The sequence below is a fragment of the Sesamum indicum genome, linkage group LG16 (genome assembly GCF_000512975.1).
Source record: "Sesamum indicum cultivar Zhongzhi No. 13 linkage group LG16, S_indicum_v1.0, whole genome shotgun sequence".
In the NCBI taxonomy this organism is placed as follows: Eukaryota; Viridiplantae; Streptophyta; class Magnoliopsida; order Lamiales; family Pedaliaceae; genus Sesamum; species Sesamum indicum.
This window is the reverse complement of record NC_026160.1, coordinates 452,715-524,803: the sequence shown is the minus strand read 5'-3', so window position 1 is coordinate 524,803 and position 72,089 is coordinate 452,715. Positions and strand designations below refer to the sequence as shown.

The 72,089-nt window shown below is 32.2% G+C and overlaps 3 protein-coding genes, 1 long non-coding RNA gene and 1 pseudogene across 4 annotated transcripts in view; 2 read left to right on the top strand and 3 right to left on the bottom strand.

Annotated features, from left to right (window-relative positions):
* The window catches only part of LOC105178472 (26S proteasome non-ATPase regulatory subunit 2 homolog A), a 12,774-nt gene extending 4,562 nt beyond the window's left edge, over positions 1 to 8,212 (bottom strand). The window contains exons 1-12 of the mRNA XM_011101943.2: positions 7,898 to 8,212; positions 7,671 to 7,771; positions 5,002 to 5,122; positions 4,858 to 4,917; positions 3,721 to 3,788; positions 3,242 to 3,284; positions 2,696 to 2,761; positions 2,482 to 2,520; positions 2,306 to 2,388; positions 881 to 995; positions 613 to 687; positions 1 to 73 (exon numbers count right to left, since the gene is read on the bottom strand). The exon at positions 1 to 73 is cut by the window's left edge and continues 86 nt beyond it. Of these exons, the coding sequence (XP_011100245.1) occupies positions 1 to 73; positions 613 to 687; positions 881 to 995; positions 2,306 to 2,388; positions 2,482 to 2,520; positions 2,696 to 2,761; positions 3,242 to 3,284; positions 3,721 to 3,788; positions 4,858 to 4,917; positions 5,002 to 5,122; positions 7,671 to 7,771; positions 7,898 to 8,020 (967 nt within the window). The 5' untranslated portion in view covers positions 8,021 to 8,212. The remainder of the gene's footprint in view (positions 74 to 612; positions 688 to 880; positions 996 to 2,305; positions 2,389 to 2,481; positions 2,521 to 2,695; positions 2,762 to 3,241; positions 3,285 to 3,720; positions 3,789 to 4,857; positions 4,918 to 5,001; positions 5,123 to 7,670; positions 7,772 to 7,897) is intronic.
* On the top strand, positions 13,621 to 14,879 carry LOC105178596. The gene is made up of 3 exons (XM_011102106.1): positions 13,621 to 14,446; positions 14,537 to 14,653; positions 14,815 to 14,879. The coding sequence occupies exons 1-3, from the start codon at positions 13,621 to 13,623 to the stop codon at positions 14,877 to 14,879; spliced, it is 1,008 nt and encodes a 335-aa protein (XP_011100408.1).
* LOC105178595 lies at positions 17,889 to 23,246 on the bottom strand (annotated as a pseudogene).
* Positions 28,785 to 32,976, top strand: LOC110013255. Its single transcript, XR_002288404.1, has 4 exons — positions 28,785 to 29,368; positions 31,859 to 32,247; positions 32,676 to 32,721; positions 32,815 to 32,976. It is a non-coding gene; the product is annotated as an uncharacterized LOC110013255 (long non-coding RNA).
* On the bottom strand, positions 34,608 to 38,381 carry LOC105178471 (probable transcription factor GLK1). The gene is made up of 6 exons (XM_011101942.2): positions 37,377 to 38,381; positions 36,950 to 37,090; positions 36,124 to 36,483; positions 36,001 to 36,048; positions 35,751 to 35,882; positions 34,608 to 35,044 (listed from the first exon to the last, which is right to left on the bottom strand). Exons 1-6 carry the CDS (start codon positions 37,875 to 37,877, stop codon positions 34,895 to 34,897), a joined length of 1,332 nt encoding a protein of 443 aa, XP_011100244.1. The 5' UTR covers positions 37,878 to 38,381; the 3' UTR covers positions 34,608 to 34,894.

The window sequence follows — 72,089 nt, the reverse complement described above, 5'->3', positions numbered from 1 at the left end:
TGATGATCTCTTGCAAAGCCTCCCTTTCTTCATCTTCAGCACACATGTCTTCATAAAGTTCAAAAGTGACGCCCTGTTTATGAACCAGGCCATAAGCAAATCGTATTTTACAGGAAAGCAAATTCAAGCGAGACCAAAAGATGCACAAGTGTATAGTTCCATAAAACGCCAAGAGTGGTTTACGTCAAACTTTTATATCTTAGCTCTCTATAACACCAAAATTAAGTATCTGCTTGGAAAAGCCGCAGAGTACTTTACTTATTTTAGACCCTCAATGTACCCAAACTAAAAGAGTGGCAATTCCCAGTCTGCATTCCTTAGATCTGCATATTCAATTATGTGATGAAACCGGATTGAGTGCCTAAACACTTTTAGCGGATGCGATTCCCTTTAGTACTTATAAGTCTTTTTGTTTAGAAAACCCTCGCATACTGTCTAATCAGAAAATCAATTCTCTAAAACAATAATAATGTGGGTAAGCTCAATTGATGCACCCGACCTCAACAGAGAGAAAAAAACCACCAAAAACAGATAACTTATGGAGCTAAAAAAAATAAAAATAAAATTTTGATGCAGCATAACTGAATACGAAAAGCAAAATTCTGGACTTACATGGCGAGCCAAGATAAAGCAAAATTGTCGCCTCATGAGAGGATCATTACAACATTGGAAAAGCTGTTTTACATACTGCAAAAGAATACCCAGACGTGAGTTTTAACGAAGAAATCTATTGTAGGTTGTCCAGTAAATGTGGCATGTGTATTACACTTGGTATCTGCATTCTGCAACCAAGATATACTTACAAAAAGAAGATCCAGATAATTTCTAATTTAAGACCATAGAAGTAGCCACCTCATAATCTTTTGCAATAAGCACAAACCTGCAAATTATGGAGATACAATGCAATCTGCAGGGCTCTGGGATACTCTTCGAATTTCATATATATTGAGTGTGCAATATCCAGAACTAACATGTCATCCGGCCCAGGAAGGTATCTGAATTTGCAAGCAGCATTTGAGTTCGTTAATGCCACTGTGCAATCGTGTAACTAATGATCAAGAGGAAAAGGCCAAAACAAAACAGTAAAACATGGCTACTTTTTATGAAGTTCAAACACCCATCAATTTCAACAAGACAGACATTGAGAACCAGACCATGCCCACAGGACCAGTACTTCTAAAGATAGCAGCCAAAACCTTAAAAAAGGAGGGTTGCCAAGGTCTTCAGTACCTGCCAAAGCCCACTACATGTTTTCTGCGCATTGTAGGATTTCAGATAATTAAACATCCTTAAGGTCCAACTTCAGTTTAACACTCAACGTCCACAAAAAAATGGGTTGGACTTGGACAGAGAACTAAGTCCAAAGACACCCTAGCCCAGGCCAACCACTCACATTATTACATGTAAGACTTTATGATGTAAGTTATAGTAGCAAAATAATCAAAATGTTCATCTCACACTTACCTTATCTAATGTAACCATACGTCATATATAAACATTGACCTTGCTAAAAAAATGTAACAGGAAGTAATGTGTTATTACCATATATGCTGCCCCACATCCTAAAAGGGACAATCCAGAATGGAAAAATCCATAGACTAACACGAGTCTTCTTATAATATGTCTTGATGATATTAATAAAATCTATACATTTATATAGACCAGATGTAGCTAGGGCTAACAAATCATCCTATATATATATCAGACAAAGGGGACTATGTCCCATTCATTTCTCTTTTCCGTTTTCTCAGCAATAAACCACAATGGACCAAGGAGACTATGGAATTAATCATCAACTGCTATTTTTTTTTTAAAAAAAAAACTCCAGCTACATGGTTTCCCAAGCACATTAGGAGCCATAACACCAGCTTATAATTCACATAACTTCTCGACCAAGTAAACTCCGAAAGCATGCAGTCTCGGCAAAAGTGCTTAGGACATCAATAAGCAAGACAAGACACTCCAGATTCAATGAAGAGTATAAGATAACCAAGAACATCCATCAAATAGATAGATTGCTCAACTGATTGAGTTGCTCTCGTTCATATGAAGACTGATGAATCATGCCATCACCAAATTCATAACGAACTTATCAAATCCATCAGATACATTGCTCAACTGATTGAGCTGCTCTCATGCATATGAAGACTCATGAATCATGTCGTCTCCAAATTTAACCAAACTAATCCAATGGAATTAAGGAAAAAGGAGTAGTATCAAATACATGTACATACATACATAGTTACAAACATACATAGAATAAGGGATCAGACCATCCCAAAAAAAGGCTCACGAATCTACTTACTTTGCCGAACTAGTAAGATACAGGCAGGTCCTTTTATAATTTGCACTATCAACATGCTCCACTAACAGGTCAAGGTCTTCAACCTGGATAATAAAAGCAAAGTATACATAAGTCTTCTCTTCTATGATTCTACAGCATTAACACTAAGGATCAAGTTAGAAGGACGCCTGAAGTACCTCCATAAGAAGATCTACAGCCTCAGGCTCAGCATTATGCTGCAAATAAATGAGAACTCAAACTAAGATTTCTATTCCAAGAATGGAAAATAGAAAGGTAGAACCGCATATGACATTTAGTACTCCAATCAATATACATCAAATCCAGGACATTCACCAATATGACATAATACAAAAATGCCTAGTGTCGACAAGATATTAAAGAGAATGATACCTTCATATGGAATGCAACGATTTGAACCACCAGCTCCATCAGATCATCGATTTGGGCTTCTTCACTCTGAGATAGATCATGCAGTAAAATATGAGCCAAATAATATTTTTTCTGTGTAATTTTACATGTGCATAAATTAAAACTTTCAAATATATGTTACCTTTACATTACATTAAAACTAAAAACTATTTTATATCATTATTTTTATATATAAAGTATTACTTTTATGTATTATATGTATGTACAAATAAAATCTACACAATGTTTTCATATATATATAGACATACATCATAAAGATATACACATATATATAAAGAAAATAATTAAAAGATCCAGGTTTCAGTTGGATCTGGATCCAAATACCAAACCCTAAGACTCGCCCAAGGCCCCGATTAGAGCTTCAAAGCCCACCTCGGTCGGGCTGGTGCAGGTCTAAGCTGGACCCATTTACATCGCCACACTAAGATAGAGAAATCAATAAGATTCTTGAAAGCAATGTAGGCACATCCATGCCCTTTTTAGGACTCTTGTGAAAGAAGTTCTAACCTGCCGTTTTGCATATTCTTGAGCAATTTCCCCAGCCAAGTTCCTGCATTTATAAAACATCAGATATAAATTAAGTTCCCTGATCAAATCAACAACTCTTGCCGAAGTGATGTTTCCAACAACAAAAAAGTAGAGTTTCTTATGTTTCTCATAGTTAAGTCACATTAGATCTTCCTTGCAAAGAGGTACCTTGGCAAGCATTCCATAGTCAGATGAAGATATGGGATACAGATCCTTCATTTTAAGAGTTAGACATTGTCATATGACAAATTTGCTTGATTTGTTGAAAGGAGTCCATGAAACATCCAAACAGGTAATGCAGTAATCCACAGTAAAACACTCAAAATGCATCTCATTTAGGGGTAGAGTAACCATCATGAAGGGGTGTAACCATGAAGCACATAAGTAACTTCTCAGTATCATGCATGAACATCATAACCGACTAAAAATAATTAATATTAAGGATTACAGAATCTCACCTGACATACTCATGACCCCATGAACCAATATCACCATCTGAACCTAGTAATCTGTATTTCAAGCTCTCCTGAAATCATTGGCATTTGGACTATTGGTCTTACGCATCATAGATACAGAGAAAATCTAGAAAAGCATATACTCAAGCGCAGACCAGTAAACCATTCAGCATTCAGTCTCAACTAAATCAAAAGAATAGATGAGGGACTAGTAAGAAAACAGAGATTATAAATCATAGATAGGACAAGCAATGATCAAAGAAACTTGCATTAGCATGAGACAGCATTTTGAGGGCTTCATTAACTTGACAAACTAATATGCTTGAGATTGAGTTCTTTCACGTGCTTGTCAAAACTAAATTCAAACTTATGTTTTAAAAAATGTTCATGCTTTTTCAAGAAATCAAACATTAAATGAGAAAAGCATCCTGAGTTGCTTTTTGCTCCTTGAAACAGGCTTCAGAGGGACCGAGCACAATTTTTTAAGTTTTAACTGTCCTTTGTAATTATCAAACTATCAGATTGTATGCCAATGTATACACAGATGAAATGTTCCTATTGTCTAGGCAGAGAATGATTGGAACAACGAGGTCCGTCTAAAGCTAGTTAATGATATTTAATGGAGAGAACATCCCATTAAGAATAGAAGTGGTCAGAGTCACAATGTCAAACGAAATTCTTTTACTCGGATCCAAAAATAATTTAGAACTCCAAACTTAACTATACAGCTCAAGATAGACTTCTTAGGCAACTTGTGCACCAAGATAAGTACCACAGGGTCTTCATTCATTTTAAGCATGCTATAGGGTACCACATGGAAATTACTTCAGTGTGAAATAACTTAATATATGATTGTTGTGTAAAAGAGACTAAGACTACTTCAGTAAAACTCAGCTTAGGGTTTTATATGCAACATGCAACACTAGAGAGCTGAATGAATTAGATAAGTGAGGGGTGAATGTATAAATCCAGCGACTCCTAACTGCAATAAGATTGAACTCATCATTTTTGCTTATTCTATTAGATGTTCCAAAAAACTGCATGCAAATACGCCATAAAGCACCACAAGACAAGCAACAATACGCTCGAAGAATTAACCGCAACACTGTATGCTAATGCGAGTAAAATGGTATAACATACCCTTTCTCCTTCTGGAGACATTGTCAGGGCCAAAACAGAAAGTATATCTGCAAGTAGTTTCTGGGGTGGAATGGGTGGGGTGAGGGGTTAGATACAATGGAAAAGATTAAGAGAAAAAAAAATACCAAACCAAATAATTATCACCTTCAAATCAGAATCTTCCATTTTCTCATAATGAGTTTGTAGAGTTCCATAATGAGGGCGTAAGAACTTCAGTGGCTTTGGAACAGAAGTCATAGAGCTGGTTGCGGTACGAATTTCCTGCCTAGAGAAGATAATTAAAATTAGAAAACAACTGTAAAACTATTTGCGAATAGCCTATTCCATTAGAGCCTTAGAGGCAAAAAACAGTTGACGTCAATGTTTTTATCACTGAATTCTAAGAAAACTTGGAAAGAAACTGAGCTAATTAGACATAAGAATAAGGGTTTTGCAAAGTAGTCACGGACAAAGCAAGCACAAATTGAAATGTTAGAAATAATCCTAATAATTCAAACAGCCTGACAATAATAGTATAATACTGATATGTTTGAAGGTATTGCAGGTTGTGCAAAGAGAAAACAAGTCAATGGTAGCACCTGAATTTATGCAACCATATTCTCCCAGCAACTTCTCTTTAAGGAGTTAATGACCTGAACATGGTTTTTATCCTTTTGCAGGAGTCGGACTTATACTTGTTTAGTCATTTTAGCTGTGCAAACAAAATTAATCCATGAACAATTTTAAAACCAAATCTAGGCTACAATGAATCTCATTTAATTTGATCCAGTAGTCTTTAGCAAGACTCAATGGGGAAAGGATAGAAGTGTGTTTCCAGGTGGACAAATGGGCTCCTTACAATTTCCAATCTGAACAGAGTGATGATTCCAAACAATGATCAGATTTTGCCATAAAGTAATACAGAAAGCTCAGTGTGTTGCACTATCAAGTAATCAACATATTTTAATTATATTTGAGCAACAGACCAATCCATTTGTGCCAGAAGATGGGAATTTTTTTTTTTTTGGTCTGTGTGTGTGTGCATAAAAAGCGCTAAACACCAATTAAATAATTTTACGCATCTGGCAGATGAGACACACCATTTGGATATTGTTCTAGATAAGCTTTCACTTTAACAATTCCAAAAATGACACTGGTTCTATAACCCCCCCCTCCGCATAAGACATGTAATGTAATTTTTTTTCAATTATTGAAGGATGATGATCTAGCATCATTCCTATACATCTATCAAAGCACATCAAAACAAAACCAGTGATCTCCGTCATATTGTCATGTACCTGCTTCAGTATAGCTTGAATATTCAAATCATAGAGGGATTCTGCATATATATTTGATGTGGAGCTATTTGATTAGTTAGATAAATAGTTAAGTACCTTTCCATTTGAAAGGTGACGTGCACTTTGATCACAACTTACGAGAATTATGAAACACCATGATTTAGGTTCTTCGACATTGGCTTTCTCAGTATAAATCATATCTAAGAATTGGGGAAATTAGTCCAAGATATGCTTGTGTTGTCCTATCTAGGTCCTTTCTAGTTAGCATTATAGAATCTGCACAGCATTTTCCATATCAGAAACCATTCCTGATTCAAGAAAGGTACGCCTTACATCCTAAGTGCAATTACTTACCTCATGATATGTATATTACATAATTATCTTATCATGCATTTTATTGTTTGTGGGTCCTCTCTTTGTACATCCTTCCTAGATGTTCTTCGCTTTCTTGGTTATCATTTCTTCTCTACAATTCTTTCTCTCATAATAAATTCAATGTAATATGCATCCAACAACCATTTCACAATACCAGCAATCAAAAGTAGTTCCGGCAGAGGAAGGAGTATCTGCATCAGAATGCCATTCTTTGTTCAAGAAAGCGCTGCCTTTTTTTGAGTAATTATAGATCTCAAAATAGCTTCGCTACATAATGATTGAGCGATGTATTTCACTGTTTACGGGTGCTTCAGCTCTCCTTTTACTACCTCTCTTCCTTCCTAATGATTGCGTGATGTATCCTTACCACTTACAGTTGCTTTAGATCTCTTTTTATCTCCATTCTTTCCTAGCTTCTCTTTGCCTTCTAGATCACTATCTTCTTTTCTGCAATTCAATATTGTAGTTGTTTCCTCTCATAATAAAGTAAATATCCTATGCATCCAACAACAATTTGACAACACCAGCAAATGAAAACAGTCCAAATCTTGCTCAATAAAGGAAGGGAGAGCATCTTCTGGTTATTGCTACTAAAAGAGTGGTTATACAGTCTTTCTTTCTTCAACCTGATTCAAAAATGATTGTTTACAAGTTGCCTGGTTTTAAAAAGCCTGATGCAACATTTTCATCTTTTCAAGCTAGCTCAAGTTCCTGTACCTACGAAGTTAACTGCAGTGTCTTGTATAATAGCATATCATCAACATCCCTGAATATATGCATTTTGTTGTATGCTTTAGTCAACATGCTCAAAGTACCATAATATCACTGAAGTTTATTACAGGATACCGGCACCACAACACCATAACATAACAATATCAAAGAAAAATTGGAAGCTGAGGCCAAAATGACAAGTGACCTAGCCAAGAGTAAAACCAAAATGACAACTGGCTCCAACTTCTGACTACATTTGAATTGTTGTCTTACACCACAAATTAACCAAAACCATGCATTAATAGTGTAAGACCAAGTTGTATATCTCTTCTCAGCCCGAACAATATATCAGAGCTATATCCAATGCTAGAACAATCTGCCAATTCGTTTCAAACAAACTGAATAAAGCATCTTTATCATCTCTTGAAATGGAGAAATAAGACTACATACCTCATGCTCTCTAGCGCAACTTTCTGCAGTCCAGGATCTGAGTCTTGCACCCTCTCCACATACAACTCCAACTGCTGCTTCAACGCTAAGTCCTCCTCCGACTACAAGACAGAACAGAAGGTGCACTAAATCCATAACTTGCAAGCAATAACCCAAAAAATCGCCTATAAATGTAAAACCCCACAAATTCCAATCTTATTCAAGTATACAATGGTTGCCCAACTTACGAGATCTTCATCCTTCTTCTCGTCCTTCTTTTTGGGGTCTTTCGAAGGCACCTTGACGGACGTCTGGTCTCTGGTGGCTCCGCCGCTTGCGCTGCCTCCGCTGTTGGGTTCCGCCGGTGCCATGTCTAACTGAGGAAGCTAAAACCCTAGACTACTGATCAAACCGAGTTCTATAATGAAACAAAGGTAAATCAAATTGAAATCGTAGATTGGAAAAGGATAAAGGAAAATCACAAAGTCTGGAGCCCTAGGGAGCTGAAGATGAAGAACAGAGCAGAGAGAATTAGAAGAGGAGGTTTCCTTTTCGCCAAGCAAACACTCCGCACTTTTGAATGCACACAGAATTGGGCTCTGTGGGCTGGCCTATAGCTTTAAAGTCATGGGCCAGCAATTGCCAACCAATAGATATGGTTGGGCTTATTGGGCTGGCCCTGAGTCTAAAAGTTTACACCACTTCTACATGGTTCGAGAATGGCCTATTTATAGATCTGTTGGGTAAGAAGTGTGCAAGCATCTTAAAATGACTAGTTAATTCAATAGGAATAAAACGTGTAAGCATCTTTTAACCAATGTTTTGAAAATCCAATTAGAGATTTAATCGGTTAAATTATTGGGTTACTGAATTATAGATCCCATTATTCAGGTTAGATGAAAAAAGTCAGTTAACTCAGATTCTATTATCTATATGTGAGTGTTTGCGCGCGCTTCAAAAAAATATTTTATCAACTTCTAGCTCTAAAAAGCACTTCTGCTTCTGAAACGGCAAAAATAAGAGTTGTTACGCCAAAAGTTAGAAGCACCTTAAGGGATGCTTTTAGCTGCTTTAACTTTTTTGTACATTTGTACATTTTACAACAGTGTAATCTTATTTCCAAAAACCCACTTTTACATTTCGCTCCGGAGGCTGTAGTGTTTTAACTAGTACTAATTTCTACCTTTTGTTGTTGTTGTGCAATGGAAACAAAGATAGAACTACTGCCTCGTCAGATTGGCATCAGTAACGTGTTCCCTGTCCCCGACGGCTTCAACTTGGGGCTACTCAAAAGTTCAAAACTACTGTTACCTCTATTTTTTAAAGGCAAAAACCCAATTTTGACCGGTCACCAGGCCAGCAAGTTTTCACCGAGTTTGATCAGTTCGCAAAATGAAGATGTTTTTTTACCCTGATCGAACTAGTCGGACCGGGCAATCCATGTCTGATTTTGAAAATCTTGCTTCATATGACTCGTTAATTCAATAGTAATAAATAGTCTTACCACAAATAATAACAGAACTAATATGTAGAATGTTTTGGAAACCACAAGGACATCGAACTGGATAAGTTACATTATCTTTACTTTCCTTCTTGGATTACTTTTTAGTATTTTATGGAGACAGAGAGAGAAAAATAGAGATAAGTAAGTATGCGTTGGAAATACACTATATTTGGTTTCATATTCAGCCCTTCCTAGAGATGGATCGAAACACTGGCATGCTTGGGTGGATTTTTTTCCACCTTTAACTATGGGTTTTGGTAGGTTTTGAATTATATATATATATATAAAAGAGACATGATTTGACAATGAACGGTGAATTGTATTACCTAAACATATTCCATCCAAATATATATACAATAATATACATATAATTCGAGCACATTCCAATAATATATATATATATAAGTAAAAATATATACAAAAGAGACATAATTTAATAATAAATAGTGAATGTTTTCTCCCAAGTTACAAAACTAAACATACGACACCTATTTTACACTATTTTACACTATTTTAAGTTATCTTCTTACACTATTTTAAGGGACAAAATGCATAAAACCCTCATGTGTTTTAGAAAGTATGCAAAAAATACCATCCTATTTTCAAAATAGGTTAAAAACCCCCTCCTGTTTTGTTTTAGTCAGCAAAAAACCCCCATTCTGTTAGAAACTAATGGAAGGTGGAGGAAAGGCGCGTCTGGTGCGTTTGGTAGTCATTTTCTTTAGTTTAGGTTCATATTTAATGATAATTTTGATCAAAATACCCCTCTATGGGTGTATATAACATACAAAGGGCTTTTTGGCTTGTTTTGTGTCTTTCTTTTGCCATTGTCACCCTAAAAATAAGTATTAAATTTTGTCATATTAAATTTAAATTCAAAGAATTTTATATTTGTTAATTGTTAAATCCAAAATTATTTTAATTAATTAAAATATATATTTAATTACAACAATTATCATTATAATTATTCTTAATTAGTTAAAATATTTAATTATTGTAATTATTTAAAATATTCTTAATTAACTAAAATATATTTTAATTAATATAATTAAAAAATTAAAAAAAATAAGAAGAAATCAGATGGCGAAGCATTCGCGGTGGTCCGCGGTCGGGAAATTGAAATGCATGTATAGAGTTGACGAAAATCAGTGGGAGGGGGCTCATTCGATTCACAAGGAGGAGACGAAGTGATTAGTGGTGGTCCGCAATCGTGGGTCGCTTCGGTGGTCGTGGTGGTAGCCCAGCGTCTATGGTTGATGAAATCCCAAATTATTTGAGGGGAAATGAGCACCTCATCAAGAGGACTTAGAGGAGTCGATTGATATGTGTGGCGCCCGGCGACTCACAGTGACGACGCCGAAATTTGAGAGAGAAGGTGGAGGCGCCGGAGTTTATATATATATATAATAATATATTTTTTAATTTTAAATTATTTTTTAAAATCTAACGATTGATATTAATTGATTAAATCTAACGATCAATATTTGATCAAAGAAGATCCAACGGTCATTAAAATAAGAAATAATATATATTAAGTAAGGGTATAATGGTCTTTTTTAAAAAATTAACACCGTTAGTTGGATTTAACGGAGAGGGGGCGATTGAGCTGAGTTTTACAAAACACAGAGGGGCTTTTAGCCTTTTCTCATAACAAGAGGGTTGTTTTTGCAGACTTTTTAAAACACACGGGGGTTTTCTTTATTTTGTTTCTATTTTAAGTTATTTTCAAAAATAAATTTAAACATACACTTATTATTTCACTAGTCCAACCGGTTAGACCAACTCGAAAAAATTGATTAACTTGGATCATATTATATCCATATAAATGTAGCATATACAATATATATTAATTATTTAAGTTACAAGATAAAATATATTCAAATAAGAAACTTTAAATATTTTTTAAATAAATTCCATTCAATTAAAACAATGTTAATTTTCCAACAAAATTTAACAAGAAACACCCAAACCTAATTCAATAATTTATAAAATAAATACATTTATTACAATAATATATAAGATTGATGCATACCAGAGTCCAGTAGCACCACAAAAGTCGAATGATTTTTTATCAAATCTTAAGATAAAAAAAAGGATTAATATACAAAACAGGGGTTAGGACTCTAATGCTTAAGTCGGTACTAGTTTACTGAATAAATCAAGAAAAAAACTTAAAATAAGGTGAGAATGATGGTTGAATGTGATGATCGAGTGATAAAATTTGTATGAAGTCCAAAAGTGAGCTCAAAAGTAGACAAAATTAGAGAGAGAATGAGATTAAAAATATGAGAGACTTAGTCACCAGCATGACTTCATAAAGCCTCAATCTATAAGCACTTATTGAGCAAGATCCAGGGAGCAGTTAGTCCAAATTATACACCATTATAAAGTTGCACATATTAGCTAACTAACAGAAAAATCGGCTCGAGATTTGGACTTATCAAAATGAAGATATGACCTTTTGACAAAGCATTGCTCAGTCAACCCCAGAATCTAGGAATATGTTCACATGTTGCTTGATGAGTTGATTTCAATCGGACTATTTGGAATTAGTTAGAGATTTTCTAATATGACATGTCTTCTAACATTGGTGATACATGTGATGTGTCATCCTTGTTGTATGCTGAGTCACCTTGTTGAATTGGGCCCATTTTTAGGCTTGCCAAATTAGAAAAAATATAAATACCATGGGTTTGATACCTTGCTTATAGGCTATCAGGGTTAGGCCTGCTGGTCTGCTTGGGGGGGGGGGGGGGGCCTAATTTTTTGCCCCCCCTTCCCCCCCCCCCCCATCTCTAGGAGTTCAAAAGTTAGTGTTAGACTGGTGAGTAAGAAAAATAATCTTGTAAAGATCTACCTAAAGAGATATTTTTGTCCATGCAGGTGCAGTAGGGAAAATCCTGTTGTGCTGCTTAGGCTCGCTTGGCTATGCTGGAGAAAGAGAATCCTACCGGTTGCAACAACCTCATATGCACATGTAGATTTTAGGGGAATCTATGCAAATCTCAAAAGAAAAAGGTCTCTTAAGTGATAATTACAATATGCATTTAAGATAAGGTGACCTGGAGCAAATGAGGGTCACGAGCGAAACAGAGTAGGAGAGAGAGAGAGAGAGGAAGGACTGGTTCCTGTACAGTAGGACTGCCCTGCTTCATCATATTTAAGCAATTTTACCTTTTGTGGTTTCACACATCTTCTGCATCTTTGGTGAGTATATTCTTCTTTCATTCTTCTCTTCTCTGTAAATATAATTTTCTCACAATTTTTTTTAATTGGTTTTTCTATTTTCCTTGCTCCTTTAACATCTTTTTTTCTTCTTCATTCTTCTTTCTTTTTGAAAGAATGTCGACTGGGAGTATTAATGAAAGGGTAGTTGAGGAACTTATGACAGATTTAGTAGAATCTTCTGGGGAAGAAAGAGAAAACCACCATTGGGGTGAGAGCGAGGTAGAGTCTGTTAGGATTTACAGCTCCCGTTTACTGTTGTTGATGGGATGAATATTAGGAAAAAGTATGGGATACTCGATGAATTCGTGATTCAAATCCTTGTGTTGATGCTCGCCTAAACTTCTCTTCTGATGGATTTTTGTGTTTCTACATGGCCTAGCCTGAGGCAGATTTGGGTTTTCCCATCCCAGATTTTACTCTGATGTGATTGCCTTGTTCAATATCCCTTTAAATCAACTAGTCCTTCAATGCTTTAGCTTGTTGTCTGATTTTTACATTTTGCCGAGAAATTTGGGAGAGATCCCTTCTATTGTGTAGTTCCAGTCTTTCTTCCTGCTCAAGAGAGCAAATCTTGTTCTTTTTTATTTTACTTCCCAAAAGAAAACTCAATTTGTTCCAACTGAGTCCTCTGTGAAGGTGTGAAAACGTCATTATTTCTTCATTTCTTCCCCCACACTTTGAATATTTCCTCCTATGGGGATCACAAACCCACTTAAACAACTTAATTATTCTGTTCAAACTCATCATACTGCCTTCCAGAACTTGCTGGAACATTTAAATATTTATTCCTTTGACCCTCACAAATTAGTTCACTTTGCTACTCTTTACCGCTTCGGCCTGAGCCCAAAAGAGGCAGATATTGCAAATTTTTTGTTTGTTGTTTCCCTAATGAAAAGATAGTTTAGCTTGTTTTAATTATTGCTTTTGTACCTGAAATTTTGGAAGCCAAGATTTCCACAAATTGCTGTGGGACAAAGTTGAGAGGGGGAAGGGAGAGAAAACCCATGTTGCTAGCTCCTTTGCCAGGCAAACCTTACTAAAGAGTCATCCTTCAACTCGCTTAGCTCCACTTCCAATGAGGATCCTAAGTAGATATTCTCTTACCATAGATCGTTACATATTAAGGTTAATCCCACACCTCTGGCATTTGCATAGCTCAGTGAGTTTTCTATAGACATAGCCAACTATTATTTGTAAATTATAATACTATCTCCATACCTCTTTGTCCTTGTTATGAAAATGATGCACTTGGTCTTCCTCCAAATTATTGAGCAAAATAGACGCTTCCAATTTCATTGGAAATGTGAAGCCTCCAATATCTTCCAACTGGATTTTGCCGATGATGTTATCTTATTCAGTCGAGCAGCGGTGGACTCTATACGTGTATTCAAGGACGGACTGGATCGCTTTGGTGATTGGTCGGGGCTTCAGTTAAATGCCCAAAAAGGTCATCTCATATTGTCCCGAGCGGCTCAAGGAATGAAAGAGGAGCTGTTGACGATGCTTGAGTTACAGGAGGGACAACTGCCGATGAGGTATTTAGGACTCTCCTTAATATCATCTAGACTCCCGATACCTGATTGCCTACCCTTGCTGAATAAAATTGAGTCTCGTATTGCTGGATGGGAGGGGTTGGCTTTATCATATGCTGGACGAGTGCAAATTATTAAATTTGTGCTTTCGTCCCTTAGTATTTATTGGTCTTCGACTTTCATTCTCCTAAAAAGGGTCATTAATGAAATTGAAAAACGCTTACGGAAGTTCCTATGGAAAGGCACGAGGAGTAGTGGGTATGCTAAAGTTGCTTGGAGGGAGTTGTGTAAACCGAAAGATGAGGGGGGTCAAGGATTGAAAGACATTGGGACGATAAATCGGGCCCTCATGTGTAAAAAATTGTGCGATGTTATTCGTTGTGACAGGACATCCATTTCGGTGGAATGGTTACACCAAGGACGACTTCGGGACTCCTCTATTTGGACTATATCTGAAAATAGAGGCTCATGGTGTTGGAAGAAACTTATACGGTTAAGGGCATGGTTGCGACCGGAGGTTGTTTACCACATCGGTGATGGGCGAGATTTTTATTTATGGAAGGACCCTTGACACCATCTAGGCCCTCTTATTCAGAGAGTTCTCCATGGACCTAGTCTTATAGGATTGCAGGAATCCAGCAGGTTGTGGGCTGTCATTCACGAGGGTCAGTGGCAATGGCCTTCTATCACTGACTTCAAATGTTTGGAGATCTTGCAAGTACTACCTGTTATTCACGGAGGTAATGATCAAATTTTGTGGCGGTTCTCGGGCAATATTGTCACCACACAAGCCCTCTATCGCTTATTTGATCCCCCGGGTCCAAAAGTAGGCTGGTATTCACTACTTTCTGGACCTCTTAAAATTTTTCGGCACATGTTTATTCTCTGACTCGCTATTCAGGAAAAGCTTGCTACGACGGACAAGCAATGGTTATCACATTTAGGAGGATGCGTCCTATGTACTGAGGACAACTTGGTGACACACACACATTTGTTCTTCCATTGTCAGTATAGTAGACGTTGTTTGACTATTATCAAACGAACTATTCGATTTCTTTGGCCTAACAGACAGTGGAGAATGGATATTGAATGGGCTTCTAGGAAGTGGAGGGGCAAACACATTATTAACATGGCATACCGTGCGCTACTTGGGGCATGCGTTTACCACATTTGGAGGGAACGCAACATGAGACGGTTCAAGCACACTTCGAGGTTGCCGGCTACGTTAGCTAGCTTAATCATAGAGGACAACTACGGATTCTTAGCAATATCTTCCTAGTTCTGTTAGCTCTAGTGCACTTTATAGAGTATGGCATATCCCTTGACCCGTTGAGGAATAACATATCATACGAGCACTGCTGTATTATACCTCATTTTTCTATTTATGAAATTTACCTTTCCCCGGATTATAATACTATCTAAAAAAAGGATAAATTGCATTTTATTCTCCTGTATTTTCTTAAAAAGACTAAAAATTCCCTTATGTTGTAAAAATAAGTTAAAAGGCCACCGTGATTAAAAATATCCGATGTAAAGTTAGAAACTAGCAAAAAGTGCACTTCACGAACCCTTAGTGCGAAATTGATTGATTTTTGACAAATTTTGACCCTTTTTGGATTAAAAACGACTAATATACCCTTCTTGCATATAAAATCATTCACATTTATTTCTTTTTGTTTTGATATTATTTTTGTAATTTTATCCTCCTAAAATAGAAATAATTTTATTATTTAAATTTAAATACAAAAAATATATAAAAATTAAAAAAATTATAATTTAAACCGACGAATTAAATTAAATATCACAATACAAAAATTCAAATTTAAATATCTATATGAAAATGGTGGGCGACAGGGGAATGGGTTGGGTTGGAGTGGGGGGTTTTAATTTTATTAAATTTATTTTTTAAAATAATATTTTATATTTTATAAGTTATGACTTTTATGTATGTGATGGCATAACTTTTATGTATTTGTTTTTGACTTATATATATATATATATTAATGTATTTTTATATTTTGTGATGTATGTAATTGTTTATGATTGCGTTATTGTAGTTAGTTATATTTTAATTTTTTGTGATCTGAATATATAGAAATTTTATAGGTATTGGAGATGGTTAATAGATTGATTTTGGTTTATTTGAGATTTTTCAACATGGTTTGTTTTTAACATATTTTTTATTTTATTGTTATATATAAGTAACGTTCCAATTCAATAAAAAGAAAGGAAAAAAAAAAAAAAAGGAATGTGTTTGATGGAGTAGTGAAGCAATTAGGTTTCCAACAAAAAGGTCTGGGTCCAAACTCTCTTGAGCAACTTATGATTTTTGGGCAATTTCATTAGTTATAACGGATTAATGGTGATGACTAAATTTGATGGAATCTTGAAACGGGATGAATTAAGTTTGATGACGGGAAAAGAATTACATTTTTATAAAAGAAAAATCTAGTTGAGCTGACCTACTAATCCAAACTAGGCGGCCCTGGGCCACTGAGCTTGATCTTATCCAAAAAATTTATATTCGGAATCGACTCGGGACCAACCCAATCTCAATCAGGCATAAACTAGACCATATCAATTCATTTTCTTAATAGATTAATTCAAATCAATTCAATCCGACCCACTGCACATCTTAAATTTGGGGGTCAGGAGTAATCGCCCTCACCTTGGCCCAAGGGTTGCTAATTTGTCTAATCAAAGGAGGTTGGGTAGAGGCGAGATGGGGGGGACAAGTCTTTCACTTATTTGCTATTTCCTACCACGATGGATGGGATGGGCTGACTCATATGAAATCCCTTTGTTCTAATCTAATTATTGGGTAGACACACTGTCATGTTCCAATTCCATAGTCAAAAGCGGCATTATCTTTTGATATAATGAACTCCATGAAAGGGAAAATCGTGTGGCGCTCATGAAACGAGGCTGTATACGGACAAGCGACGCAAGGGGGGGCCATCCTACTGTCTGCAGTTGACACTGCTTTTCAGCCATTGGTTTAGAATTTAGATTTTGGTCATTTATGTTTCTACTTTCTTCATCCCACCCCAATTAAGAGCCCTGATTTTAGCTCGATTTGGCATTGGATTTATGTATCTTTTTTAAATAGTAATTATGATATTTGGATTCATAATTATATAATCGACAATGTAAATGCATAGTATAGTTGAATTCTAAAACTAAACTCATTTTAAGAAATTATATAGGTTTTCAAGATAAATGATATTATTATTGGATTTAAATATACGAATTGTATTATTTGTTTTGGTAGATCACAACAGATTCTCCTGAAATTTAATATAATTATAATTACTCCTTAATTGTTTGAAAATCTATAAATTTCTCATAAAATTAACGATCGTCGAACATATACCCCTTGTGATAGCATATTGTAGGAGAAAATTTGTTAGACAGAATTTTCGTTGGACGACCGACAATTTCAAAGGGTATAGTAATTTTTTAAAAAACAAATGGATAATTGTAATCCTAGCAAATCTTAGGAGAGGCTCATGTAATTTGCCCTTTTATTTTTTAAATGTAATTTAAATAAAATTTAATTTCTAAAGTAATTATTGAAAATACGGTATAACACCACAAACAATCACAGTTACGATGAAAAGTTAAAACACCAACTTTTTGACCTATCACAAAGCCAAAGCGGAGGTTTTTCTATAGGTTCGAACCCACAACTTTAAAATCATGTAACTCAACTTCGTCAACTGCCGTAGGTCTCATCGGTAGCCCAAACGGAAGTTTTGGATGAATAACTTTTGTTTCCTTCTATATACTTATTTTCCTTTCTTAAAAAGGTTTTTCATGCCAAGTGTGGAAACTTCAAACAGTCCACATTACTCCATCAGTCCCCAAGTAGAACTTTTCCCACTTAAATATGATGTAGCTTGACTACGCGGAGCCAATTGATAATATAATCACAGACGAGGAATTTAGACGAAATTGCAAAAGAGCACCAAGGAGTGTAGAAGATAAGAAGATATGCACATGAGATTATTTCATCAACCGATGGAAAATTTTCACTAATGGACATGGTTCTGTTATTGACATGAAAAACTCCAGAAAAAGGAGCAACTAGTTACGCGCATGTTGGTGGTATCTTTGATATCCCTTGGCGTTGCAATTCGACCATGACACTGTCAATGGACGGGGGTTTCAGACCAAGTGGCAGCGGCAGCCATGGCTTTGATAAAACATCTCCGATGACCGCATCTATGCTCTCCGTAGACTGCTAACACATTTATGATGACGAGTCAGACCATCGGTAATGCTGGCAAAATATTGATCTGCTGTGACTAAAGAGTTAACGGAGAGAAAATCGTCTCACTATTTCAACTGCACGGAATTACAGTTTCAAAACTCATGCAACTTTAGTTTCATGCATATTAGGAATCTGTTTCTGTCACATATTCTAATCTGCATGCACCAAACATATAGGGGTTGAGCATTTGATTGAGATGGCACTTCATTATCTCGGAAGGATGCTTGCTGAATAAAAGATGCCTATTTTCTAGTGGATATACGATATGCAAACTTAATGTAAACTGTGCAGGCAACTGAAAAATTTTGCCAGAGTTGGCATATCAATCTCCATCAAGTATGAGAAACTGTTTACAGAAATGGGATGCAATGCTAAATGATCTTATGGTTTGATGACGTGCTGATGCACTTTAAACCAAGTCATCAACCGTAAAAAGTCATTGTTAGGGCATAATGGAACTGTTCTCTAAAATACTTTTGCAAGGAACATAAATCATGCACGCTTTAATGAATGCCAAGCCAATGCAAAGGGAGGCCAGTGTCTTATTCAATATACACCAGACCAATAACTTAGGCCCCTTTCACTAATCCAATATGCTATGATTTTGTTTTCCAAACAGAAGTAAACTATTTTTTTTTTTTTAAAAAAAAAAAGGAAAAGGTAAAGATAAATACAAATCCACAAGTTCGGTAAGTTGCCTTGTTTCTCTATTGTTCTCTTTCTTTTCCTAGTATTCTCCTAATACCCCAAGAAAATCATCCATCTCAAAACTTCAGTCTCCGAGACCAGCCTGCAAACTCTCATGCCTATCATTGTAAGCATTTGGGTACCTTGAAAATCTTCTCATGCCTAGAGGGGGTAAAATATTGCTAAAATTAATTTAATAGGTACTGTAAGCATTTGGGTTAAACAAGAGTCCATCCTGGTTCACTGAGAAACTATTGAGACGCCCATTCTTGGGTATTTCAGAAACTTAGCAGAACATCTGTTAGGGGCTTGAACATTTTAGCACTATTTTCTAAATGCTTTTAGGAAGAGAAGAGGAGCTGATGTATAATAAACCTCTTACTGTCTCCTGTTGTCAGAATTTTGATAGAAGAAAGGGAAACATGAAAGATTGTTGTATCCAAAATTTGGCCTTAGATCAGTCTTCATTGGTCATTAATTGAATAAAAATCATAGTTTTGGTTGGTAATATTGGGATTCCACAATTTTATGTCAAGCCAGTCTTTTTGGAACATGATGATTTAGACAGAAACATCTTGTTTTAGAAGTAGTAAAATATGCAAACGAAGTATAACTTTTTTCATTCTTTTTTTTGTTATGATTGATTCTTGATTGAACCAAATACCTCCAGCTCTTACCTCTCACAGGACTGTAAAGAATCTGCTTGAAGTAAAGGGAGGACAATAAAATCTCACCAGGTGAGAATCAAATGATGGTTGAGGCAGTGTTTGTCCAGTGGGCACGATGGGTACACCGACACCAGGTTCTGCTCTGTACAAGGAAGTCGGTGGTACGCCTGCAACTGGTGGAATGGTAAACCTCTGCATGATTGTTAGTTGGTTAAAGCCAAAGATTTCCTCATTTATGTCCATGACTATTTTGGAAATAGACAGGTATAAGAAATAGCAACAAATGCAAGTAAATATCAATCAAAAGATTCAGATTTTGTAATTACTGTGGGCTGGAAATGTGGCGCAAAGCAATCCCTATTTGTAAAAGATAAGTCATTACAGAAAGAGAGAAGAGTGCTGATAAAATATGTTTGTCTGCTGTGCACTTACATCTTGGTGGTGACTAGACCAAAAAGACGGATCCCCAGATATTGGTGGTTGCAGAGGATGACCTGGGACCCAAGCAGGTGGAGGTGCTGGTGAACAGGTTAGATGATTAGGCCACATGTACATCAATGGTTGGTCTGTTGATGGATGACCCCATACATGTAAGGGTCTAAATTGAGGCATGGATGTCACTGGAGGGAACCCTGTGGTTGGTACAGCCCAAGAATTCACATCTCTCTTCGCTGTCCTGCCCGCAGTTCCATACATTTGCCGCTTCCGGCTCCAAGTTGCTGCCTCTGCTTCTCGAGCTAGCAAATGTTTCCGATGGGAACGATATTTCTGGATTTAAAAGAAAAAAGAATACAATTATATTTAAATCATTTATTTGTGCAAGAAATAAGCATAGAGATTATCTAAATATGTGTAGGACTACTACATGACCTAATTCTTCAGCAAGTTTCAACCATCAAGAGAAGTCATAAGTATTTTACTTTGTGGTACAAGGGATGACCTCCTACATAAATGGAACAAACAAATTTTGAAGTTTCAGGTACAAAATGTTATTTTAGTTAAAGATTCCAATCTTGACAGGTATAGAACTTTACATTGGAAAAAACCTCTGATATATAAGATAGCTTGAGGACTTTGGGACAAAGGACAAGGGACATACTATAAGGGAATACAACACATTATCCAAGTTGTTTCAGGATTCCGCATATTTCATAACCAAAACGTGAATACATCGAATATCCTGTCGCCAGTTTGCCATTATTACCAGACCAGCTTTACCAGCTCCGGGAAAGTGTTTGCAGAAAGAAATATCATAAAAGCCCACAGTGTTGATGCTGGAATTTTTTCAATCCTTCAACAGCTTATTACAATTATAATTCTTTATGAAAAGTATTACAATTTTTTCTGGAAAATATTAATTTTTGTAATCAAAGTAAGCAACAAGTACAAGCATACAGCATAAGTCAACAAGTCCTAGAACATTGACTTGTAAAAAACTCCATTAAAAATACGAGAAGAGATGCACGTGGAAAAAGTTGTGCAAAGTAAATCCTCTGAGAATTATTGACTAGTAGCATAAGAAGATTACAAAAGAAAGTACCGAACCCAGGCATAGGGAAGAGGACAATCGTCACAATCCATTAACCATAAGCAAACTTTTAGAAAGGAGATTAAGAGACGAGGTGTCTGGATATTGTGGAAATGAAATAAGAATGAAGGAATATGAAAAGAAAAGCTATGCATACTTGAAGATGGCTGGCGACATTATGGCGGGTAAGACACTCAATTCCCATGAGCTCCAGAATCTTTGAAGGCACAGCCTTGTCCAAACCTAGCTTCTCCACTGCTTGAACAAACTGCCTGTGTAGCTCAGGTGTCCAATCCACCTATCTCCAAAAATAAAGGAACCGTTCAATCTCTTCTCTTGAAATCTTAAATTCACACCAATGCACTTCTGACTCATGTACTAAGGTTCAAGCGTACAGTTTAACTTGGGAGATAAATAGCAATCCATGAATTCCTAAAATTTGCTTCCGCAGGACGTATTCAACAAATCCACAAACATGATAGAGAAAGCAATTATTTGAGACAAATTCACATGTAAGTCTCTCCAATGAGGACTAAGTCTTAATACATTAACACTTACAATGTGACCTAGGATTCAAGTTAGTTTTGTAGAGTGTTTCTGCTTACCTTCACTTTCCTCTTCCCTGGAAGATTTTTTATATGAGTTGATGGTTTTCTTCCTTTATTACCTGTCAAGGAAGACCGATTATCCACAAAGGAATCTCCCCTATTACTCACGGTTTCCTCTCCCTGAATCAAGCTTGATCCGGAACCAAGGTTTGAGGCTGATGCAGAGGCAGAAACAGGGGATGCTTTTTGTTCTGCAACAGTTTTACTTTCTTCATCCACTTTTCCAATGGATGCTGATGTATTAATACTGGTACTCATCTCCGATTCCTCACCGGCACCAACCAAGAATTCTCTAGCTTTTGGCTCCATCTCTGAATCCAGCTACACATTCCCATTGTTGATCCCCACAAAACCAATAAACAATATTGTCAGTGAATCCATGTCAGACATATCGAGAAACTCATTTTGTTTCATGAGGAACTCCGTCAGGATAGCTCGCTCATTTTTGTCTTCCTTGACGATGAGAGAGCAAGAGTTCCAGAAAATACAATTAGAAAGAAATGCAAACATGCTCTCCATGCTATATATATTATATAGATGCAATCTAATGTTGGTGCAAGTATATTACTAGCTATATAAACTAAATTTTTTGCATGCAAATATTCAGAGGTCAATAAACTAAGGTTATGAACATAGAAAATTCATTCTATGACAATTCTTTCTTTCTGATGGCAAGATGGCGAAACTCATTAGTTTGTTATTTTTTTATCTTCTTTTGTTTTTAAAACTTTATTCATGTTATACGGTTTACTTTTAAATGTTCTTTCAAGGTTTGTGATTGCCTAGTTTAGCTCATCAGTTATTTCAATATTTTTTCCTCTTAGAGGAGGATGAAAGAAGCTGGATTGATAAGTGTCAGCTGACATAAATTAGTAGCAAAGATAAAAAGGGAGGGAATGTAGGCAAAAGAATCTCTTCCAAAATATGGTGGAAAAGTTCAACTTACTTACACTGTGGTTTAGAAGCAAAATAGTGAGACCAAATCTGGATCCTTTCCTACAACAGAAGTATACTGGTGACTATGTGCTAACCCCAGAATTGAATTCACCTGTTTGCAGCACATTTACTGAGGCCTATACATAGCGAAACTCTTATATTTTTGCTATTTTCTTTGAATAACTTCTAATATAGAGCAGATAATCCAAAATAGCATGCCACTCAACATGTTATCTGGATAATTGTTCAAATTCGCTATTCATGCGGCCATCACACTTTTTCTCCCCAGGAATCCATGATAAGCTATAGCTATAAAAAGTGATTATACCAAGACTGTAAGTAAAATGGTATAGCATATAGAAGTTTAAGCCAAAGTAAGGAACAAGTAAAAAAGAAGAATATACACTATCTCATTCCCATGATCAAACAACAAACACAGATGTCTGACTCATTTATTGTATCATCATAGCTGCCTTGTCTGGATCCAAAACTAAATTCGGTGAAATAAAATGAAGCAACAAACACAAATATTTGAAATTTTCTCTAAAATAGAAGTACGTCCAATTTCAAGAGCATATTACGCCTCATATCGACTATAAATCAGCAAACCACTCTGTAAACAAATTAAATTATTATTTCCCCGTACAAGTTAATCAATAATATATAGTTGTACGTCAATGATTAAGCCTCACAGCTAGAGCAAAAGGAGGCAAACTTTATTTCCAAGTAAAATTAAAATAATCATCTGTCAACTTAGCAAACAGTATAAAATCAAGAAACTACACACCTCATGCTCTCTAGCGCAACTTTTTCTAGGCCAATATCATACTCGCTGCGTTCACTTCGTACGCTTTAAATGCAGCTCCACACCAAGTTCTCCTCCAACTTTATGAAAAAAAATCAAAGAAAGTTAGACACACGCACACGCACTCACAATAGAAAAAACAGAAGAAAAGAAAAAAAAACAGTAAAATGCATCACATCCATAACTCTGTCCGAATCACCACTAGAAAACATCCAAGCTTCATTCTCAAGACAATCAACGAATAATGTAAGATCACCTGAATTAGAACTCAACAAACCTCAACCTCTCTTCCTTCCCCAGCGGCGCCGGTGGCATGCGCAACTACGGCGGCTCAAATGAGTAACTCTAAACAGAGTTTTCACGAATCTCAGCGGAAAACAGACTCCAAAAACCGGAGATGTTAAGAGATCGATCGAACAAACCCTAGGTTCAGCGGTGTGTACGAGCTTCCCCACCACTTTTTCTCAGAGCTACCACTGAATTATGAGAGTGAGAGTGACCGACTGAGTGCCTTCAAAAGCTTGTGATCATAATAACGTTATTCGTTGGTGTCTTTATTGCCTCATTATTAACAGAGGATAATAAATCCAACTTTTCTCTCAACTTTACAACAAAATAAGTTGAGTTTATTTAAAATTAAACTTAGAAAATATTTTAATAATTTCATAATTTTTTAAAACTATTTTTCAACCTCATAATATGTTGAAAAGTATTTGAGACGTAAAATTCAAAAATAACATATTACGACTCCGCCTGCTTTCGTGAAAAAAATTATTTCACCGTGATATGTTTATGTTTGAATTTTCCATTATAAATCTTATATTGTATATAATAAATACATAACACACAAATAAATATATTAAATATAATATGAAATAAAAATCACCCGAGTTGTAGCGTTTTATTTTAAACTCAATTATATTTTTTTTTTATTTAATATATTCACATCATATGTAAAAAATATTTTTTTACATAAAATAACTTTTGTGTCATGTATTAAATAGAATAAAAATAAAATAAAATAAAAAATTCAAATACCCATATTTAGCATGATTGATTGAATTATGTATTAAGGACAAAAGTTTGGTGAAATTAGTGTATTGGGAAATAAAAAGGAACCTATGTTTGAATGAGGGGAGTAGAGATCAATGATTAAGACATACAGTATGAACCTGACTTTTTAGCATAAAATGTCTCATTTTCTAGCACAATAATTTGTTTAAAATTTACCATTCATTAAAATAAAGGGTAAATTATGCAGACACTTTTTGAGGTTAATTAGGTTTAATTACATAAATATTATTCATTTTTTATAAAATTAAAAGTACACTCATCGATGATGTCAGTCTAATGGTTAAGGTTAAACTTGAGATCCCATGAACAAGTTTGAAATCATGGGTTCGAATATTATCGGCTGTGTGAGATTTATCTCACTTTATGTGAGTTATTCTAATTTGTTTATTCTTAGTTATTTGTTGAATCGATATAACTTGTCTTAATCATGTTGATGTATTAGTTGAATTGATATATTATTAAAAAAAAAATTAAAAGTACACTTTTCGAGATTGTAGTTGTAATTGCAAGTACACCTTTTATTCAGTAGCGAATTTTTATACAGACACCCTATGAAGTACATTACTCTAATATTCCCTCGGAATGGTACTAATAATTTTACAATAGTTAGGTAATACTTATATAGTTGGGTCTAACCTCACGAGTGGAAAAAAAAAAAAAATAAAATTTTAGTCCTCTAACTATAGTGAAGTGGCACTTTTGGCCAGTCCGATTTGAAAATTGCAATTGAAGATTGTAATCAAAAGAATTGTCACAGAAATAGTTAGATTTGGCTTGATATTATCACATGTCTTATATGCGACCGAGTTAATTTGGGTCTTTTTTTTATTTTTTCAGACCAGCTTTGGTAACGTGACATGAGGAACGTAAACGAAAAATGCAACTTTGATTCTATAACAATAAGGGGGAGGTACATTTAATTTAAACGTCAGAAGGACAAAAATCCACATAAAGAAAAATTGCCGGAAAATTAGCCTTTTTGTTTATGTTTTCAATTTTTAAAATAACAATTAAAGTGAAAATATATATTTTTTTATACTTATTCTCATTGAAAATATATTGATTTGACAGCACAATTCAATATAAAACATAATCTCATTAACTAATCCAAATAAATTTTAATTTTAACATATGGCTTCATAAAAAAATGTATATAATAAATTTAAATATTTTTTTTTTGGTTTTGTAGTATACCAAAAGACAAAAACTAAATAAATAGGGATAACAAATCCCACCACTATATAAACATTAATTTATTTTAATGCTAACTATTAATAATTTCAATATGAATGAAGGTAATTATATTTAAATTCCCTCTAAAAATATGAAATTATATATTTTTTAAAATAATTTTAAAATTATATTTACATCCCTTTTAAAAGTTCAGTGTTTACACATGACCTCCTTCCCCTAATGGAAAATGCTGACATAAACAAAAAAGATTATATAAATTTTTAATTTTGTCCTCATTTAATAGAGATAAATATAATATATATATAGAATAAGGTTAACATCATTACATTTTTTTCTTTATAAGTACAAAATTATTACATGAGAATGTTGAATATATGATAAAATTATTAATATATATAATATTTTTTTTAGGTAACATCAGCATTTTTCGTCGAAATCTTAACAAAGTGAATTCTTGGAGAGGGTATAAAACTTAGGTTGAAATAATTTCGTATTTTTAGAAAGGTTTAAGTGTAATTAATCCTATTAACAATTAAAAATTATGACATAATTATAGTTGATTTATTTAAAAAAATAAAATTTATATAAATTTCCTAATGTGGAAGGCTGGAAGCGCATCTCCTGATCACGTGCACAGGAAGACTATTTGAGGTGGTCTATGAATCATTATTAGGTTTTGGAATTTGTACTGTGGTGTTGGTGTAGGTCAGAAACCCACTATCTTAGGCCTGTCCTCAGCTTTGTTTGCTAGTCAACTTCATATCTTCATCATAGTGTTGGATGATTAGTCGTCTTTCCAACTAATAAATTATAATTTTAATCGTGTAAATATAAAATAATTATTTTTTAATTTTAGATAAATTTATTTTAATATTTTTATGTTTTAATAAAAATGAATTATACCTGGAACAAAAAAGGTAAATTACAATTGATTTTATTAAAATTTGTCATAATTATTAATATTCCACAATTATTTGAAAAATTACAAGTACCATCTGAAATCATAAATACCTTAACAAGTAGGTTTTATGACAACTTATTGTAGAGGGGTTTGTTAGGATAATTGTGATTTTAGGGGGTATCTGTATATCAGGAAGGAATTCGTAATTTTTCAAATAACAATAGAGTATTTGTAATTATGACAAATCTCGAGAAGCCCCAATCAGAGTTTCCTAAAATAAAGTCTCTGTTTCTAGATAAGAAATATAATTTTTAATTTTTCGGCTAACTTATCATATTATTCTTTTTTCAACATAAAATAATTTTTTAACTTGCCCAAAACCAAAACTTTTACACTATGTTTAGTTTTATTTTTAATTTATTTTGGTGTATTATGTGTAGATAGAGAGAGAAAAACAAAGATAAATAACTATGTATTAGAGATAGTGTGTATGTTTGGATTTATTTTTTGGAGATAATATAAAATAAATATGGTATGTTTGATGTTGTTTAGTAGGAGACAAAAAGTACTGTTCATTTACAAATCATGTCTTTATATATATTTATATATATGTATGAGTATGTATATAATTTTTTTAGTTGTAGAGCCTATAATTAGTGTAGATTTATTTTGACTAAAAATAAATGAGACACTGTTTCAAAACATCACAAAACACCACCAAAACTTTCAAAATAAATCAAGGCAAATATTTACCATATTTTGGCCCATCTCCATAAATGAAACGAAACACTATGTTAATTTCTTTAACTTCACATTAAAGAATTCTTTGAAATAAAAATTTATTTTTAAATATACACTTAATTTAAGCAATGGAGTGACACCATTAAGTCTGACCCATTATTTTTAATAGTCAGTAATATCATGAAATTACATAAAAATTTGAACTTTTTAAACTTTTGTTTGAAATTTCGTGTCCAATCCAATCAAACTAGATACATCTATTTGGGACATAAAAGAGTATTTTGTCCCAAAAAACCAAAAAAACCTAATTCCATTGTAAGGACAAGTACACCGTGTTTCTATAAAATTCAGTGTAATTATATGTAAATTCTTGTATATTGAAAAATTATACTTAGTACTCTGAGATTCGTTTCTGTCCAATAACTAAATCCATTCACTAATAAAATTACGAAATTTTTAGATATCAACAAAGAAGTTAAATACAAATCAGTATTTATCTTCAATTGATATATTAACGACTTATTGCAAATCAAATAAAGATTTTCAGGCCAAATTATACTTATACATCTTCGCACACTAATACATAAAAGAAGGTACATTTTCACCCTTATAAAAATAATTAGCTTTCAAATTCTTTTGACGGACGCATTTAGAATCATTTTATCAAATTAGCATGAAAGTTTAGAATTAGGCAAATAATTTAAAGGATTAATTATTAAATTGAGACCAGTAACTTCAAATTCGTGGATCCAAATATTATTTAAAAAATAATATACCATGACTAGTTATTTACCTTACTTTAAAGTCAATTTTCTTGTTCTTTTGTGTAATTATTTCCAAGTCTTGTTAATCAATAACCATAAAATGTTAAAATAGAGGAAAATAATAAATGAATGAAAAGTCAAAAAAACAACATATGAGGGCAGAAAGAAGCCACATAAACATGTGTTGTTGGATGTTACTTTATTATGTGTTGGGCATTGGCCCACCTAAGATCAGATGAGATGCGATTACTTTTCATAGGTACTGTGCCCATCAGCAATGAGTACTCACCCCACTTTTGATGAAAGGAAAACGCCATTTCTAGAATGGAATTACAAAGGTGGTAGCCTTTCTATTTAGTTGCCTACAACTATGCAAAGAAGCCAAAATGTAATAGTTTCTTTGTGTTTTTTTTTTTAATAAATCAATTACAATCATGTTGTTAATGATAAATTTATTTATTATTAATATTAAATATTTATGTTTGATAAATAATTAGTATTAAAGTTGTTAAATAACTACAACCTATGATCATTATAAGGTAGGCCCAAGGCCTACTTGTCTTACTGGATGGCTTCCTCTTTTATCACCTAATCTACTAGGCCCATTTAATCAACCCAACCGAGGACTCGACCCGATCCACTCCACCTATTTGACCCGATAAGCTTTAAATAAATATTACTAACCCTAACCCTAAAGCCATTTCCCCCTTCCTCTTCCTCTGGCTGCGATCGCTCTCTCTACCGCTCTTTCTCTGCCTCTTTGATTTCTCCCTCCTTTTTTATCTTCTTTACCAACAATTTTCAATGGGTATGGAAACTTGTGTCATTTCCATTATCCTCCTTCTCCTCCTACATTTCTACCGTATAAATTCCTCCCTTTGGTCTGAAAATAAAAATGAATTCTTAAAGCAAAAATAACTGAGTGTTTTTGAGATCTTTGTGATATTCCTAAGTGATTGGTTCTTTGTGAACGATCCTAGCGATTTTCTTGGTGAAAGTTTGGAGCAACCCTGAGATTGATTGTCGGTCTTTTGTGGCTGTGTCTTGCCTCTCCGGATCTTGGTTTCCTGAGACGTTCTACTGCTTTTCTTTATTTTTCTATTGTAATATTCATTCTTGTATTATTCTTTTATAAAAGAGGTTTGTATTATTTAAGGGTTTGAAAAACACACAAAGATATAATTGTTAGAAAGGGCATTTTTGGGGCTTCTGCTGAAGGATGAATACCCAACAGTGGTATGAGAGCCATAAGGCCTCTGATATCTCCTCGGTGGTGGTAACCTCTAAACCCTCCTCTTTTTTTTTTCTGCAAATTTTTACTGTTGATATTTCCTGTTAATATCTGCTGTAAAATTATTGCTGAAACTGCCATATTTCTCTGTATATTTTTTTTATCGGGATCTGCTATAATTTATCTCTTGTACTGTTTTTGCTTTGTGTGAAATTTCTGGATACTTATTCTCTGAAATTATTATTCTGCTTTCTGTGAATTTTTTTCGAGAATATTATTCTGCTTTGTGCATCTGACCCATTTCCTGATCTCCCTGTCAATAACTAAACTGGCCGGACCTTTGAGGTCGCAGGAATATGGTCGAGCTTGGAGTAGGATCCCTATATTTTTTGATGTTATTTTGGTCATATTATTATCTTGTCTATTATTCCTATTATTTACTTTCACTGTTAAATGGCTGGCTATAATTTGTAACCTTTTGATGGAAAATTTGATTTTGTAATTTGGCAACAAAAATGAAAGGAATCTTGATTCAACAAAAAGTCTTTAAAGCTATTGATGAAAAATATACAAAAATATCTTAGAAGAAAAAAGGCTTGAAAATGAGGAATTTGCTTATTCTCCTATCATTTTAAATATGTCAGACATTGTAATACGAAAAGTGGATAATTCAGACTCTGCAAAAGATTTATGGAATAAATTAGAAGAGCTTTATACAAAAACCTCATTACCTAGTAAATGATTTCTACCTGAAAAATTCTTTCGTAATAAGCTAGATTTATCTAAAAATATAGAAGAAAATTTAGATGACTTTACCAATTAATTCAAGATATTAAGCTAACATGTGATAAGAATATAGATGATTATACCCCTATTGTTTTATTAAATGCAATTCTTGAAGCTTATAGTGATATTAAGGCAGCAATTAAATGTGATAGAGATAATGTAAGTCTAGATACAATGATTAATAGTCTAAAAAGTAAAAAAATTAGATTTAAAAACTAATAAAAATAACCAATCTCAAAATGAGGTTAATTTTATCAGAAGAAGGACTAGAAACCGTAATTCAGAATATAAGTATAGACGACATGGAGAAAGTAGAAGTAGAAGTAGAAGTAAGAGTAAAAGTAGATCTAAATCTAGAACTAGAGAAGAAAAGCCTGGAGATGATAAAACTAGAAGATGTTACAATTGTGGAGGAAAATGACACTTTATAAAAGATTGTGAGAAACCTAAAAGAGATAATAGAAATAACAATAAAAAAGGTGCTAATGTTGTAACTGAAGAGAATAATGCTGAAGTTTATATGCTTTGCAATGAAAAATCATCTGTAAAATTAAATGAGCGGCTTGTTGATTCTGGTTGTATATTTCACATGAGTCATTTCAAAGAAATTTTTACAAATTATAAGTCTGAAAAATTGGGCTCTTTATCCATGGCTAACGAAAAATAATGTGAAATCAAAGGTCTTGGTGACATCTGTGTGATCTTTGAAAATTGTTATAAATTAACCTTAAAAGATGTTAGACATGTCCCTAATTTGTGCCACAATTTACTTTTATTGTGGCGGGTAGCACAAGAATCAATCTACCACTCTTTTGGATTGTCTACCAAATTGACTTCAAACACCACGGTAGAGGGGTTGAGTTCTCCCAAATCTATAGGTATATATATATATATATATATATAAATATGAATAAGCTCAAACATAGCATTGGAACAAGAATTACCAGAAAAAGGTTTGTCAATTGAGGGACTATCATACTTGATGGAAAATATTTGCATATGAGATGTGTAGCTCATATAAGAATGGTTTGAAGGAATTGAATGATTTCATTGAGCGTGTAGGAACAGTTGTTAGGTATGTTCATCAATCACTTGCTAGGACAAAAAAATTTAATGATTATTTTGTTGAGGAGAAGATTTAAAGTAAAAAATCATTGTGCTTAGGTGTCCCTACAAGATGGAATTCAGTTTATACTATGCTAGACAGTGATTTGATATTTCAAGGTGTATTTGAAAGATATGAAGTATATGATGCTAATTTTCGTAATGATTTCATGTTTGGCAGACCTTACGGTAAAGTCGGGTTGCCTATGATTAGGTTATAATCGAAAAATTTGTGAAGATGTTGCGATACTTTTATGAGCCAACTAATGGAGTTTTTGGGTCTTTATATGTGATATCTAATACTTTTTTTGGATGAAATAAGTGGTGTTTATGACTTGTTGAACAAGTGACTTAGGAATAATGATGAGTATTTGGTAGATGTGGTATGACAAATCAAGCAAAAATTTGATTAGTATAAGGGAAATGTTGAAAAGATAAACATGATGTTATATACTGCTGTTATGCTTGATCATTGTTATAAATTTTTCTATCTTCAATATGTTTTCAAGAATATGTATAGGCTAGAAATAAGAGATAAAATGAAAAATCTGGCCAAATCTACTCTATATGATGTATTTGAAGAATATAAAAAAGTGTATCAATTCTTCTACATCATGCCCTTCTACCACTTGTCCGGTGCATCAGGTCAGGATCAAGATGATGATAGTAAACGAAGAAATGTTAGAGACAAGAGAAAGAAATGAAAACAAAATGGTGTATGAGATTGGAGGTAGGCAAAAGTCAGAATTATCTAAACGAGGAACTTGAGATAGATGAATCTCTTAGCTTTGACATCACTGAATGGTGGAAATTGCATATGTCAAGATTTCCCTTCTTAACAAGATTGGTCATGCCTATATCTACCGTTGTATCGAAGTCTGCTTTCAGTATTGGAGGTCGCATAATCGATGATTTTAGAGCTTCATTAACTCCAAAGATGGCACATGCTCTAAATTATTGCCAAGATTGACAACGTCATGCTCCATTCAAACCAGTTGAAAAAGGCCATGACGTCATTTACAAAATTTTAAAAGGTATAGTTTAATTTATGGAAAATTATTTTTTTTTTGTCCTTTAATTTTACCCTCTATTAGATTTAGTCCTGTAAGTATGCCCATTAATTAATATCTCCTGTAAGTTTGCAAAATAATGACAAATAGTTCTTTGATGGTCATGAATTTGTATTTTTTCCTAGAAAAGGTGACATGTCAGCTAGGTTGTATAATTTTTTGTTGATTTTAATACTGTGTGCCTTGAACATGACTTGGAAACCATGTAGGACATGTTTTGGAGGGAAGAAACCTCATTTTTCCCTCCGGAACTCATGTTTATAGTGGGTAAAAATAAAGGAAAAAAATAATTATCTCTTTAATTTAATATTTATATATTAGTTTATTAACATATATTTCAGTTATTATTTTATTTCTGATGAGTAATCTTATTCTTGTAATGTTGTATCAAGTGTGGGCTCAGAGTAACCATCATCGGGTTAAAATATTGTATATCATGTAAGTATGAATTTTTTTTATGCACTTTTATAATTTTATTTGTCGTTTGATTTATAATTTTATTTATTTTTTGTTTTGTTTCTTACTTGTAAGTTATGGTTGATGGAGGAACTTCAATTTGAGGGACAGAATTTCAGGATTCCCAAGTTCCAACTAACGAGTTATGAACTTATGATTTCATTGTACGGATACATTGATGTTATTCCTATATACGTATTGGATATTGAATATTGTGCTATTAAATTTGAATTTAAATTTTTATTTTGTTTTTGGATTAAATGAATGAATTGTTATTGTGTTCTTTTGATTCAAATTGTATTCGTAAATATTTCATTTATTGTACATTTTATTTTTTAGATTTTGATATTTTTGTACAGGTGTTTTTGGATAAAATACTAAAATATATATATATATATATGATTTTTTAAAAAATAAATTGATTTTTTTCGGTTTATAACAAAAAAAAATCAAAAATAGTTTGTTAATAACCGAACCGAATTGGGGCTATTCGGTTCGATTTTCGATGCCGATAATCGATGAACCAAACTGAACAACCTTACACTGGTATGGGCGGTCTTACTACAGTTGTCACAATAATGTGACTTTCTGGTTTCCCTTCTTCTTTTAAGGTGGTTTAAAAGCCACCTGATTTCCTGCATTAAAACTCCTTGCATTCATAGCTCTACCTCATGTGAATCTGATAGAGCAGTGGCCCATTACTCTATGCAAACCTAGACTCAAGTTCTAACCAGAGATCCCAGGCAGAGGTTGTATAAAGAAATACCTCAACTATATCCATCACAATTGAATTCAATAGCCAGAACACAACCATACAGTCCATCTTCGTCCATTGCGCGCAGACCCTCCTTTTCTCCTGGAAGCCTTTCCCAAGATCCATCAATGAAGCCAAGCTTAGACTTGGCCCCACGTGCCACCCTAATAGAGTGACTCCAAGAGATGAAGTTAGATCCATCAAGTGGTACAGAAACCAAGCTCATCCCAAGGTGATCTCCGCAAGACTTTTGGAAACCCTTGAGGCTTCTGTTTCCAAGCGGTGATTTCTGCATTGGCTATTGTGTCCTTGCCGCCCATGGAAAAATCTCAAGAAAGTGCTCTAAAAAAAACAAGGAACTAATCAAAAAACCATCAAGTATGAAGAAGAGGAAGAGCAGGACTAGAGACCAACAATTGATCGCTCTGATACTGTACTGAAAAACAAAATCAATACTCCATGGAAAGAAATTAAGTTTATACAATTTGCTTAATAAAAAAGGATGGTCCAAAGCTCGATTAGACAGTGCCCCTTTAAATAGAAAAGGAAAAATCAGCTAATCTAATCGGCTAACTTCTCTCAACTACATTAACTCATTAGCTTAACTAATCATAGAAAAAATTTACCATTAGAGCTGCGAGGTGTAAAAATGCCATTTATCCCAAATAAGAGTAATACCATAGAATCTATTTGTACTGAATTTCCCAACTTACCTTCAAATATCACTGTCCTTATCATTACAGTTCAGATCCTTACAATATCATTGCATGCTCCAAATATCATTTTTGTATATATATGAGACTTGTTGTGTGTATATATATCTATATATGCTAGTTGCTGATCGAACCAAATCAATGTCCTCCATGCCCGTTTCTTTTATTTTAATTTGATAATGATCCTAATATTTTATTGTACAAATACATAATAAATATACCAGCTCGATACTTAATTAAAAAAATATTTTATACACTCAACGTGTGTACGTTTTATAAATAATAACACCAAATATAAAAACTCTGAACTCAATTAGTGTTCCTCTCACCTGCTCAAGCTTCACTATATACAGTCTTTGAATATACAGATCAACATATATAGAATATGTACAATACATTAATTGAAAACAACAAAAATGAGTTATTAGAGAAAATAAATTAAGTTTAGAACGCAAGGCGAAGTTCTTCTGCCGCTAATTACTCTATATTTATGGTAATTAACATTACAAAAAATAATGTCCAGACCTTCATGATACACATCCATCGTTCTTTGTAAAAAAGGAAATAAGAACAGCACACATAGAGGGGGGGAGAGAGAGAGAAGAGCTGGGAATAATTTGAAAAAGAACATGCACATTAGACGATTTCAATCATCTGAGTGCTGGAAATGTCGTCGAGTTGAGTTTAGTTAAGCACAAGTTGGTGGTACTTTTGATATCCCTTGACGTTGTAGTTCCACCATCACACTGTCAACAGACGGGGGCTTTAGCCCAAGTGGCAGCGGCAGCCATGGCTTCAATAGAACATCTCCGATGGCTGCATCCACGCTCTCCTTTGACTGTACACCGATAATTCACCACATGATCAGACAAGAACACAAGAGACTTATATGCATACTTCATAAGCATTATTAAAGTCATTTCTACAGCAATTCATCACTTCTACTACTTGAGATCAAAATAGAGTTCACTTAGGTTGCTTATTACAATGGATGATTTGAATTTGGATTTGGATATGAGCTAAAAGCTTCAAATGTTATTAGACTTTAAATTCATCATATAGATTTCGAATTCATATATAATGAATGACTGAAAAGGGAGGGAAAAAAAAGAAGAAGAAGAAGAAAAGAAAAAAGCTGTGTAGTTATTACATCAACTTTGAAGTTCTTTAACTCTAAACCTTCTATTATTCCAAACCCACTTAAAATCATCAAAAGATTGTCCTTAATTACACATTTGAAATTGATGAATTTGAAAATAGAAATTTTCTAATTTCTAATAATAAATCATTTGGGTATATTTCAATAATTCCACACCAGAAATTAAGTATTTTAAGTATTACTTCAACTCTAATTTTAAATTTTATTTTATGAATATTAATAAATTTAAATTCTTCTAATATGAAGTCATGATTTTCAAGTATTTCCTTTCAAAATTCAAATTGTTCTATCCAAATACAGCATATATATTTATGATTGACTATGTAGTTTGGATCTACTAGTTTGTTTCATGAATCAGAAATTTAGAAGTAAAGGGAAGGCTCACCGGGTGAACATCTGATGGGGGTTGAGGCAGTGATTGGCCGGGAGGTACAGTCGGCACGCCAAGGCCGGGCCGCTCTACTTTGTACATGGCTGCCGGAGGTGGTATGCCGGGGACTGCTGGAGTGGGAAACCTCTGCATTATTGCAAATCATCGTTAAACAATTCGTCATATGAATCTAACTCTGAATTTGAAATATTGGATGTAACAACGAGTATCTTTAACTAATTCTTGAATAGGGTTTCGTTAGTACCGTAGGCTGCAGTTGTGGAGGAAAGCAAGGCGTTCCCGGTGATGGAACCTATGATGTTTGTAAATAAATATGTGAGGGGAACTGCATGTTGGTTGGTATTTATATATATATATATATACTTACATGTTGGTGGTGGGGAATCCAAAAAGAAGGGTCAGCTGGAGGTGGCGGCGGAGGAGGATGAGGGGGCTGAGCTGGAGGCCAAGCGTGTGGTGGTGGTGGCGGCGGCGGTGAGGGGGTTAGATGTTTCGGCCACATGTGCATCAGCGATTGGTCGACGGGTGGATGACCCCATACATGCAAGGGTCTAAAGTGAGGCATTGGTGTCACGGGCGGAAACCCGATGCTGGGTGCAATCCAAGGGCTCACATTATCTCTCTTCCCTGGCCCCGCCCCACCTCCGCCGTACATCTGCCGCCTCTGGCTCCAGCTCGCCGCCTCCGCTTCCCGGGCTAGCAAGTGTTTCCGATGTGACCGATATTTCTGCAAAATTATTGAAATTTTTACTCATCAATAAAAGCCGTATGGACTATCATATTTATTTACGTTATGTTATTATATATATATAGGAAATAACTTTCCCACTTAGAGAAAAACAACAAAGGGAAAATATTGGATTTTCTTTATCAGACGCTGGATTATATATATATATATATATGACGGGGAAAAGATTGTGAATTTATGACCAGTAATTTTTGCAGTTTTTACCAGCAAGAAAAAGGTGAATGCTGGCTATGTAAAATTCACAGAAAGCCGTAAATTGTACGTAAAAGAAAGAAACGATTGACACAAGGACAAAAGCTTCTGCAAGATCTGGAGACAAGTTTCCAGCAGCCCATTTCGACTTCTACAGCAGAAAGCAAAACGAGAAACCCCACTTTGGAATTCTTAATAATTAATCAAATATATATATATGTATATATATAGATGTATATACATCTGTACATACTTGAAGATGGCTGGCAATGTTATGGCGAGTGAGACACTCAATTCCCATGAGCTCAAGAATTCTTGAAGGCACTGCCTTATCCACGCCCAGTTGCTCCACTGCTTGCACGAATCGCCTGTGAAGTTCTGGCGTCCAATCCACCTACACACACACACACACAAGGCTAATTAATTCATGTCAAATTTCCTTGGAAAAGTACATTTTTCACTTGGGATTCATTTAATTTGAGAGCAACCCCGGATTCTTGTGACCTACACCTTTCACATGGAATGTGTGACAGATTCACAAATATGAAAGAGAAACACTGGAAAAAAGAGAACATTATTCCATATGGATAAGGCTCATTTTTCTTGTTAAGAAACATTGATTTCGACTAATGTGCTGAACTAACCCTAGGGATGGAGATAGACTTTATCATCGCAGTTACCTTCACTTTCCTCTTCCCCGGAGGGTTTTTCGAGTGGGCCGATGATTTTCTTCCTTTATCAGCTTCTTTGGGAGATGGGTTAACCCCTACAGCTTCATCCCTTTTACTCACAGTCTCCTCTCCCTGAATCGGGCTTGATGAATATCCGGACCCGAGGTCCGAAACAGAACCCGAACCCGAACCCGAGCTGGCTGCAACTGTTTCTTGTTTTCTTGAGCTGTATTTTTCCTCCTCCGATTTCTCAGCTGAAACTACTGATGGGACGTTCACCTCCGATCCCTCGCCTGCACCAACTGAGAATTCAGCAAGAATTTCCGGGTCCATCTCCAAATCGGGCAACACGTCTCCGTCGCTGATTCCCACGAAAAGGTCATCGAAATCAATGCTGTCAAGCAAATTCCCGGCGGAGAACTCCGGAAACTCATTCTCTCCCATTGAGAAACCCTCCATTTCGCCTTCAGCTTCATTCTTGGTGTTCCTCAATGGCGAGACAGCAAGCATCCCAGCCAATTAAGCCCCTCTATATATATATATACACAAAGGTTGTATAGATTCCACCCTCTCTATGTATAGATTTTGGAGTAATATGAAAACTTTTGTGTAGTGGGATTGGTGCAACAACCACAGCTTACTTCCTATGTAAACAATATATATATCCTGGACAGGAATTGAAAAGCTGTTATCCTGTAAGGCAATTGGAAGGAGGTTCTGTAAGTGCAAAATGCGTTGTTGTGGTTCTGCTTCTCTATATATTTTATAAATTCAAGTTACACAAATGGAGAGAGAGAGAGAGAGAGAGAGAGAGACAGAGAGAGAGAATGCAAGAATTGGACGTCGACCACAATTTTTGTACAGGGGGCTCTGTAGGTTTTTGTTTCTATGCTATTGTATTTGCTTCTATATTATGAACAAATATTTTCTGAGTGTAAGTACGTATGTATGTCTGGGAGGGGTTTGTGGACGCCCTTTTTTTGAACTTTGAAAAAATCTGTAAAGTGTTTGCTCGTGAGTTGTTTCAGTTGTTTTTCTTCTTTTATTATTTTGCTAATGGAGAGCAGAGAGAGAGAGAGAGAGAGGAAACATGATCTTGTCAGTGAGTAGGGTAGGAATTGGACTGATATGTATATCTGTTGTACTTATCAGGAAAAATAAATAAACATAAAAAGAATGTATATCTGTTCTACAGTAAAAAGAAAAGGATCGTATCATACAGTCGGACCAGCAAGTGGGTAGATTAGTAACTCATGCTCCATCTATTCCAAAATAATAAATAATAAAGAAAAAAGAAGAAGAAAATCTTCTTTATTAAATATTGAGTTATTTTTTAAATTATAAATAACTATAATATAAAAATAAATCCATACTGTCTACCACAATTATAAAAAAACATACAAAAATTTAAATTTTTACTGCGATTGCTCTAACATTATCTATAATTTTAGCAATAGCCAAAATATTTGTCATGATTTATAATTGTAATTAATACTTTGGTCTCACCTGCAAAAGAAAAAAAAGCTAGAAGTCATTGCATAATTGTGTATAATTACTATTAATTTTTTAAATTTTAATTATTGTAATTAGCTGTAAATAAAAATTCATATATATCTTCTAGTGTGGATAGCATTTTTAGTTAATTTACTAATGAATTAATTGTATTTTATTATATCCTACAAAATTTAGAAAACTTTCAACTTATAGGATGCAATGTGATAAAATTATAACAAACGAGACTAAATTAAAAAAGACCCTAACATATGTGTGATTTTCCCATGTAATTACACGATATAAAAGAATATAACAAATATGAAGATTTGGCACAAATTATGTAAAATTAAGTCAAATTTATAACTTATTCAAAAATATTTTTACCATAAAACGTGAAGCAATTATTTGGGAGTAGCTGAAGTTATATTTGTTTGTTTTCATCAATGACAAAAAAGATAGAAACAAAATCATAAGCAAAAAGGAGTTTCCTTTAAACGCTCGAAATGTTGTAAAGGGAAGGTGGCTGTAAAATGCCACCAATATTTGCCCATACTTGTATGAGTAAGTGAGCATGTTGGCAGAGAATATGATTTGATCATTTTGAAGAAGTCACATATACCACATAGTTCTATATGGACAAGAGAGTTCTAATTTCTTGAGGGGCAAAATCATATTTTTAATTTTGTAATTATAATAGGATGACACTTTTAGTCCCATAACTTATAGTTTTTTTCCTTTTGGTTTCATTAGTTACGAAATTCTCACTTTTAGTCTTGCAACTTTTAAGAAATAACACTTTTGATTTCTTAACACATTTTCGTTAGATATTTAATGGAAAAGGCACTTCCACATGGCCGTTAAGTGTATGAGATAAAAAAATATTAGTTTTCGAAAGTTATAGGACCAAAAACTCTAATTTTTAAAAATTATGGGACCAAAAATGAGAATTTTGTAACATATAGGACCGAAAGCGTTAAAGCTCTAACAAGCACGTGACACGTTCCGTTAAAATATATAATAAAAATGTGTCATGGGACCAAAAATACTATTTTTTAGAAGTTACAGAACCAAAAATGAGAATTTCATAACCAATGGAACCAAAAGTAAAAAAGGCCTAAGTTACGGGATGAAAAATAATATTTTTCTTTATTAATACTTTGGTCTTGTAACTTACTTTATTTACATTTTTAGTCTTTTTTTTTTATATGAATTTAGTCATCAACATCACATATTTGACTTTTTTTTATTTTTTGATAAATTGTATCATGTGTTGAGAATTTTGACCCTTTTTGCATTGAAAATAACTATCATTTTTGTTTCAATCATTATAGGTCGATAGGACCAAAATTGTAAACACAAATTAAATTTGACTAAAAAGAATCAAATATGATATATTTATAACTAAATTTAAAAAAAAAATACCTAAATATATAAAAAAAAGTAAGTTACGATACAAAAAATACTAATGACGTATAATTATATAATAAAAAGTATAATTTTGTCTTTCTTGATGTGTATGATATATACATTAGCAATGAAATTTATCACTGCTCAATTGGGCAGTGAGGAAGAGATGTAATTAGAAGAATTACATTTTGACTTCGTTCTATGGTTCAATGTCAGACATCTATATGCGATTTACAATAAGACATGTGTACGTTTGTTAGCAGGGGCGAAGAAAGCCTAACGAGCTCTAGCGATCGACAGAGATTGGTCTGAATCTAGGGCTATTAGTCTATCAAATTTTAAGTCTAAATTTGTCTTATTCATAACAAGAAAAGTTTGCTCAATCTTATTATTTTCTTAACACCAAATTATAATTCTTTTCAAAATTTCTCTTACTTTTATGTTTTCTGTTATTGATTTTCAATTTATATATTTTGATTTTCGACCAATTTGTTTGATCTTTTTATAATTTTGTAATTTATTTCTATTTATCAGATAAAATAAATTTTAGTTTTTCTAAATCATATTTTTGATTCTTGTAGAGAGCACCCACAAGAATGTGCGAATTATTCAAAATTTTAAATTAGTGGTTCATTATTTTATTTGAATACTTTTTATTTAAATTTTTTCAAAGCCAAATAAATTAGCTTAGATATAAAAAATTGATCATGATTTTTTTCTTAAAGTTATGATTATATAAATGTAAGTTTTAATTTTGAAGAAAAGAATAAATTTGTTATTGAGACCAAGAAATTTATAATTCGCGTAATTTTCAATCCACCCCTCGTTGTCAGAATAATATTTATAAAAATTAATTATACTTATATTATTGTATATATTTAATTTGAAACAATTAGCATATTAATTTAATTTATAAATTTAATATTTTATTTACTAAAATAATTAAATAATTAATTTTGATAGGGCTGAACTAAATTGCGGGGTTGGCCACGGTCTGTTAGTCTATTACACTTATTATCTGATCCCCATAAACTCTTCTAGAAGATCCGTCGAAGCATTCTGACATGAAAAACTTGATGTAATACTTCTAGAGTTTGTACACACGACCATCATAGCAAAAACAACTCACCAAAGGAGGTACTGCTGGTGCAACAATGAGCAATGTAGAAACAACTCGATGTATTCTCAATGAAATTAGAATGAGCAGGAAGATGAAGGATCATGAGAACAACTTCTGAGATGATAGAAAACTCTAATTGGGGTGTCCTGCCATCCATCGTGATTTCTCTACGGAAGAGATGATTCATGTGCTAAAGAACAATCTGGCAATGAGGATAGTATCCTCGTCTTGAGACAATAGGGAATCGGGTGAACAAAATAGGTCTCTTGGAAATTTGGAAAGATGCCTCAGAAAAAAAGACTTATTTTTTTTTTCTTAACGAACACTGCTTGTGCCTGGGTAGGGCTTGGGGCAGTTCCCTACATGTTTATTGATAGGGTTAATTACATTTTGTCATCTGCACTATGAATATTTTTATATTTTTGGCATTTAATTTTTTTTTTTTGTCAACTTACAATCACAACTTTACAAAAATTTGCACTTTGCCATTTATAATTGTTTTTCAACTAAGTTTTTTGTCCAAAAAAAAATCACATACAGTGCACATGTGATATTTAAGAGTTATGTGATGTGATATTTCTCATATATGCAGAGCATGTGATATTTTTCTGTAAAAATCAACAAAAACACGGTCATATATGACAAAGTGCAAATTTCATAAAGTTGAAATGATAGGTTGACACCAAGAAAAGAAAAAATTTCGATGGCAAAGTGTAAAAATAGGCATAGTTTGAATGATAAAATATAATTTACCCTTATTAATAAACTAGGAGTACTTACTCCCTCTACAAACTGCATCTAAATTCACCAAGAATTAATGAAAATGAAATTAGAGAGACATGAATCACCCCACACTAGCCCCCTCCCCACCAAGCCCCCTATGGATTTCAGTAATAGCCTCAAGAGTATGTGAAGTACAAGCAAGATTCACAAGAAAGTCCGCTGGCTCATTCCCTTCATAGAAGATGCAGGAGAAGTGCAATCCATCCTCCACTGCAGCCCCCTCAGTCGAGTCAATAACTCCTGCATATTCCATCGCCTACTCCATTCATCCAGCCCTTTGTCTAGTGCTACTTCTTGCCCACTTGACTACCACAAACAACTCTGCCATATGTCTGGTGCCCAAGAAACTCAAAAAAGGCCACCACAACACTAGCGTTGGTGTCTCAAATTAAGCCCCCCGCTCAAATATCCGGAGCCAACCAGTGTACGAGCTTTGGACTTGTGTCAATTTTTTTTCTTAAATAAAACTCAAACAACCTGGCTGCATCCAAATCCCATTTCCATTGCTCACATGTCATTATTCGTGCCTTATATATCAACTGCAACTGCGATCGAACCCACCACATAATCTCCACAGTGGTAATCCTCCTGTTATCATACTTCACCTCATTTCTTAAACTCCAAATATACCACAAGATTAACATAGAAATAATTAGATGAACATGCCCTCGAGGCATGAATGGAGATGACACATTCGAAGCTTAGAGCATGTGTTGCACATTCTCAGTATTCAGAACTGCTATATGAAAAAATGACGTGAGGTGATCCCATGCCCCTTGCAAAGATAGGAGAGAGATACTCTCAATATTATCACAAAATGGGCAATGGAAGACAATATGCACTCCTTTTGCCCTCATTCGTTCATCAACAAGGATGTAATGCGCGCCAAGGGAATATAGATGTTGTTTGCCGAATACATGGGTGCCATAGATTTGTTGGCAAAAGTCGCTGTGTGGACGCTTCTCGAGTTAGGTTCCAAGATGATTTTGTTGTGAAATGATCTTGAATCACTTTTCCACTGGGCATGATCACTCACCCTATCATCATATTGACTATTTAAAATCTTATTTAGTGAATAAGATCATCGAAGAAGATGTGAACAAGTTGTTAAAATTCGGGTATGTAGCAGAAGTGCACTATACATAGTGGTTATAAGATGTTGTAATTGTACCAAAAACATTAAGAAAAATGGCATGTGTGTGTGGATTTCATCAATTTAAACAAAACATGCCCAAAAGATGCATGTCAGCTATGAATCTATTTATTGGTGGACTCTATAGTAGGATGTGTTCTATTTAGCATAATGGATGCGTATCAAAGCCATCAGATTTTCATCGCTGAGAAGATAGAGATAAGAATTTTTTTTTTGTTACTGAAAATTGTATCTATTGCTACTATAATGTGTGTTGGATTAAAAAATGTGGATGCCACATATCAAAGGTTGATCAACAGGATATTTAAATACCTCATAGGAGTTATGGGTTGGATCTAAACCCAACCAAATGCACCTCTAGAGTTAAGGGGTGGTAAATTCTTAGGATACATGTTAAGCAAAAAGGGGATCGGAGAAAATCCATAAAAGATAAAGACAATTATGCTCGTTTGACCAAAATGACCGAGGAGGTCCAGAAATTAATAGGGAAGGTTGCATCGCTCTACTGTTTCATTTCTGAGTTGGTCGACAAGAACTTGCCATTATTTAAGGCTTTAAGGGAGGTGAAGGTTTCAAATAGACTAAAGAATGCAACAGGCTTTGAACGATTTATAGCAATATTTGATGTCTTTACCATTATTAGCAAATCATATGGTAGGTGAAACCTTGTACCTATACTTAGCGGTTAGACGATGCAGTGAGCTCCGTGCTAGTAACGAAAGTACTAGGTACACTACATTAGCAGTATGTTACAAGGAGCAAAAAAAAGATACATTCTAGATAGAAAAGTTTGCATTGGCACTAGTTGCTACTACTAGAAAGTGAAGACCTTACTTCTAATGGTGCTCACAAATCACCCATTGAGGCAATTAATGTCAACGCCAAACCCATTAGGTTGCTTAATTAAATTGGTAGTGGAATTAGAAAATTTGACATTGAATACCAAGCTAAAACCTCCGTAAAAGCATAGGTATTTGCTAACTTTATTGTTGAGTTAACGGATGAACAACAAAGAAAGGAGGGATGGATATTGCATGTTCACTACTACTCAAATTTGGACGATGGAGGAGCAGGTGTATTGTTGCAAGGACTAGAAGGGATAGAAATTGAGATCACGACAAAACTAGCTTTCCCCACAACTAGTAATGAGGTAGAATATGATGCTCTGGTTTGGGGTCTAAAAATGGCACAAGAGGGGTAAGACAATTAGACGTGTATACTGACTCCCAACTGGTAGCAATGCAGATCGAATGATCGTACTAGACCCGTGAGTGGTCCATGATACAATACTTGAAAAAGGTAAATGAAACTATGAAAAAATTTGACAAGTGTCTGATACAACAAACCCCAAAGGAGTAGAATGAGAAAGCGGATGCATTATCCAAGTTTGGAACCATGGTGTCAGGAATGAAGAATAGAAATTTAGAGTGATTGTAAAAGAGTTGGCGGTTGTCGATGAGATGGACAACAAGGTGCATTGTGTGCAAGAAAAACAAATCATGGAAAAATGAAGTAATAGAGTACTTAAGAGATGGCGTTGTGTTTAATAACTCCACCGCTGCTAGGAGCCTAAAATTCAAAGCAAATAGATTACTTTACTCAATAATGAGTTTTATATGAGATCAACAGATGGACCTCTACTAAATTACTTAAGTCATGCAAAACCCCAATACGTTTGAAGGGAAATTCATGAAAGAAGTTGCAGGAACCACTCAGGAGGGAGATCATTGACACAAAAGGTAGCACGATAGGGGCATTTCTAGCCTACATGGTGAAGGAGGCAATCAAGTTTGCCAAAAAAGTGCAAGAGTAGTAAGAAATATGGGACTTTGATATATACACCTAGGACTGTGTTGGAGCCAATTAAAATTGCATGTTCGTTGGACCAATGGGAAATCGAGTATTGAGTATGAAATATTTTTTTTTAAGGCAGTGAATGAGAGTTTTACAGTGCTTAATATCCCTGCCCAGAGACTCCTAACCATAATTTCTTGGTACCTTATGTGGGCAGGGACTTCACTAGGATCTATTACTTCTATGGATTGTTCAGGAACTGCGACCCTAGCTGGGGTTGGGATCGCAATTGAAGTGCCAACAATATTAATTAGGGGCAGGGGTACATTGGATGTTCCTACTTCTAAGTCCTTGGATTGAGACGGGGCTGCATTCGACCCCAAATATGAAGATTTGGAGCTGGAGTTTGAATTAGAGGAAGAAGCCATGAAAATAGAAGAGGTTAAGATGAAATACCTTAAGATCGGAGGTTGAGATCGCGGAAGGCAATGCCTAGGAGGATAAGCTCAAATGATGTAAGAACTTTGGGCATTGAATGAGTCAAATAAACCCCTATTTATAGAGAAATGACACGGAAAAATGCACCTATTAGGGATGGACAGGATGTTGCCACATCAGCATGATCGAAGGGTAAGAATCGCTATTGTTCACATGGAGACTGTTCAACTTCTTTTAGTGTAGTAACTTAAAACTAGAAAAAGTGGGGAAGTAATGATAGGGTATATCATATCAACAACAATAAAATACCACTGGAGTCCCAAAATCCGCATCTTTTTACCTCAACGATGCGACTCGCTCCAACAACCAACTCCAATAATTCGAGCTCTGAATCATAGATCCTCTAACAACCATGTGGACCAGGGAGCTGAGCATATTTGAGATAAATTATGTGTGGTTAATGTTGTGACTTAACAAAAATTCATTTATTGTTTTTGGAAAGGTTTTCGAATTTTTGAGCGATTTTTGAAAAACTATTTTTGGAAGAAAAACAAAATTTGAAACTGTTTATTGATTTTGTATCAATCCATAATTTGTTTGCTTTGCGATAGCTATGTGCAATTTTATGCATTAAATAATGTTCCTTCGTGGATATTGTTAGCCTTTGTGTCTTGAGCCTCGATGGCTAAGTTTCTTTGTGATTAGCCTTAGTGGTTGTATGTGTGTGCCTAAGTGGCTAATTAAGTCTTCGTGAAATGTGTCTAAGTGGCTAGTTGAACATATGTGGTTGTGTGTCTTTGTAATATTGCCTTGATAGCGGTTTTTAGCTTATGTGGCTGTGTGAATCGTGTCTAAGTGGCTTGTTGAGCCTGTGTGGCTAGCCGTGCCTAAGTGGCTAGTTGAGTTTTTTGTGTGCCTTGGTGGCGTGGACTAGCCTAAGTGGTCATTTAATTTAGCTTCGATGGCTACGGGTTTATAGTGTCTCTATTTTCTTGGTGATTGCTATTACTGTGTGCGTAAGATATCCTATTACTAACGATTCTATTTTGCAGGAAAAAAAAAAAGGCAGTGATGATATGCCAGATCTGTTTGTTTTCCCCTTGGGCCATGGCTCTTCATTTTTTGGGTCCTGATCCAAGGGGGAATATGTTGGAAAAATTTGTGGCCCAGGACCAAATGGTAGGCCCACCCACTTGGACTGCCCAAGTTCAGCCCAAGCCCACGACCCGACCCAACCCAACCCGACCCTATTGCTGAAAAATAAAACCCTAACCTCTCTCATTCATTAATCGGTCTCTCTCTCTCTCATCTTCTTTACTGCGCCTATTGATAGGACCACATTTTGTGCTTATAACCTATTTTCTGACCAAAATGCTCTTAATTAAATATTATTTTGCAGCATTAGAAAAAATGGAATGGAAATGAAGAAAAAAACCAAAATGAAAATTTGGACAAGACTCAAACTCGATTTCTGACAAGAATTTAGAGCTGCTTGAACTACCTTTTTTATGAATGAGGAATTTAATTAGGATAATAATTTTATTTCCATTAGTCTTTTAGTTCAATTAGAAATCTACTTTTAATCCTAGTAGAATTAGATATCTAGTTAGATATATATGTGATGTAATTCACTTTAAGAGACAATTTTTAAATTTTTGAAAATTTCATACCTTGCATTCTCATCTCTCTATTTTTCTATGTTTTTATGATATTTCTTACTTTGCTTTTTATGTGTTTTTTCATAAGCATGTTTAGCTAGTTCTCTCATTCCGATTGAAAACTGTTGGATGCTTAATTCCAACAAGTTGTGAGATCTAATTTATGCTTTCTACTTTCATTCATATTGGTAATTATGTTGTTCTCTGTGTTTTTATTACAAATAATCTGATTTATAAATGATAGGTACTGTTACTCATTGTCAAGAATATTTGCCTAGCCAATTAAACTTGCAAATCCGTAATTATTTGTTTAGTTCAGTAACTAGTGGTAACATAGCATAATTGATTACGTAGAAGTTTTTGATTATGTTATGGGGAATGCACAATATAACTTAAATAAATCCTCATAGGAATTTATTGGTTAGAATTGGGTCTTTTTGGTTTTTAATGCTGTCGGTAAATTAAATCTTGAGAACGTTCCCAAGGTTGTTTATTGATTAGGGATTTAGTCAACGGACGTTCCTTGACTTGACTATCCAAGGTAAGAAAATGTGAGGTCGTTAGGTCGTACCAATAACCATAATCAATTTATTATTATCTTATTCATGAATCGGTATCTCTCTCTCTCTCTTCTTCTTCACTGTGCCGACTCTGTTTTCTTGCCCTCTCTTCTCTCGCTGGTTCCCCATGGCCTTGGGACTTCAACGACCATCATTCTCCTCGATTCACCGGCAATCAAAGCCACTATTTATAGTGGTCGGTTCGTGGTTGTAGACAACTTAATATGTGCAAGAACTAAGTGTGCAAAAAAAGGGCTTTTGTGGCCAAAAGGCTCAGTGCCAAACTTGAGCAACCGTGGGTGTGTTTTTAAGCTGCCGATCTTTGTGATCGTGAGTAAAACCAAAACAACGAATCACTCTCTTTGACCTTTATGTGTTCGACATTTTTGCAGCTTTAATACTTTGTGTATTGTTCTGTAAAAGTTGTAGTCGTTTGTTCTGTAAAAGTTATAGTCGTTTGCCATATTTGAGGGTTCAATACTCATTGGTCTGTAATAGTAAATAGGCCTACACCCAACAATCACTCGATCTTAAGCCGACTTAATATCAAAGGATTCTAGTTGGGAACTCCAAATCAACATACCATGCTTTTTTTTTTTTTTTTTTTTTTGCAATAACCATACTTTATATTTGGGTGGACTCGAACGGATCATGACCCCACGATGATCACCATATTCGACCAGATTCAATAGGAAAAGATCTAACTTTTTGTAGTGACCCCTGATATTATAATTTTTCTTTAATAATATATGTGATTAAGTTAAGCACGCACCAGATTCTCCACCTAAGAAAATAAAGTTAGATATCTTTCATCCCAACAATTCAAATGAATTTTCAGACAAAGTGATAATTTCACATTACTAATTACTACATCCACCCATATAGATGTACCAAACGAAGTAACCCCTTATTTGCCGGGCCGTAAGTATTGATTGTGCCATAATTGACTTCACATGCAGCCATGGAAATGATGGGTCTTATCATCTTGTCCTCCACTTTCAATTGCCTCTACATATTTTGCATACTTCATTCGAATGTTGAGGAAAATGAGGAAAATATGATTACCAAACAAAGAGTAATAATACACTGTATCTATCGGATATATATACATTGATCGATGTCTGATATGACAAAACCCTGATTCGTTTTCAGCTGTGGTTGTAATTAAATCATCGGCGCGTCTGGTTTTGAAGCCTCTAGTTTTCAATAAGGTTGATGAGTGACTTTCAATCTTATCTTGTCTGCCAAAACAGGGGCTTTTCGTCATAATCTCGAGCTTAATTAATCCTATCTTTGAAACTTGGATTACTTTGAACTGATTGTGATCAACTTGAATACTTTGCTGTCACGGTTTAAGAAAGCGACCAGGAGTGTTTGAGATACAAAATTCTTGGTCGAAATAGATTTGTTTGAATCAAATTAATCACATAACAAATATATTAATTATTTCTTTTAAATTGTATATCAATTATATGATAAATGTATTTATATATTTATCGTATAATTAATTCAGATTCAATCAAATTAAGTTGAATTAGAATTTTCCAAACTATGTAGGGTTGATACTTAATTTTAGTGAGAGAAACGTATCATAGGAAATGTTGTCTGATTTTCAATGATGGTTAGTATTTTCTGTTCTATGTTTAGATATTTTTCGTTTTCTATAGTGCAATTCTGCATACGTATACTGATATGATATAATTAACACTTGACCACATCCACTACAAAAAAGCACTAAAAGAAATGTGATATGTAACTTAGTTTAAAAAAAAAATCGATGATTGGATCGAATTTTCAGTTCGGTCCAGTTCGACCGGTTTAACCATTTTCTGCACATCCCTATGTAACTATGATTAATTAACAAAGTTAAAAAAACTAGTCGTAATAAATAGAAATTGACCACGATCACAGAATGATTATTGATTATAGTTCTTGAGAGTGTGGCTAAAATATTTGTAATGGCTAAAGCCTTGGCAAAAGCATTTGTTATGACTCATAGCATGGCAAAAATACTTTACATGGTAAATAATTTTCAACGTATCTGACTCATATTTCTCGCAATACATATTTGACTTGTACTCTTCTTGAATCTTATCTTTGTACATTTTCTCATGCTCCTGTTCTCCCTTCATTAGAAAAATAAGGTGTGCAATTAAGTAAGAAAAGAAATATGTAAGAAGAGTTATATTAAGTCATTTATAATTGATGTGACATACCCTATAACTAATTAACTCGTTGTCTACTGCATATGATTATTATAAGAAGGATATAATTATTGTAATCATCTTAATTTGTTAGATATTGATGTCGACATAAATGATTGTAATTATAATCGATTTAATTAAAAAAAATAAAAAACTCATTGCGTATTCGAATCATGTCGGTGCAACTAATTAGGCATTTCTAGATATCCCTCAATGTATGATAAGTAGAGCATGCTCGAAATTTTCAAAATATATATTTATGCTCTTCACTAGATAGTCAGACATCATTATGTTTAACAAAATATGATATTATGACAAAATTATTAATTGACAATTTGAAATGATAATTAATATATATATTAGGTGATAATAATTTTTATCTTATTACATAATTATGTATTAGTGGTAAAATTGTGCAAAGAATTTTATTAGAGATAATTAATGACGCATCTAGAGTGATTCCTTAATTAGTGACATCAATAGGTCATCACTATATTTGTGCTACTAATTATCTTCCGTCTTTGAGCACATTTTTTTAACGTGTAACAACTTTTACAAAATAATGGTCATTATTAAAATCATAAAATTCATTATTTGTGATAAAATAAAATTTCTTGTCAATAAATAATATAATTAGTGATAAAGGGTAAATACTATATTTGGTCCCTTAAGTTCTCATTTAAAATCATTTTTAGTACTCAAGTTTATTTTTTGACTTTAGCATCCTTATACTTTAGCTTTTGTCTCAGTTTGATCCATCTGAGTATTTTTCGGTGAAAATGTGGCTGAATTTTGACTTTTTGGAGGGTAAAATGGTCAAATAAGTTTGATTTTATCATTTTAGTTCATTAAGTTTGTAAAACTATCAAATTAATCCTTTTCTACGCAAAAAATAACTTTTTTTTATATTTCTTTTATACTGATATGTTGTAATTATCTTATGTGAATAATGAAAATTTTGAACTCTTGTGAACATAATAATAATATATTGCTTCACTTAAAACAAACAATCTCCTTTTCTTTGGTAGTTAAAAAAACCAAAATTATGAATAAATTTTATAAAATTTATTTAATATAAAAATGTAACAAAAAAAAACCTAATTCAGTAATTTTTATTTCAATAGTTAAAGATTTTTATTTGCCATAATGTAGATGTATTTTCCATTGCCACGGCCGTTGGAATTCCGATTTATTAGACTCTAGTAAAATCATTCGAAAATTTCGTAGTAATTTCAACGGCTATATTTCATCATTCCAAATCCGTTAATATTGTTGGCGAAAATGCATCAATATTTTGAATGTATTCTCTCATTTCTGTTCCTACTCTAATCTAATCAACACACAAATCTCTCTCTATTTATTAACCTTTGTAACTTAACTTTTTGTTGTTATTTTAATTATACCTATATGCATCTAGTTTTAAACGACGTCATTTTAGGTTTACCATCTCTAAATCCGTTCCAAAATCTATCTCAAAAGTAATGAATAGTTATTCCTAAAATAATAAAAATAAATAAAACATAACATTAATATTCGAAGGAAGTAATTAATTTGTGGAACAAAATAAGTACTTAAACAAATAACTATTGTCATTGATATATGTTCACAATATGCAATAAATTTGTATATTCATAGTTGTAAGTATTGTACTGATATTACGGTGATCCCAAATTGTTGTACTACATTGCTTAATCAGACCATTCGATTTTAAATCAGACTTACATATGATCAAACTGAAAAACTTATATGTCATGAAGTTTTGGGTAGATCCATTTCACGGCTATGGAGATATCTTATCTAGAATGTAAGATTAGTTTTTCAGACTAGTGCATCGTTCAATCAGACTATTTGAGTCTAAATCAGATATTAGATATGATTAGACAGACACAATCTTGAATGTGTTGAGATTTGGTATGATTTTGACTTACGGATGTGGATATATCATACCCGAAATATAAGATTAAGTTTTCTTTTTGATTCTGTGATGGATTTTGATGAGAACATTAAAACACCACCCCAAATTTATTACAAAATCCATTGCAAAAATTGTCTCTTCTTCTACACTTGAAGAATAAACTTTGTGGTTTTGTGCTAGGTTAAAGATAAACTTTGTTATGGGTTCTAAAATTTGATTTGCCACCAACTTTTTAATTTTTGCTCTAAAACTTTTCGTAGGGAGGAGGTTTTATGATGAGTATTTTAAAAATATCACAAAATTTAGATTTCCCCCCATATTTTAAATTTTTCACCAAAACTACTTTTAGTTTCGGACTGTTCTAGTGATGGATTTGTTAAAAAAACCCTTCCCAAAATTTTAAATCCCTCCAGAATTTTGATTCTTCTACCAAAATCTAACTCATTTTGTAATAGGTTAAGAGACGAGATACTTAACTTATCCGTCTCAAAATATTTATTGATTTTGTGACGGGTATTTATATTCTAACATATTTGAACCAACAGATTAGTAAGTTGTCATAAAATTATAATGAATTTGTAGCATATTTGAACCCGTTGGCTACACTTACTACGTAACCGTCTCAATTTATAACTGGTCGACCCCACAAACCTGTAGTAAAATTTTATCTTTTGGAATGGACTTTGGTACAAGATCTTGTTGAACTCATTTTAGGACGGTTCACCAGCCCCCAAGCAATCTAATTTATTAGAAAGGATGTGATAACATTATTTGCCCAAATCCATTCCGTATCTGTTACAAAACTCGTTACAATTTCCGATAGCTTGTACCCCTCGCAAAATTCCCATTCCAATTCGATGGCCTTTTTTTTTTCTTTTTAGTGAACTAATTCATTATTTCATTCAAATATTTTCCTTTCATTTTCTATGAATCAATTCCTATTTGTGAAAATGATCCTTGACCTGTTTTTTCATAAAAAAAGATGCTATATAATAAAAATATGATTGGATTAGAATATTTTCTTGATATTTTTTATATGAAAAGATGTGATAATATGAAAATGCATCTGGAATAGGATATTTCTCGTATTAAAAACACAAAAGAACGTAATACTTTGTAATAACTTTTATATAAAACGATGTTCCAGAATAGATTTTATGAAATTTAAAAACAAAATAAAACCAAACATGATCTTATAATTTACCTTCTATGAAATTAGAAAAGTTCATGATATTCTTTATAAAAAATAAAAATATTAAAAAAATCCCTAATATTTGAAAAATGATGCAAAATCTTCCCTCGACGGGGAAGCAAAGTGCATTATCTTTCAAATATGAGGGGAAAATTTTTTATTTTTTATTTAATTTCAATTATATTTAATCCTTTAATATAGTATAAAATTAAAAATAAAATCAAACAAGACTAAGAATCATGACATAGTACGCATCGAAATGCATGCAATAATTCATTAAGTTGGTGTCAAATTAGCAATAATTATTTTGAACACAGTACATAGGGAAGTGTGCAAGAAATTGAACATCTCACGTGTGCGTATTTTCGCAGTTTACCAACTGGCATGATTGATGCATGTGGCATTAATTGGATCACTGCCCCCCAATTTCTCCTCATCTAACAACTATTTGCAAATCGTCTATGGTTGATCTCACTAAAGAAAATAACTATTAATTATAAATTTAATAATTATGGATTAAAAATTATGATAAATAATTTTTTATTTATCACGGTTAGACAAAATCGATACAAAAGTATAAATTTTCCACCATGAAAAAGTTATTTGTTATGGTTAAAAGCCATGATAAAAATATTCGCCATGGATTTTAACCATGATAAATGTTTTAGCCACCCTCGTAAATACCACGGCCATGCAACGGATGACTATTTGCTAGGGCTATTTTAATTTTAATTATGACAATCAACCATGGTTCTATGTTGCATTTTTTGTAGTGTCTTCATAGGACAAGAGTATATTTTATTGTGTGACTGTGAATTTACATGACAATTGTAGTTTTAGTTCGGTAAGTATAGAGGTGATAACTTTGATTTTGTTGAAATTAATTTTGATAATTTGGTTTTATGATTAAAAAAATAAAAAATTTTAGGATAATCCTCACCAGATATTCATAAATTTGTCGAAAATCCCCCAATTAACATATTACATGCAAAAATGCGTGGACTTTTCCTATCAATTTATGAACTTCTGGATAAAATTATCCTCAAACTGGCAAATTTTTTTTTAATTTCATAACCAGATTTGCCACAATTAATTTCAACATAACTAAACTTGCCATCCCCTATATTTACAGGACTGAAATTGCAATTTTTCCATGTGTTCAAATACTAGAAGAATTAAATAGACACTTAACTTTTATTTTGGCTTTTCTGGGCAGATTAAATGAAAAGATATAGGTGGCACCTCATAAACCAGCCAGGAAAGGGTTACTTTAGTGCCATGTGTGTCGACCAGAATTCCCATAATTGACTTACTGTTTTCAAGAACCAAGATCTTACATGTTGGAGTAACACACAAATTCCACTAAAAAAAAAATTATTATTGCCTATATTTGAATAGTTATGGATTAAAAGTCATGGTAAATGACTATTATTAGCAACGATATATTAAATAAATCGATGCAAAAACTTCCATGTCAACGATATTTGTCATGACTCTTAGCCATGACAAATATTTTAATCACTCACAGAAATCAAAGCCAACAAACGGTGTACGCTTATGGTCAACAATTATTTACTCCAAATAATTTTTTAGCTATAGTAATTAATTAGTTATGATTAAATATTATATTTCTTGTAGTATCAAAACATACATTTCGTCTCACCAAATTCCTTGGAAACAATTTAAATGCAAAATGTGAACTTGACAAGTGCTCGATCTTGACCATTATGCCACAGCAAATGGTGGTAAGTAGACACTTACGCACAAACATATAAAATTTGCGGTTAGTTACACTTCCCCTCTAAAAATGCATAATTACATTTTCTTTAAAAAAAAATTTTAAATTATACTTATTTCCCTTTAAATTTTCTCGATTTACACTTGACCTCCCTTCCTTTAGGGTTTTGAAGAAAAATGCTGAGTAATAAAAAAATTACATAAATTTTTTATTTTGTTCCTTATTTAATATTTTTATATATATTTTTGTATTTATAAAAAGATAAAAATATAATATAATATATATATATATGGAGTAAGGTCAATTGTACCATGTCTTTTTCTTTATAAGTCTAAAAAGTAATCAGTGCTTAGAGATAGTTGAAGGAATAATAATTACTTAGTGATTCTTCGTTTTGAATGGAAGAAGCACGAACAGAACTGTGGTATAATATTTTGGCATTTGAATTTATATTTGTTTTTATATTTTGTTATAATTTTTTTACCAATTTATTATTTTAATTTTATAAAATTTGTACTTTTTGGTATATGATAATTTTTTGTTGATTTTTTTGAGTAAAACATCACATGTTATGGATATATAAAAAAATATCACATCACATAAACCTTAAATATCGTTTGTGCATTTTATGTGATCCTTTTTTTGATAAAAAAAACTTGCTTGGAAAATAATTATAAATGGAAGAGTACAAAATTTCGTAAAATTAAGAGGGCAAGTTGACAAAAATAAAAATAAAAATACACAAATATAAAATTATTATAGTTCCAATGACAAAATATAATTTACCCTAATACTAATTTCATTCGATTCACTCGATATATTTGTGAGTATATATAGAAGCTAATATTATTTCAAGTTTTATAATTTTTTATTATTTTCAATTAGAATTCAAACTCGAACTAATTCCTACGTATATTGATCAGATGGTACTCGTTCAAGCTTGTGTTGATAGATAATTTTTTTGTATACTTACATAATCTAATAAATAAGACAATCATATTATTAAATCAGAATATAAATAAATAAATTATCTAAATAATTTAATTAATTATGATAATGGATGAGAAATCAATGCTAACATAAAAATAATACTCATAGACTTCCATAACCAAAACTTTTATATTGCAGACGAGCCCGCACAATGAAAAAGTTGCGTCAAGTTCGAATCCCATAAATGTAGGTCTTTTGTCTACTCCCATAATAGTACGTTGTTTCTCTGTTTTGTTATAACGCATTCATTTAATTGAATTACCCATGTATTTAAGTCGTTAAACTTAAATGTACTAAATGAATAAGGGTAAATTACAACGAGCTCATTGAGATTTGAATAATTACAAACACCCCTCGTTGTTTTAGGAAGAGTTTTGCAATTTCAGAAGGATGTTTGTACAAATATTTATAATTATAATAAACTTTAAAGGATCACGTCCCTAAATAAAAAATAAAAAAAAAATTCAAACGTGGACGTAAAACTCATATCCCATGACCTAAGACAATTGCACCCTTCCTAGGTTGCAAGGGCTCTAACAACAATAATTGTTGGTATGTGTTATGGTAGACAAGTAAATATCTAGTTGGGTCATCAACTATAAATGCAAAAAGTCATCACAACTTATCTCCTGTCCATAACATCCGAAATTGACAACATAAGAAGAGATCTGGATGCCATCTACAACACATTATGAACCCAAAACACACCCCGATTTCTACCACACAACTTAGATTTTATGGACCAACACTCAAATTCTGACCCTAATTAATCAAACATCTTTTTCTCATTGAATTCTCTAAATTTCTTATAAATTAATATGGTTGTATGAATAATTGAATCTGATGGAAAAAACAAAATTGAGTGGTAATGTCAAATTTATCGTTGATACGTACACTTATTAATTGGTAATAATTTTTATTTTATTAAAATAATAATATTATTATCGTCAAAATAATAATTCGGTGAACTTTGACTAATGAAGTGTTCTGTTAGTTAGACAGAAACATGTGTTAGGAGTACTAGATGTAATTTTTCAAACTACAAGAAGTTTATGTGTAATTATACCAAAAATCTCAAGATGCTTTTATCTACTAATTATTATATACCTACCTTAATCCAAACCCGTGTTTGAAGAAATTTTTATTTTAATCGAATAAGATAAATTATTTTTTCAATATAATATATAAATGTCATAAGCAATAATAAACTTCGTCAAAAGTTTATATATACTATTCCACTAATGTACTCACGTACATACCCCAAAAGGAAAATAGCAAAGTTTTATAAAATTTGAAAAGCCAACCTGATAAAAAAGTAGTGTATCTAATAGTTATATAGCTGGAACTCCCAATTTTAAATGTCACGACTGATCCACCTAATAAGATTAACAGCACGGTTTAAGATTTAATTTGGCTAGTTATTGTGACCTATCTCTTGAAAAATATGTGGCAACAAATGAGTTGTCTACTCAATAAGTATAGTTAATCAATATATATATATAAATATACCCCCAATACGTAGTAAAATAATTTTCATGCGATGACACCAACCAATAGATATTTTTCATGCAATCACGACAAATGTAAGAGGGTAGTTCATACATACAGTCATATTTCAATCCACAATATGTAATTGTTTACTTTCTCAGGACCCTACTTACCTAAGCTGGAGTGGATTACTCAATTGTCAACCATCATCATCTCAATTGCAATATCTTTTGTTTTCGTCTGTTCACACAAAACACAGCCCGTATGATATCTCATCATCAATCATATGACACAGCACACAACTTTTTGATATGTCACTTTATCAGTCATACAACACAACACACAACTAATATAATATCACGTCATCTCCGTTGATCGATTGTCAGCACACACTTGTATTAATCATATTACCATAAGTTATTGCAGTACACCCTCAATTGGGTAAGTCATCTCTTTATTTCAATACACAAAATCCCTATCAATAACTTTGTCATTCAATTTTACTCAACAATTACATATAGTATCTTACAAAATCCCTATAAATTTTCTTACACCATAACCATATATAAGTACATAACAACAACTCTATAAAACAACGATTTAGTCCAAACAAGTAACCAATAATAAATAATTAAATATACAAACAATAAGTATATACAACTCCACACACACACACATATACATATATATAAATAAATTCAATTAATTACACCTTCCTCAATCTCACAATGATTACGTTAGTAGAAGGAGCATTTTAACCTCTACTTTATCCTGTATCCTATAATAAGTTCTATTATATATAGTCAATATAGCGAGAATATCAACATAAATTCTAAATAAATTATTAAATAATATTCATATGTTACTGACCAACCTTGTAATATTCATTTCCATCAAAATCCTAATCTTCTTTCAATTTTCTTTTAAGTAACTAAATATTCTAAACTTTCAAATATATATATAGGGAAAAATGCATATTACCTCCCCGTAATATAGGTAATGTGTTCGTGCGTTGGAGGGGGGGGGGGGGCCTTGCTAACAATGAAAATGGAAGTATGGATCGGGCTAACACTTTAATCCCGTGCACTTTGAGGCGGTGAGGGTCTTAATTTATATCGCTTGCTTTCTTAATTAATATAAGGTGTAATTCGAATTATATCTGTTTTTATATTTTGTTATCAATTTTTCTTGTATCAACTGATTATCTCAATTTTATAAAATTTGCATTTTTATAATATATGATTATTTTTTTTCTTGACTTTTCTATCAAAACGAGATTACATGTTGTACATATGTGAAAAATATCACATCACATAACCCTTAAATAATACATGCTCTGCATATGATGTTTTTTTGATAAAGAACTTGTTTGAAAAACAATTATAAATGATAAAGTGCAAAATTTTATAAAGTTAGGATGGTAAAATTGACACAAAAAAATTTTTAAATGCCATAGAGTAAAATCAATCATAGTTCATATGGTCAAATGTAATTAACCCTTTATATAATTTGATCCTAAATATTTTATAAAATTTTAGGTTAATTCTTTTAAATTTTTAATATATTTAAACTTCACCTAAATTTATTTATCTTAAATTTATATTTTTTTTAGTACTTACCCAATTAGACCCATATTTATGCATAAAAATTTATAGATGTTACAGGAGAATTATTAAAAAATTAAAATTAAACCCAAACACTAATTAATAAAAATATACATCAAACAATTACAAGAAAGATATCCTTTTTAGATATCAATATCTCATATAAAAGGAATTTTTTTCTATGCTCAAATAATGTCAGTAGGTTAGTGAATACAAATAAAATGCTTACTTTATTGTTTTTTTTTTTTTAGCCTTGTACTTATACTTTTTTGCTAAATTTTGGACAGAAAGAAAATTAGACTTTGAAGGAATTTTTTATACGTTGAGTTTTACTTCTTTTTCATTTATTCTCTCTAATTAAAGATGAATTTTTCATATATATATATATATATATATATATTTCTTTTACCTCCGTTTTTCTTGTGCATCTGTGTTTCATCCGAACCAAACAAGCTCTCAGTAAAGTTAGCTAAGACCAAGTAGTTTATATATGTACTTTTATGTGTATATATATACTATGTGATAAATACATAAATTAAAAAAGAGTATTATTCATAATACAGTATTTTTTTAGTTCATAACCGACTCGGTTAAATTTTAACCCATCATGCAAGTGTATTATAATTGGTGTATAGTTTAAAAAAAAATATATCAATCACATAATAAATACGATACAATTACTTTATAATTAATTTAATTTAATTAAATTTAATTCGAGTAAGAATATTTTTATATAAGGTCTAAATGACCGGCAGGAGTGAGTGTGAGGACCAGCGAGATTGATGCGTGTTGCGTCGGGCGGACAGCCGAAGACCCCACACGCACTCACTGGTCTGTTTTGAGTACTAGCTATAGTTCCTTTCCTTTGGACATGATGAGTATGGACTGTGCGTAAATTGATTGTGGGTTCACGTACTGAGTTTGGGTTCATCCATCACTTGTGAACCAAAGATTAAAAATCTAAGTCGAAGTGATTTATAGTTAAGACAAAAAAAAAAATTTCCTGGGAGTGGAATATGGGTGTAATTGTGTGTTTTTAATTTAGGGTTTTTGTATAATCAATTATGTCTGACTTCAAGTTGTGTTAACGTGATTTATCGCATAATTTATTGTAAAACCTCTACTGATCTACATAAATGTAACCGAGCTGATATATGAATTTCGGGTTATGGGTTTGAGTTTCGACTGATCACTAGATATCATGGCAGCATGTTTTAGCTATACATCCAAAAAGTTAGGAGTGAGAAGATTAAATTGGAAATATCTACAAATATTATACATAATAAGTTAAAAGCCACAAACAATAAATCCTAAAATCCCTAAAAAGGAAATTAGATGAAACGAATTTCTACCACAAAATTCAGATTTTTATTGCAATAATATTTGATATTCTAACCGACAATGTAGTTGTTTTTAGCATAAGCTTTTAATCTTTTCATTTATGTATATATATATATATATATATATGTGTGTGTGTCATTTTTTAAGAATTATTGGGACTACAGATTTCGGATATTCTTCGCGGTTATCCCTATCAGGACCAACTTACTGTTTATGATTTTCTGGAGATGTTGCTTTATTTTAAAATGCATAGGGACTAAATTGCTATCTTTTTATTATAAGGGATAATTTGCTCATTTGTAATATTATAGGAGGATAAATTGCATCACACCCAATATGCAATTGATAATTAGTTTTTTGCCTATGTAATATCTGTTTTACCCGACTTACTAATGTGAAAGTACAGTTGTTGAACTTAAAAATAAAAGGGTTTCACCTACCGACTTATGACATGTTTACACGAATCATCTCTGTTGTTTTTCATACTTATAGAAGTAACCCCTGACAGTCAAAAAGCAACAGTAGTTTGTGTAATGATGTTGACATTTTACGGGGAGGGTATATATAATTCTTTTAAAAGAATAGAGGTGATTTGTGTAAGTGATGTTAACGTTTCTAATAAGTGTATGTATAACTATGCAAAAGATAGAAATAGTTTATATAAATGGACAATAAATCAAAAAGTTTAAATATAATTATCTCAAAAATACAAAGATAATTTAATCGTCACTGCACTTATGATATTAACTCACTTTATGTGAGTTTATCGTAATTTATTTTCATAATTCTTAAAATATTTATCTTATTTTAAATGAGTTTATTGTAATTTATTTCAAATTCCACGTCATAATGTATATATATTAAACTAATATATTATTTATTATCCAATTATTAAAATATTAATATAATAATATAGTTACCACTCTTATTAAAAAAAAAAAACAGAAAAAAATTTGAGACGTCCAGGAGTAGAAGTATAGTGGAGTGACAATGAAGTGAGCAAACATGCTCCCCATCCATCCTACGTTTTGAAACCTTATGCGCAGTATCTTTTCATGATGATGCAATTTTATGTTCGATTTACACGTAATGGACCATAATATGTGCTCAAAAAAATAAGTAAATAATAAAATTTGAACCATAGGTTATTAATAACCTCTGAATTAGTCTCAAGCCTTACTTAGTGTTAAAATTTAGGACAAATTATAGATACTTCTTTTCAGGTTTGACATAATTATGAATATTCTCTCGTTATTTGAAAAATTATAAATACTCACTAGAAGAATTATAATATTTAACCATGGTTAGTTCTCATAGTTAATAACAAATAGCCGTAGTAAATAATTATTGATTATGGCCAACGCAATGGTTTTTTATCGTGGGTTTTGCGAGGGTGGTTAAAATATTTGCCACGCCTTTTTTATAGTGAAAAAGTTCATTTTTTGCTTCAGTTTTATTTAACCATAATTAATAGTAGTCATTTACCATGATTTTTAGTCATAGTCATTTCTATTGTGGCCAATAATAATTTTTTTTTTAGTGACCCCATAAAATAGAAAATAATCATATAGCCTCTAAACAGTGAAGTAGACATTATTATTTATCTTTGTCGAAATTTTTTAAAAAATAAAAAAAGTACTTGAAAAAATGTAAAAAAAATTAGGATGAGTAAAATAAATATTTCATAGAAAATATTATTTCATAAAAGTATTTTAGAAAATTTTACTTTATAGTGCAAAAGGACATTTCGGTTAATTCAACATAAAAATCGGACGAAAACCTAACAGAAGCTAATGGAATGGGTTCTTTGTTAAACGGACGTTAAAATCGAGGATATTTATAATTTTTTAAATAATGAGGAGGTATTTATAATTATGTCAAATCTCAAGCGAAGTGATTGTAATTTACCCTAAAATTTATTATTCCTCATTTTCTCCATTTTTTTGAATTAAACACAATTTACCCTCCGTCAAATAAAAAAAATTCAGAAAAATCTCTATGAAAAAAATAAATAAATAAAAAAACTCCCTTGATATTTGAAAAATGAGCAAACATCTCCCCTCTTAGGTAGGGAGGTAGTGTGCATCATAGTGTAAATATCATGGAGGAATTTTTTTGGAATTTTTCTAATTTCACAGGGAGTAAATCGCATACAACCCTTGTTTTCTCCTATCAATGTCCGAAATAATCACTACAAAAAAATATGATATTAGTGACAAAATATTAAATGATAATTTTAAAGTTATAATCACTAAAAATATATATTAAGTGACAATAATATTTGATTTGTCACTAAATAATTATTAGCGACAAAAAATTACGTATAAAATCATCATTAAATACAATTAGTAACATATTTATATACTAATACATTTTCTTTTGTCACTAAACTTCTACTTATTTTTTAATTTTTGTAGTGAATGAAGATGTCAAACTTGAAATAGTATTAGCAACAGTATAAATTCCACGTAAAATAGCAAATTCGTTGCTTATTAATGACGTTAGCAATGAATTCAGTAAAACAAGAATATTTATTTGATAATTAATTCGTCGTTGATTTTAGTATTGGTTTTTTTTATTGTTGATTTTGATAAATATTTTACCAATGAAAAAATATTTAAGGTTAATTACACTTAAATGCCCTCTAAAAATAAAAAAATTATACTTTTCACCAAAATAGTTCTAAAATAACCATTTACATCCCCTTCGAAAATTTATTGTTCACACCTAACCCCCTTTTATTAGAGTTTGAAAAAAAATACTAACGTACCGAAAAATTTACATAAGGTTTCACTTTTACCCCTCATTTAATATTCTCATTTGATAATTTTGTACTTATAAGAAAAAAATTGCAATGATGTTAATCTCATTCTTTATATATATATATAACCATATCCCTTTATAAGTATAAAAATATACATACAAATATTAAATAAGGAGTAAAATTAAAAATTTATATGTTTTTTTTGTTAGTTCTGTTAACATTTTTCTTTTAAACCCTAACGGAAGGTTATCAAGTGTAAAAGAAAAATTTCGAGGGAGGATATAAATATAATTTTAAATTTTTTAGAAAAAAAAAAAGTATAATTTCGTAATTTTAAAAAATAGTCCAAATGTAATTAACTTTTTTCTTAATTATTGACATAATTTGTTGTAATATGTTAAAATACATGTTGATTAGCTCAGACATGCATTCAGTGAAATTCAAACCCAACATATCAAGTATGAGATGTTAGATCCCAAATCATTAGGATGTTTCCTCGTTTTCGAGTATGAGACGTTGGCGACAAAATTTTTAACTGTCAATGATTTTTTCTCAGTTTTCCAGACGAAGTTACCATCTCACCCCATCTTCTCAATGATTAGCCCACGCAGTTCAAAATGGCATACATAGAAATTATTTAATTTTGGTGTTTGGATGGACGAATTTAAAGCAAGAATTTCAAATTCTTATTAACAAACTTTTAAAAATTTATTTGGATTTTTTATATTACTGGAATTTCAAATTCTTCGACTCTAATTTTGTACTATATTTTGTAAAAAAAATGATGAATTTCAAATTCTTGGATTGACACATTTGGATTTGAGGAAAATATTTGGAGAAAAGATTTTAAATGATTCCATTTAAAAAGAATTCGAAATTTATCAATATTCAATAAAATATAGTTCAAAATTAGAATTGAAAATTTTGAAATTCTTTAAAATTGAGAATTATTCGAACAAATTTAGATGATTTGTTATTAACAATTTAAAATCCATAGTTGAAATCCTTCTATCCAAATGCATTCTTAATACAAGAGCCACTGAAAATTCCTTTTTCTAAATGACTAAATCCTTTAGTCCAAGCAAATCAGACGTAGCTCAGGTGGCGAAGCCGAAGCCCAATGACCTTAGATGTTGTGTCTACTGTATAGTAGATGTGTTGTTTACACTGAATAGTAGGCGTTGATATTATTGATCAGAGTACGATTATTGTTATAGTCTTTATTAAATATTTATATCTGATAAAAACAATTGAAATCAATTTATATCAATAAATAATAATTTATCGTTCTTACCTCAAAAAAATTTTCATCCAAACACAGTGTAAGATATAAAGTTAGCACGTAAAAACAATTTATCACAACCAACCTCAACAACGTTATAAATTTGTAAAAATTCGACCTACATGTTTAACGAATCGGATTTTTGGTGTCAAAAACATATTACAGTTATACGTATTTTGTTCAAAATTCATTGTTTATATTAGACCCCCATTTTTTAGAATTTGGACAAAAAATACTGACATTATCCAAAAAAAATACATAAATTTTTAATTTTATCTTTATTTTTTGACATTCTCATGTAATAATTTTGTACTTGTAAGGAAAAAATTATAATGATGTTTACCTCACCCCATATATATATATACATATATATTTCATTTATCCTTTCATAAATACAGAAATATACATGAAAATGCAAAATAAGGGGCAAAATTAAAAATTTATGTGTCATATTTGTTACCGATATCATTTTTCGTTCAAATCCTGACAAAAGGGTATCAGGTGTAAAAGAAGATTTTTTATAGGGGTGTAAATATAATTTCAAAACTTCTTTAGAAAAAAATTATAATTTCATATTTTCAAAGCAAACCTAAGTGTGATTTAACCCTTGATTCAATTAATATATACGCGTACATGCATAAATATTTTTCTTAACAAAATCAAACGTCATCATCATTACATAGTTATCATGTGTACATTAAACGAAATAGAATTTGCAACAGAAAATCAAGTCAGACATGTTAATTCATGGCCTCAAACTAATAACAAAGAAATTGTCAAAATCTGCAACCTGCAAATAATTCATGAGTGCAGCTCCTCCCCTCCCCCAAGGAGTTGCTCTCATGGGCCAAGAAAATGGTGTTATCTTAGAAAATGGTGGGGCATTTTGAGGCGATACGGGATTTTTGGGACCACGAAAAGATACAAATTGGGGCAAAACTCGCAATGACATATTTGTAAGTACTTCACAGAAAAGACACCAATGTCTTTATTGTGGACATGATAGACTTGCAAATGGATGTAAACAAACTGGGACCTCGACATTATTAACTTGCTGTTGTTGTTTCTTGCATAAAGGTCCTCACACTTTTTTTAATTATTTTAGGGTCTTCTCTCGTATAGGTCCCCCCCCCCCATGAAGCTGCTGGCCGTAGACCTCACCCTTTTTCAATAATTGAAGTTCACAATGGTTGGTATAATTATTGGAATTCAATTTGGTAATTAAGTGGTGTAATTTTAAACAATTGACATATTAAGGACCAAAAATATAGGAAATTATGAATTTGGTTGAGTTTGGCGTGTGAGCCTCAAGTGAGCCCTGAATTTTGTCTAATATTTTGGCTATATTTGCAGAAACAACGACAATGGCCGTTGCGAAGCCGTAGTTGGTTTGTATTTATCACAATATTTTTCTTCTTTTGGATAAAATAATTAACCGTAGCAAAAAATCATATATTTTCTATTGGTCTGAATTGTCTAATCGACGAATACGTTCAAAAGAAATAAAGAAACAACAAGGTACTATAAAAATAGACATACGCATGTATAAGTGGGACTCGAACTCATTATAATCTTTTCAAAATAAAATTTACAGTTCTCAGTGCACAAGGGTATTTTGGTTAGTTCACCAGAAAAAATAGATGGAAACCTGACGAAAACTAACAGATTAGGCTAATTGTTAGATGGTCGTTAAAATCAGAAAGTATTAATAATTTTACCAAACAACAAAAACGTACTCGTAATTATAACAAATCTCATGAAAGATTATTGTAATTTACACAAATTAAAAAGTGGATGATAGAGGGATATTATCCTATAGCATACATATAGCCCCATGTCGTTGACATCTTTGCTGGACCTGCCCTGCATATATCTTTCATGTCATATATATAGAGAAAATGATGGTACGCAATGTGGTAGATATAATTAGAGTATATATAACCCCATCAAACGCGTTAAGGAAGTTGGAAAATGTGGTGTAGATTTGTGAAATGTCACTTTCATTGTGGTTGACACTGATAATCAACTTCACTGGCTTCCTAATTGCAAATATATATACACTATGTTACCACGACTATTGACATTTGATTTTTCTCCAAAAACCCTTATTTTTTATTAAAACTATTTATCTAAATCGATGCCGGTTTTGTGATGGGAATAAGTTGTAAAAGGAACAGTAAGTTAATTAATTATAAAAGCTGAGAGTATTTAAAAATAAAAGTAAAAAGCGAAAAGAATTTCAACTCGTGTACATGGAAAAACAACTTAATGTTTACAATTTTACTAACATGTTGCATGAGTCGACACTGAGTTTTTTTTTTTTTATAATTATTTTATTTAAATAAACTTAATTAAATAGTTTAAAAATAGAATATGCGAATCAAGAATTCTCTTTTCAGTAATGAGCTGATAAATACTTTTTCTTAAGTTATTGCAAATGTATCCTATAATTTTAAATGATTGACACATTAAGGACAAAATTTATTGGAATTTGGCATGTGACACTCACGCGGCCCCAAGTTGAGGTTAAATTACAATTTGCGACAATTTTATTTTTTATGTATCAATTATTTTAAAATTATAAAATTTAATCACCAAATTGAATTCTAGTAGGATTAAAAATATTGCCACATGTTTATGGTTACGTAATTAAAATTATATATTTCCCGAAACCCTTTGAATAAAGTAACTAAGATCATACGTTTTATAATATGGTTCTAACAAGATTTTATAAATAGTATAATTAAAATCTTAGGAGTTTGTTAAGATTTCAAAAAAATAAATTAAAAATTTACTACTTTCTCCACATGAGTTTATAAGCCCCCACAAGCCTTTATACACGTTTGACTACGGGGTGTTTGCAATCTTTTAAAATAAATATTTATTAATTTATTATTGACAATAAATTGAAAAAAACATGTTGATTTACAATGTTTTGTTTCAGAACTGTTTAAATAAATATTTATTAATTTATAAATGACGATGGTTTAAAATTCGTGGCAAAATCAATATTATTAGTTATGATAAATAAAACTAAAGCAACAACTTAAATTTTTACCACTACTAATCTATATATGTCATGATTTTTAGTCATAGCCAAAATATTTGCTATGGTTTAAGCATGGCTAATGTTTTGGCCACACCTGCAGAAACAACGACTAATGGCCGTTGCAAAGCCGTGGTTGATTTGTATTTGCAATGATTTTCTTCTTTTGGCCATAGCAACTAATCGTAGTGGAAAATTATATTTTTTCTTGTGCAACACGCGCGCGCGCACACACACACACACATATATATATATAAGATTGAAATACTTTAATGGGTAAATTACGACAAGTTCTTGAGATTTGACATAATTATGAATACCCCTCTTTATTTAAAAAATACAAATAAATTTCTGATATTCGATGAAATTAATTATGTAATCATTGGATGGAGGTTTGAAATTGTCAACTTTATCCTTATTGTATTTTTTATTTTTCTATAAAAAAATTAAAATTTATAAAAAAAAAAAACAAGGTGAACGAAAATTTTTGAAATATTGTAAACAAAATTATCCACCTGGTCAAAAAATAAATTATAAAAAATAAGTAAAATTATAATTCATAATCCACACAGACATTCTGATCCTCTTACCATAAAAATGGATGAAAATATAATCTAAACTAACGATTAGACTAGTTTTTAGGCGGCCAATAAATTAAAAAAATATTGATAATTTCTCGAATAATAAAAAAATTATATCAAATATTAAGAAAGTTGATTATAATTTACCCTATTCTAAACAATACGATGAGAGTAAGCCACCCAAGGGAACTGCATCAAACACAATGAGAAGACTCGTTCAAAAAATACAGAATTTATATATATATATATGTGTGTGTATACAGACACACATATTGAAATTAAAGGAATTAATATTTAACTTTTTTTTTTTATGGCGAGGGTGGAGTTATAAAATATCAATGTCAACTTGATGAGAAAACCAAATGTACGGTGCAAGTGCTACATATGCAATATATACAATGGTTCAGACTTAATTGCTTAAAATAATTTTTTAAAAAAAATTCTTTTAATTTTTAATTTTTATTTTTGAACTGTTTAAATAAAATTTAATCTAAATTATAAGTAGCTCCTTGTCAGCTTTTGCAAGCTTGCAGCTTACTGATAAAACTATAAATACTAAGTGAGTTGTTTGCTAATGAGGCCTGGCTAGCTTAATTGGTGATGATGAGGTCCCAAGACTTTAAGGTACTGAGTTCAAACTCCACCAACATGTGGTATATTATTTTACTTTAATAGTAGGTGTCGTTGTAGTCTAGTAGTAGTTTTTGCTTAGATATAGTTATCTGATATTGATGGTTAATATATAATTGTTATAGGTGTCGATTGTTGTTAGAAGAAATCTCTGAACGAGGAAAAAGGTGAATTTCGTGCATAAAATGGAAGAGGAAGCCGAAATGAAGAAGAGGGGAAATTATTCAACTCTGGGTCATGAAGACTCATTCTTCTAGTAATAATCTCTTCTTTGCTTCTTTGATGGGAGATTTGAGAAAAAAACCGTTTAGGACGGATTTTTGGCAAGAGCAATTTCGCAGATGAAAGAATTTGAAGAGGAAATTAGGGTTGAAGATGCATTATTTTTTACCCAAATACATGTGAGAAGCATATGCCTCTTTAGCAATAATTAGCGTATTCCGTCAATTATTTGATGGTAGCACCAAACTGAGACAAATCAAAAGATATTGTTCTGTAATTGATATTTTTGTAATGAATGGGACCAAAATTGTACAAGACCTAATATATCGGACCAAAAATGAGATTTTTTCAGTTATTGACCACGGCCACCCAACTATTGTTGACCATGATTTTTATAAGGGTGACTAAAATATTTACAACGGCTCTATCATTATTAATCCACAAAAATCCTCTGCGATAAACAATGATTAGACAAGAAAACCTCCATTTTGTAATTTTAAAAATAGAGTTATTATTTAATTAAATACATGACAAACCTAAATATTAAAAAAATAAAAAGTGTGTTGTGTTCTTCAAGAAATTCTTGTGGTTGACATTACTTTGTTTCCATGTGTAATAAGTCACATAAAAATATTTCTGGTGGTATATATCTTGGAGTTATATATATAGAAGTAATCTTATATATATATGTAAGTATATGTAATATTGCAAACATTATTGTTAAAAATAATCACACTGTTCTTTTCTAAAATTTAGTGTAATTATACATAAATTTTTTATAATTTAAAAAGGTACATATAGTATCCGTCATATTTATGTTCATCTAACAAATAAATTCTTTTATCAGACAAAATTCACTGAATTTTATAATATTAGCAAAAAAAATGAATAAAATCTATATTCACCTCTAATTGATTTATTATTCACTTTTTGCAGGTTAAATAAATTTTTTCTGACTAAATTACCCTTATAAGGGTGAAATGTATCTCGTCATATTTATCAGTGTATGAATATAAATGGTAGTTTGGTTAGAAAATGATTTATTTGATCTGCAATAAGTCAGTAATAAGTCAATCAGCAATAAATATTAATTTTTATTCAAATTATTTTACTAATATCAACAAGTTTTATGAACTTTGGTTGACAGAGAGATTTATTTATTAGATAGAAACAAACTTAACTCGATATAATTTTAAAAATTATAAACCATCGTTATATAATTATATTAAATCTAAGAAAAAAAATATAAATATTCCTTAGTATTATTGTAGTATATATGATACGCAAATGTGAAGGGGACGACACATGCAATATGATTGCACGTAGTGTGTATATAAGAAAATAAATGTATTCGCGGGGGAATGTGATAAGTTTGTCACCAACCGAAGATATCGTCGCGATTTTCCACATCTCCAATTTCTAATTTTTACTATTTATTTTCCCAAAAAATATTATAAAATACTCTCTCACAATCAAAAAAAAAAAATATTATTTCCCGTATTATCAATGACTGTGACTTAAAAATCATAACAAATCAATACTACTTATCACAATCAGAAAAAGCCAATTAGTGCACATGACGAATCAATACTACTTATCACAATCAGAAAAAGCCAATTAGTGCAAAACCTTAAGTAAATAATAGTTGTAGTAAATAATCATTGACCACGGCTATGCGATAGTTGTTGGCCGTGGTATTTATGAGGGTGGTTAAAATATTTGCCATGACAAATAACTTTTTTTGGTGGAAAAACCCATGTTTTTATATTGTTTTTATATAACCGTGGTCGATAAAAAGTATTTACCACGGTTTTAGTCCGAAGCTATTAAAATTGTAACCAACAGTCATTTTCTTTTTCTTAGTGATTCATTCTGATTTTAGCTATAACCAAAATATTTATGGGTGATTTTTGCGTCGTCCGTAGAAACAATAGTTAGTAACGTAGCACGATTATAATTAATTAATTTTTATCATAATTTATTATTTTTAATTATGATAATTGATTATGACAGAACGTGGTAGTCTTTCTAGTATCTAGTGCGTGTGCTCGCCGCGCGACGACGGGGTTGAAATTCTAATGCATGTGATATAACTCTTACTGATGAATATTTGATGTATTAATGTACCGTAAATATCTTGTGAACGTCGAAAAGCCGAAGGGTATGGACCAGCATCTTTTGAGGCAAAACTTCCTGAACTGGAAATTCGATTATATATATATTTTACATGTAAACTCGTAACTATGTTATTTTGCTATATATATACATTACGTATATATATATTCTTTTTTTGCGAAAAAATACAAGCAACTCCCTGTGATATTATAAATGAGCAAATTATCTCACAAAAAAGTATTTTTTTCTTTTAGTAATTTACCTTCCTGTATTTTTTAAAATGCGGTATTTACCCATTAGTGTTTTTTAAAATGAATCTATTTACCTCCCTAGACACAAGGTAAATTGTTTCATTTAATTAACACAAGGGGTAAATTTTTTTTTTTTTTATAGAGGATAATCTGCTCATTTACAATATCACAGGGGTAAAATTGCATTAAATCACTTTTTTTTTGGAAGGGTTAATTACACTTAAACCCCCTCTAATAATACAAAATTACACTTTCTCCCAAAAAAATTTTAAAAATATACTTAAACCCCTCCAATTTTTTTTTAAGACCTAACCCCCTTCCCGTTAAGATTTAGACAAGAAATGCTGACGTTAGAAAAAAATATATAATCCTTTTATTTTGCACCTCATTTAAATTTAATAAATATAATATATATATATAGAACGAGATTATCATCATTATATTTTTCTCTTTATAAGTGCAAATTACATGAAAATATTGAATGAGCGGTAAAATTTAAAATTTATGTAATTTTCTTGCTTACCTCAATATTTTCCAAACAATCCTAACGAAAAAAGATCATGTGTAAATACGAGCTTTCAAAAGAGGTGTAAGTCGAATTTTTTAAATTATTTTTTAAAAAAAATATAATTTCATATTTTCAAATGAGATATAAGTGTAATCAAACCTTTTATTAAATAATTTTGTTATTAAAATGACTCCGTATAATATTACAGTTTCATCGTCCAAAATACGCAATAAAGAGTCTCCTCATCACGTACATCTCATTTTCAGTATTCTTCATTAATTAGTATAAGGAATATGGTCGAAAATAGCAAGGTGATGGACGAGGGTGACACTTCTGTCGCCAAATTGATAACAACAGGGGTAAGTATATATATATATTAGTCGTTGTGGCACACTATTCTTATGTGTATATGATAAATAATTTTTTATATTTTAAAATATATTA

Excerpts from the sequence above, each read along its gene's own strand:
- LOC105178596 (XM_011102106.1), top strand. The coding sequence starts at position 13,621 with ATGATGCACTTGGTCTTCCTCCAAATTATTGAGCAAAATAGACGCTTC. Across the intron at positions 14,447-14,536 it reads GGAGGTTGTTTACCACATCG|GATTGCAGGAATCCAGCAGG; the intron begins GTGATGGGCGAG and ends CTAGTCTTATAG. Across the intron at positions 14,654-14,814 it reads ACTACCTGTTATTCACGGAG|GAAAAGCTTGCTACGACGGA; the intron begins GTAATGATCAAA and ends CTCGCTATTCAG.
- LOC105178471 (XM_011101942.2), bottom strand. The coding sequence starts at position 37,877 with ATGCTTGCTGTCTCGCCATTGAGGAACACCAAGAATGAAGCTGAAGGC. Across the intron at positions 37,091-37,376 it reads CGGGGAAGAGGAAAGTGAAG|GTGGATTGGACGCCAGAACT; the intron begins GTAACTGCGATG and ends GTGTGTGTGTAG. Across the intron at positions 36,049-36,123 it reads GGATTCCCCACCACCAACAT|GTTCCATCACCGGGAACGCC; the intron begins GTAAGTATATAT and ends CAAACATCATAG.